At 42.6% G+C, this 72,089-nt stretch overlaps 1 protein-coding gene and 1 long non-coding RNA gene across 2 annotated transcripts; both read right to left on the bottom strand.

Annotated features, from left to right (window-relative positions):
- Nucleotides 1–39,422: 39,422 nt before the first annotated feature.
- On the bottom strand, nt 39,423–48,313 carry LOC121825595 (uncharacterized). Its single transcript, XR_006067902.2, has 3 exons — nt 47,878–48,313; nt 44,134–44,232; nt 39,423–43,398 (listed from the first exon to the last, which is right to left on the bottom strand). It is a non-coding gene; the product is annotated as an uncharacterized LOC121825595 (long non-coding RNA).
- Nucleotides 48,314–67,811: 19,498 nt separating this feature from the next.
- On the bottom strand, nt 67,812–70,743 carry LOC102913600 (protein S-Myc-like). The gene has a single exon (XM_006998125.4). The coding sequence runs from the start codon at nt 70,024–70,026 to the stop codon at nt 68,722–68,724; it is 1,305 nt and encodes a 434-aa protein (XP_006998187.1). The 5' UTR covers nt 70,027–70,743; the 3' UTR covers nt 67,812–68,721.
- Between the last annotated feature and the right edge of the window lie 1,346 nt (nt 70,744–72,089).

Genomic DNA, 72,089 nt, shown 5'->3' with positions numbered 1-72,089 from the left:
GCACACTCACATATCCACTGTCACCCTCTACATTCACATGTCCACTGTCACACTGGACACTTTCATGTCTGCTCTCACCCTGTAACCTCACATGTCCACTGTCACCCTGTACACTCTCGTGTCCACTGTCACCCTGGACAGTCACATGTCCACTGTCACTCTGGACACTCACTGGTCCACTGTTACCTTGGACACTCTCATGTCCACTGTCAACCTCAACAGTCACATGTCCACTGTCACCCTGGATGCTCACATGCCCACTGTCACCCTGTATACTCACATGTCCACTGTCACCCTGGACACTCTCAAGCCCACTGTCACCCTGCACACTCATATGTTCACTGACACCCTGTACACTCACATGTCCACTGTCACCCTGGACTATCACATGTCTACTGTCACCCTGTACACTCTCATGTCCACTGTCAACCTCGACACTCACATGTCCACTGTCAATCTGTACACTCACATGTCCACTGTCACCCTGTACACTCACATGTCCACTGCAACCAGGACGCTCTCATGTCCACTATCACCCTGGACACTCACATGTCCACTGTCACTCTGTACACTCTCATGTCCACAGTCACCCTTTCATGCCCTCAATCACCCTGTACACTCTCTAGTGCACTGTCTCCTGCACACTCACATGTCCACTATCACCCTGGACCCTCACATATCCACTGTCCCCTTGTACACTCACATGTCCACTGTCAACCTGTACATTCACATATCACTGTCACCCTGTACACTGATATGTCCACTGTTACCCTGTATACACACATGCCCACTGTCACCCTGTACACTCACATGTCCAATGTCACCATGTACACTCACATGTCCACTGTAACCCTGTACACTCACATGTCCACTGTCACCCTGGACCCTCACATATCCACTGTCCACTTGTACACTCACATGTCCACTGTAACCCTGGAGAGACACATGTCCACTGTCACCCTGGATGCTCACATGTACACTGTCACCCTGTACACTTACATGCCCACTGTCATCCTGGACACTCACATGTCTACTGTACCCTGTACAATCACATGCCCACTGTCACTCTGGACACTCACATGTCCACTGTCTCCTGTACACTCACATGTCCACTGTCTCCTGTACACTCACATGGCCACTGTCACTCTGGACACTCACATACCCACTGTGACCCTTTACACTCACATTTCAACTGTCACCCTGTACACTCACATGTCCAAGGTCACCCTGGACACTCACATGTCCACTGTTATCCAGGACACTCAAATGTCCACTGTCACGCTGAACACTGCCATGTCAACTGTTACCCTGTACACTCTCATGTCCACAGTCACCCTGTACACTCATGTCCACTGTACCCTGTCCACTCACATGTACAAAGTCACCCTGTATACTCATAGGCCCACTATCACCCTGTACACTCACATGTCCTCTGTCACCCTGTACACTTCCATGTCCACTGTCACCCTGGACACTCACTTGTCCACTGTCTCACTGTAAACTCTCATGTCCACTGACCCTGTACACTCACATATCCACTGTCATCCTGTACACTCTCATGTCCTCTGTCACCCTGTACACTCACATGTCCACTGTCACTCTGGACACTGACATGTCCACTGTGACCTTTACACTCACATGTTCACTATCACCCTGTACAATCACATGTCCACTGTCACCCTGTACACTCACATGTCCCATGTCACCCTGTACACTCTCATGTCCACTCTCACCCTGTAAACTCACATGTCCACTGTCACCCTGGACACTCACATGTCCACTGTCAAACTGCACACTCACATATCCACTGTCACACTGAACACTCACAAGTCCACTATCACCCTGTACACTCACATGGCCACTGTCACTCTGGACACTCACATACCCACTGTGATCCTTTACACTCACATTTCAATTGTCACCCTGTACACTCACATGCCCACTATCACCCTCTACACTCACTAGTCACTCCCTCCTGGACAATCACATGTCCACTGTCACCCGGGACACTCACATGCACACTGTCACCCTATATACTCCTATGTACACTGTCACCCTGGACACTCACATGTCCACTGTCACCTTTTAACTCTCATATCCACTGTCACCCTGTACACTCACTAGTCCACTGTCACAATGTATACTCTCATGTCCACTGACCCTGTACTCTCACATATCCACTGTCATCCTGTACACTCTCATGTCCTTTGTCACCCTGTACACTCACATGTCCACTGTCACTCTGGACACTCACATGTCCACTGTAACCTTTACACTCACATGTCCACTATCACCCTGTGCACTCTCATGTCCACTCTCACCCTGTAAACTCACATGTCCACTGTCACCCTGGACACTCACATGTCCACTGTCAAACTGCATACTCACATATCCACTGTACACTGTACACTCACGAGTCCACTATCACCCTATACACTCTCATGCCCACTATCACTGTCTACACTCACTAATCCACTGTCTTCTGGACACTCACATGTCCACTGTCACCCTGAATGCTCATATGCCCACTGTCACCCTGTATACTCACATGTCCACTGTCACCCTCTACACTCACATGCCCACTGTCACCCTGCACACTCACATGTCCACTGCCACCCTGGACACTCTCATGTCCACTGTCTCCCTGGACACTCACATGTCCACTGTCAACCAGGACGCTCACATGTCTACTATCACCCTGGACACTCACTTGTCCACTGTCTCCTGTACACTCACATGTCCACTGTCACCCTGTGCACTCACATGTCCACTGTCACCATGGACACTCACATGTCCACTGTCACTCTGTACACTCACATGTCCACTGTCACTCTGTACACTCACATGTCCACTGTCACCCTGTACACTCACATGTCCACTGCAACCAGGACGCTCTCATCTCCACTATCACCCTGGACACTCACATGTCAACTGTCACTATGTACACTCTCATGTCCACAGTCACCCTTTCATGCCCTCAATCACCCTGTACACTCACTAGTGCACTGTCTCCTGCACACTCACATGTCCACTATCACTCTGGACCCTCACATATCCACTGTCCACTTGTACACTCACATGTCCACTGTAACCCTGGACAGACACATGTCCACTGTCACCCTGTACACTTACATGCCCACTGTCATCCTGGACACTCACATGTCCACTGTCACCCTGGACACTCACATGTCCACTGTGACTTTTGCACTCACATGTCCACTATCACCCTCTACAATCACATGTCCACTGTCACCCTGTACACTCACAAGTCCCATGTCACCCTGTACACTCTCATGTCCACTCTCACCCTGTAAACTCACATGTCCACTGTCACCCTGAACACTCACATGTCCACTGTCAAACTGCACACTCACATATCCACTGTCACCCTGTAACCGCACATGTCCACTGTCACCCTGTACACTCTCGTGTCCACTGTCACCCTGGACACTCTCACGTCCACTGTCACCCTGTACACTCACATGTCCACTGTCTCCTTGTACTCTCACATGTCCACTGTCACCCTGTACATTCACATATCACTGTCATCCTGTACACTGACATGTCCACTGTTACCCTGTATACACACATGCCCACTGTCACCCTGTACACGCACATGTCCAATGTCACCATGTACACTCACATGTCCACTGTAACCCTGTGCACTCTCTACCCACTGTCACCCTGTAAACTCACATGCCCACTGTCTCCTGTACACTCACATGTCCACTTTCACCCTGGACACTCACATACCCACTATCACCCTGTACACTCACATGTCCTCTGTCACCATGTACACTCCCATGTCCACTGTCACCCTGGACACTCACATGTCCACTGTCACCTTTTATACTCTCATATCCACTGTCACCCTGTACACTCACTTGTCCACTGTCATACTGTAAACTCTCATGTCCACTGTGACCTTTACACTCACATGTCCACTATCACCCTGTAATCACATGTCCACTGTCACCCTGTACATTCACATGTCCCATGTCACCCTGTACACTCTCATGTCCACGCTCACCCTGTAAACTCACATATCCACTGTCACCCTGGACTCTCACATGTCCACTGTCAAACTGCACACTCACATATCCACTGTCACACTGTACACTCACAAGTCCACTATCACCCTGTGCACTCTCATGCCCACTATCACTGTCTACACTCACTAATCCACTGTCTTCTGGACACTCACATGTCCACTGTAACCCTGGACACTCACATGCACACTGTCACCCTGTACACTAACATGTCCACTGTCACCCTGCACACTCTCATGTCCACCCTCACCTTGTAAACTCACATGTCTACTGTCACCGTGGACACTCACTTGTCTACTGTCACACTGCACACTCACATATCCACTGTCACCCTCTACATTCACATGTCCACTGTCACACTGGACACTTTCATGTCTGCTCTCACCCTGTAACCTCACATGTCCACTGTCACCTTGTACACTCTCGTGTCCACTGTCACCCTGGACAGTCACATGTCCACTGTCACTCTGGACACTCACTGGTCCACTGTTACCTTGGACACTCTCATGTCCACTGTCAACCTCAACAGTCACATGTCCACTGTCACCCTGGATGCTCACATGCCCACTGTCACCCTGTATACTCACATGTCCACTGTCACCCTGGACACTCTCAAGCCCACTGTCACCCTGCACACTCATATGTTCACTGACACCCTGTACACTCACATGTCCACTGTCACCCTGGACTATCACATGTCTACTGTCACCCTGTACACTCTCATGTCCACTGTCAACCTCGACACTCACATGTCCACTGTCAATCTGTACACTCACATGTCCACTGTCACCCTGTACACTCACATGTCCACTGCAACCAGGACGCTCTCATGTCCACTATCACCCTGGACACTCACATGTCCACTGTCACTCTGTACACTCTCATGTCCACAGTCACCCTTTCATGCCCTCAATCACCCTGTACACTCTCTAGTGCACTGTCTCCTGCACACTCACATGTCCACTATCACCCTGGACCCTCACATATCCACTGTCCCCTTGTACACTCACATGTCCACTGTCAACCTGTACATTCACATATCACTGTCACCCTGTACACTGATATGTCCACTGTTACCCTGTATACACACATGCCCACTGTCACCCTGTACACTCACATGTCCAATGTCACCATGTACACTCACATGTCCACTGTAACCCTGTACACTCACATGTCCACTGTCACCCTGGACCCTCACATATCCACTGTCCACTTGTACACTCACATGTCCACTGTAACCCTGGAGAGACACATGTCCACTGTCACCCTGGATGCTCACATGTACACTGTCACCCTGTACACTTACATGCCCACTGTCATCCTGGACACTCACATGTCTACTGTACCCTGTACAATCACATGCCCACTGTCACTCTGGACACTCACATGTCCACTGTCTCCTGTACACTCACATGTCCACTGTCTCCTGTACACTCACATGGCCACTGTCACTCTGGACACTCACATACCCACTGTGACCCTTTACACTCACATTTCAACTGTCACCCTGTACACTCACATGTCCAAGGTCACCCTGGACACTCACATGTCCACTGTTATCCAGGACACTCAAATGTCCACTGTCACGCTGAACACTGCCATGTCAACTGTTACCCTGTACACTCTCATGTCCACAGTCACCCTGTACACTCATGTCCACTGTACCCTGTCCACTCACATGTACAAAGTCACCCTGTATACTCATAGGCCCACTATCACCCTGTACACTCACATGTCCTCTGTCACCCTGTACACTTCCATGTCCACTGTCACCCTGGACACTCACTTGTCCACTGTCTCACTGTAAACTCTCATGTCCACTGACCCTGTACACTCACATATCCACTGTCATCCTGTACACTCTCATGTCCTCTGTCACCCTGTACACTCACATGTCCACTGTCACTCTGGACACTGACATGTCCACTGTGACCTTTACACTCACATGTTCACTATCACCCTGTACAATCACATGTCCACTGTCACCCTGTACACTCACATGTCCCATGTCACCCTGTACACTCTCATGTCCACTCTCACCCTGTAAACTCACATGTCCACTGTCACCCTGGACACTCACATGTCCACTGTCAAACTGCATACTCACATATCCACTGTACACTGTACACTCACGAGTCCACTATCACCCTATACACTCTCATGCCCACTATCACTGTCTACACTCACTAATCCACTGTCTTCTGGACACTCACATGTCCACTGTCACCCTGAATGCTCATATGCCCACTGTCACCCTGTATACTCACATGTCCACTGTCACCCTCTACACTCACATGCCCACTGTCACCCTGCACACTCACATGTCCACTGCCACCCTGGACACTCTCATGTCCACTGTCTCCCTGGACACTCACATGTCCACTGTCAACCAGGACGCTCACATGTCTACTATCACCCTGGACACTCACTTGTCCACTGTCTCCTGTACACTCACATGTCCACTGTCACCCTGTGCACTCACATGTCCACTGTCACCATGGACACTCACATGTCCACTGTCACTCTGTACACTCACATGTCCACTGTCACTCTGTACACTCACATGTCCACTGTCACCCTGTACACTCACATGTCCACTGCAACCAGGACGCTCTCATCTCCACTATCACCCTGGACACTCACATGTCAACTGTCACTATGTACACTCTCATGTCCACAGTCACCCTTTCATGCCCTCAATCACCCTGTACACTCACTAGTGCACTGTCTCCTGCACACTCACATGTCCACTATCACTCTGGACCCTCACATATCCACTGTCCACTTGTACACTCACATGTCCACTGTAACCCTGGACAGACACATGTCCACTGTCACCCTGTACACTTACATGCCCACTGTCATCCTGGACACTCACATGTCCACTGTCACCCTGGACACTCACATGTCCACTGTGACTTTTGCACTCACATGTCCACTATCACCCTCTACAATCACATGTCCACTGTCACCCTGTACACTCACAAGTCCCATGTCACCCTGTACACTCTCATGTCCACTCTCACCCTGTAAACTCACATGTCCACTGTCACCCTGAACACTCACATGTCCACTGTCAAACTGCACACTCACATATCCACTGTCACCCTGTAACCGCACATGTCCACTGTCACCCTGTACACTCTCGTGTCCACTGTCACCCTGGACACTCTCACGTCCACTGTCACCCTGTACACTCACATGTCCACTGTCTCCTTGTACTCTCACATGTCCACTGTCACCCTGTACATTCACATATCACTGTCATCCTGTACACTGACATGTCCACTGTTACCCTGTATACACACATGCCCACTGTCACCCTGTACACGCACATGTCCAATGTCACCATGTACACTCACATGTCCACTGTAACCCTGTGCACTCTCTACCCACTGTCACCCTGTAAACTCACATGCCCACTGTCTCCTGTACACTCACATGTCCACTTTCACCCTGGACACTCACATACCCACTATCACCCTGTACACTCACATGTCCTCTGTCACCATGTACACTCCCATGTCCACTGTCACCCTGTACACTCACATGTCCACTGTCACCTTTTATACTCTCATATCCACTGTCACCCTGTACACTCACTTGTCCACTGTCATACTGTAAACTCTCATGTCCACTGTGACCTTTACACTCACATGTCCACTATCACCCTGTAATCACATGTCCACTGTCACCCTGTACATTCACATGTCCCATGTCACCCTGTACACTCTCATGTCCACGCTCACCCTGTAAACTCACATATCCACTGTCACCCTGGACTCTCACATGTCCACTGTCAAACTGCACACTCACATATCCACTGTCACACTGTACACTCACAAGTCCACTATCACCCTGTGCACTCTCATGCCCACTATCACTGTCTACACTCACTAATCCACTGTCTTCTGGACACTCACATGTCCACTGTAACCCTGGACACTCACATGCACACTGTCACCCTGTACACTAACATGTCCACTGTCACCCTGCACACTCTCATGTCCACCCTCACCTTGTAAACTCACATGTCTACTGTCACCGTGGACACTCACTTGTCTACTGTCACACTGCACACTCACATATCCACTGTCACCCTCTACATTCACATGTCCACTGTCACACTGGACACTTTCATGTCTGCTCTCACCCTGTAACCTCACATGTCCACTGTCACCTTGTACACTCTCGTGTCCACTGTCACCCTGGACAGTCACATGTCCACTGTCACTCTGGACACTCACTGGTCCACTGTTACCTTGGACACTCTCATGTCCACTGTCAACCTCAACAGTCACATGTCCACTGTCACCCTGGATGCTCACATGCCCACTGTCACCCTGTATACTCACATGTCCACTGTCACCCTGGACACTCTCAAGCCCACTGTCACCCTGCACACTCATATGTTCACTGACACCCTGTACACTCACATGTCCACTGTCACCCTGGACTATCACATGTCTACTGTCACCCTGTACACTCTCATGTCCACTGTCAACCTCGACACTCACATGTCCACTGTCAATCTGTACACTCACATGTCCACTGTCACCCTGTACACTCACATGTCCACTGCAACCAGGACGCTCTCATGTCCACTATCACCCTGGACACTCACATGTCCACTGTCACTCTGTACACTCTCATGTCCACAGTCACCCTTTCATGCCCTCAATCACCCTGTACACTCTCTAGTGCACTGTCTCCTGCACACTCACATGTCCACTATCACCCTGGACCCTCACATATCCACTGTCCCCTTGTACACTCACATGTCCACTGTCAACCTGTACATTCACATATCACTGTCACCCTGTACACTGATATGTCCACTGTTACCCTGTATACACACATGCCCACTGTCACCCTGTACACTCACATGTCCAATGTCACCATGTACACTCACATGTCCACTGTAACCCTGTACACTCACATGTCCACTGTCACCCTGGACCCTCACATATCCACTGTCCACTTGTACACTCACATGTCCACTGTAACCCTGGAGAGACACATGTCCACTGTCACCCTGGATGCTCACATGTACACTGTCACCCTGTACACTTACATGCCCACTGTCATCCTGGACACTCACATGTCTACTGTACCCTGTACAATCACATGCCCACTGTCACTCTGGACACTCACATGTCCACTGTCTCCTGTACACTCACATGTCCACTGTCTCCTGTACACTCACATGGCCACTGTCACTCTGGACACTCACATACCCACTGTGACCCTTTACACTCACATTTCAACTGTCACCCTGTACACTCACATGTCCAAGGTCACCCTGGACACTCACATGTCCACTGTTATCCAGGACACTCAAATGTCCACTGTCACGCTGAACACTGCCATGTCAACTGTTACCCTGTACACTCTCATGTCCACAGTCACCCTGTACACTCATGTCCACTGTACCCTGTCCACTCACATGTACAAAGTCACCCTGTATACTCATAGGCCCACTATCACCCTGTACACTCACATGTCCTCTGTCACCCTGTACACTTCCATGTCCACTGTCACCCTGGACACTCACTTGTCCACTGTCTCACTGTAAACTCTCATGTCCACTGACCCTGTACACTCACATATCCACTGTCATCCTGTACACTCTCATGTCCTCTGTCACCCTGTACACTCACATGTCCACTGTCACTCTGGACACTGACATGTCCACTGTGACCTTTACACTCACATGTTCACTATCACCCTGTACAATCACATGTCCACTGTCACCCTGTACACTCACATGTCCCATGTCACCCTGTACACTCTCATGTCCACTCTCACCCTGTAAACTCACATGTCCACTGTCACCCTGGACACTCACATGTCCACTGTCAAACTGCACACTCACATATCCACTGTCACACTGAACACTCACAAGTCCACTATCACCCTGTACACTCACATGGCCACTGTCACTCTGGACACTCACATACCCACTGTGATCCTTTACACTCACATTTCAATTGTCACCCTGTACACTCACATGCCCACTATCACCCTGTACACTCACTAGTCACTCCCTCCTGGACAATCACATGTCCACTGTCACCCGGGACACTCACATGCACACTGTCACCCTATATACTCCTATGTACACTGTCACCCTGGACACTCACATGTCCACTGTCACCTTTTAACTCTCATATCCACTGTCACCCTGTACACTCACTTGTCCACTGTCACAATGTATACTCTCATGTCCACTGACCCTGTACTCTCACATATCCACTGTCATCCTGTACACTCTCATGTCCTTTGTCACCCTGTACACTCACATGTCCACTGTCACTCTGGACACTCACATGTCCACTGTAACCTTTACACTCACATGTCCACTATCACCCTGTGCACTCTCATGTCCACTCTCACCCTGTAAACTCACATGTCCACTGTCACCCTGGACACTCACATGTCCACTGTCAAACTGCACACTCACATATCCACTGTACACTGTACACTCACGAGTCCACTATCACCCTGTACACTCTCATGCCCACTATCACTGTCTACACTCACTAATCCACTGTCTTCTGGACACTCACATGTCCACTGTCACCCTGGACACTCACATACACACTGTCACCCTGTACAATAACATGTCCACTGTCACCCTGCACACTCTCATGTCCACTCTCACCTTGTAAACTCACATGTCCACTGTCACCCTGGACACTCACTTGTCTACTGTCACACTGCACACTCACATATCCACTGTCACCCTGTACATTCACATGTCCACTGTCACACTAGACACTCTCATGTCCGCTCTCTCCCTGTAACTTCACATGTCCACTGGCACCCTGTACACTCTCGTGTCCACTGTCACCCTGTACACTCTCATGTCTACTGTCACCCTGTACACTCACATGTCCACTGTCACCCTAGACACTCACATATCCACTGTCACTCTGTACACTCACATGTCCACTGACACCCTGTACCCTTTCATGTCCACTATCACCCTGTACACTCACATATCCACTGTCACCTTGGACACTCTCATGTCCACTGTCAACCTCGACAGTCACATGTCCACTGTCACCCTGGATGCTCACATGTCTACTGTCACCTTGGACACTCTCATGTCCACTGTCAACCTTGACATTCACATGTCTACTGTACCCTGTACAATCACATGTCCACTGTCACTCTGGACACTCACATGCCCACTGTCATTCTGAACACTCACATGTCCACTGTTACCCTGGACACTTATGTGTACACTCTCACCCTGTACATTCTCATGTCAACTGTCATCCTTTACTCTCTCATGTCCACTATCACCCTGGACACTCACATACCAACTGTGACCCTTTACACTCACATGTCAACTGTCACCCTGTACACTCACATGCCCACTATCACCCTGTACACTCACTAGTCACTCTCTCCTGGACACTCACATGTACACTGTCACCCTGGACACTCACATGCACACTGTCACCCTATACACTCACATGTCCACTGTCACACTGGACACTCTCATGTCCACTGTCATACTGGACACTCACATGTCCACTCTCACCCTGTACACTCTCATGTCCACTGTCTCCTGTACACTCTCATGTCCACTGTCACCCTGGACATTCTCACGTCCACTGTCACCCTGTACACTCACATGTCCACTGTCTCCCTGTACACTCACATGTCCACTGTCTCCTGGACACTCTCATGTCCACTGTCACCCTCACACTCACATGTCCACTGTCACCCTGTACACTCACATGTCCACTGTCTCCTGGACACTCTCATGTCCACTGTCACCCTCACACTCACATGTCCACTGTCACCCTGTATACTCACATGTCCACTGTCACCCTGGACACTCTCAAGCCCACTGTCACCCTGCACACTCATATGTTCACTGACACCCTGTACACTCACATGTCCACTGTCACCCTGGACTATCACATGTCTACTGTCACCCTGTACACTCTCATGTCCACTGTCAACCTCGACACTCACATGTCCACTGTCAATCTGTACACTCACATGTCCACTGTCACCCTGTACACTCACATGTCCACTGCAACCAGGACGCTCTCATGTCCACTATCACCCTGGACACTCACATGTCCACTGTCACTCTGTACACTCTCATGTCCACAGTCACCCTTTCATGCCCTCAATCACCCTGTACACTCTCTAGTGCACTGTCTCCTGCACACTCACATGTCCACTATCACCCTGGACCCTCACATATCCACTGTCCCCTTGTACACTCACATGTCCACTGTCAACCTGTACATTCACATATCACTGTCACCCTGTACACTGATATGTCCACTGTTACCCTGTATACACACATGCCCACTGTCACCCTGTACACTCACATGTCCAATGTCACCATGTACACTCACATGTCCACTGTAACCCTGTACACTCACATGTCCACTGTCACCCTGGACCCTCACATATCCACTGTCCACTTGTACACTCACATGTCCACTGTAACCCTGGAGAGACACATGTCCACTGTCACCCTGGATGCTCACATGTACACTGTCACCCTGTACACTTACATGCCCACTGTCATCCTGGACACTCACATGTCTACTGTACCCTGTACAATCACATGCCCACTGTCACTCTGGACACTCACATGTCCACTGTCTCCTGTACACTCACATGTCCACTGTCTCCTGTACACTCACATGGCCACTGTCACTCTGGACACTCACATACCCACTGTGACCCTTTACACTCATATTTCAACTGTCACCCTGTACACTCACATGTCCAAGGTCACCCTGGACACTCACATGTCCACTGTTATCCAGGACACTCAAATGTCCACTGTCACGCTGAACACTGCCATGTCAACTGTTACCCTGTACACTCTCATGTCCACAGTCACCCTGTACACTCATGTCCACTGTACCCTGTCCACTCACATGTACAAAGTCACCCTGTATACTCATAGGCCCACTATCACCCTGTACACTCACATGTCCTCTGTCACCCTGTACACTTCCATGTCCACTGTCACCCTGGACACTCACTTGTCCACTGTCTCACTGTAAACTCTCATGTCCACTGACCCTGTACACTCACATATCCACTGTCATCCTGTACACTCTCATGTCCTCTGTCACCCTGTACACTCACATGTCCACTGTCACTCTGGACACTGACATGTCCACTGTGACCTTTACACTCACATGTTCACTATCACCCTGTACAATCACATGTCCACTGTCACCCTGTACACTCACATGTCCCATGTCACCCTGTACACTCTCATGTCCACTCTCACCCTGTAAACTCACATGTCCACTGTCACCCTGGACACTCACATGTCCACTGTCAAACTGCACACTCACATATCCACTGTCACACTGAACACTCACAAGTCCACTATCACCCTGTACACTCACATGGCCACTGTCACTCTGGACACTCACATACCCACTGTGATCCTTTACACTCACATTTCAATTGTCACCCTGTACACTCACATGCCCACTATCACCCTGTACACTCACTAGTCACTCCCTCCTGGACAATCACATGTCCACTGTCACCCGGGACACTCACATGCACACTGTCACCCTATATACTCCTATGTACACTGTCACCCTGGACACTCACATGTCCACTGTCACCTTTTAACTCTCATATCCACTGTCACCCTGTACACTCACTTGTCCACTGTCACAATGTATACTCTCATGTCCACTGACCCTGTACTCTCACATATCCACTGTCATCCTGTACACTCTCATGTCCTTTGTCACCCTGTACACTCACATGTCCACTGTCACTCTGGACACTCACATGTCCACTGTAACCTTTACACTCACATGTCCACTATCACCCTGTGCACTCTCATGTCCACTCTCACCCTGTAAACTCACATGTCCACTGTCACCCTGGACACTCACATGTCCACTGTCAAACTGCACACTCACATATCCACTGTACACTGTACACTCACGAGTCCACTATCACCCTGTACACTCTCATGCCCACTATCACTGTCTACACTCACTAATCCACTGTCTTCTGGACACTCACATGTCCACTGTCACCCTGGACACTCACATACACACTGTCACCCTGTACAATAACATGTCCACTGTCACCCTGCACACTCTCATGTCCACTCTCACCTTGTAAACTCACATGTCCACTGTCACCCTGGACACTCACTTGTCTACTGTCACACTGCACACTCACATATCCACTGTCACCCTGTACATTCACATGTCCACTGTCACACTAGACACTCTCATGTCCGCTCTCTCCCTGTAACTTCACATGTCCACTGGCACCCTGTACACTCTCGTGTCCACTGTCACCCTGTACACTCTCATGTCTACTGTCACCCTGTACACTCACATGTCCACTGTCACCCTAGACACTCACATATCCACTGTCACTCTGTACACTCACATGTCCACTGACACCCTGTACCCTTTCATGTCCACTATCACCCTGTACACTCACATATCCACTGTCAACTTGGACACTCTCATGTCCACTGTCAACCTCGACAGTCACATGTCCACTGTCACCCTGGATGCTCACATGTCTACTGTCACCTTGGACACTCTCATGTCCACTGTCAACCTTGACATTCACATGTCTACTGTACCCTGTACAATCACATGTCCACTGTCACTCTGGACACTCACATGCCCACTGTCATTCTGAACACTCACATGTCCACTGTTACCCTGGACACTTATGTGTACACTCTCACCCTGTACATTCTCATGTCAACTGTCATCCTTTACTCTCTCATGTCCACTATCACCCTGGACACTCACATACCAACTGTGACCCTTTACACTCACATGTCAACTGTCACCCTGTACACTCACATGCCCACTATCACCCTGTACACTCACTAGTCACTCTCTCCTGGACACTCACATGTACACTGTCACCCTGGACACTCACATGCACACTGTCACCCTATACACTCACATGTCCACTGTCACACTGGACACTCTCATGTCCACTGTCATACTGGACACTCACATGTCCACTCTCACCCTGTACACTCTCATGTCCACTGTCTCCTGTACACTCTCATGTCCACTGTCACCCTGGACATTCTCACGTCCACTGTCACCCTGTACACTCACATGTCCACTGTCTCCCTGTACACTCACATGTCCACTGTCTCCTGGACACTCTCATGTCCACTGTCACCCTCACACTCACATGTCCACTGTCACCCTGTACACTCACATGTCCACTGTCACTCTGGACAATCACTTGTCCACTCTCACCCTGGACACTCTCATTTCCACTGTCACCCTGGACACTTACATGTCCACTGTCACCCTGGACACTCACATGTCCACTGTCTCCCTGGACACTTACATGTACACTGTCACCCTGTACACTCTCATGTCCACTCTCACCCTGTATACTCACATGTCCACTGTCACCCTGGACACTCACATGTCCACTGTCACACTGTACACTCACAAGTCCACTATCACCCTGTACACTCTCATGCCCACTATCACTGTCTACACTCACTAATCCACTGTCTTCTGGACATTCCCATGTCCACTGTCACCCTGGACACTCACATGCACACTGTCACCCTGTACACTAACATATCCACTGTCACCCTGCACACTCTCATGTCCACTATCACCTTGTAAACTCACATGTCCACTGTCACACTGGACACTCTCATGTCCGCTCTCACCCTGTAACCTCACATGTCCACTGTCACCCTGTACATTCTCGTGTCCACTGTTACCCTGTACACTCTCATGTCCACTGTCACCCTGTACACTCACATGTCCACTGTCACCCTGGACACTCACATATCCACTGTCACTCTTTACACTCACATGTCCACTGACACCCTGGACACTCTCTTGCTGACTGTCACCCTGGACACTCACATGTCCACTGTCAACCAGGACGCTCACATGTCCACTATCACCCTGGACACTCACATGTCCACTGTCACCCTGTACACTTACATGTCCACTGTCACCATGGACACTCACATGTCCAGTGTCACTCTGTACACTCACATGTCCACTGTCACCCTGTACACTCACATGTCCACTGACAACCAGGACGCTCACATGTCCACTATCACCCTGGACACTCACATGTCCACTGTCACCCTGTACACTCACATGTCCACTGTCACCCTGGACACTCACATGTCAACTGTCACCATGTACTCTCTCATGTCCACAGTCACCCTTTCTTGCCCTCAATCACCCTGTACACTCCCTAGTGCACTGTCTCCTGGACACTCACATGTCCACTATCACCCTGGACCCTCACATATCCACTGTCCCCTTGTACACTCACATGTCCACTGTCACCCTGGACAGTCACATGTCCACTGTCACTCTGAACACTCACTGGTACACTGTCACCTTGGACACTCTCATGTCCTCTGTCAACCTCGACAGTCACATGTCCACTGTCACCCTGGATGCTCACATGTCCACTGTCACCCTGTACACTTACATGCCCACTGTCACCCTGGACACTCACATGTCTACTGTACCCTGTACAATCACATGTCCACTGTCACTCTGGACACTCACATGCCCACTCTCACCCTGAACACTCACATGGCCACTGTTAATCTGGACATTTATATGTACACTCTCACCCTGTACAGTCTCATGTCAACTGTCATCCTTTACTCTCTCATGTCCACTATCACCCTGGACACTCACATACCCACTGTGACCCTTTACACTCACATGTCAACTGTCACCCTGTACACTCACATGCCCACTATCACCCTGTACACTCACTAGTCACTCTCTCCTGGACACTCACATGTCCACCGTCACCCTGGACACTCACATGAACACTGTCACCCTATACACTCACATGTCCACTGTCACACTGGACACTCTCATGTCCACCCTCACCCTGTAAACTCACATGTCCACTGTCACCCTGTACACTCTCATGTCCACTGTCATACTGTACACTCTCATGTCCACTGCCCCCCTGTACACTCACATGTCCAAGGTCACCCTGGACACTCACATGTCCAGTGTCATCCAGGACACTCAAATGTCCACTGTCACGCTGAACACTGCCATGTCAACTGTTACCCTGTACACTCTCATGTCCACAGTCATCCTGTACACTCATGTCCACTGTACCCTGTCCACTCACATGTACAAAGTCACCCTGTATACTCATAGGCCCACTATCACCCTGTACACTCACATGTCCTCTGTCACCCTGTACACTCCCATGTCCACTGTCACCCTGGACACTCACATGTCCACTGTCACCTTTTACACTCTCATATCCACTGTCACCCTGTACACTCACTTGTCCACTGTCTCACTGTAAACTCTCATGTCCACTGACCCTGTACACTCACATATCCACTGTCATCCTGTACACTCTCATGTCCTCTGTCACCCTGTACACTCACATGTCCACTGTCACTCTGGACACTGACATGTCCACTGTGACCTTTACACTCACATGTTCACTATCACCCTGTACAATCACATGTCCACTGTCACCCTGTACACTCACATGTCCCATGTCACCCTGTACACTCTCATGTCCACTCTCACCCTGTAAACTCACATGTCCACTGTCACCCTGGACACTCACATGTCCACTGTCAAACTGCACACTCACATATCCACTGTCACACTGAACACTCACAAGTCCACTATCACCCTGTACACTCTCATGCCCACTATCACTGTCTACACTCACTAATCCACTGTCTTCTGGACACTCACATGTCCACTGTCACCCTCGACACTCACATACACACTGTCACCCTGTACACTAACATGCCCACTGTCAACCTGCACACTCTCATGTCCACTCTCACCTTGTAAACTAACATGTCCACTGTCACCCTGGACACTCACTTGTCTACTGTCACACTGCACACTCACATATCCACTGTCACCCTGTACATTCACATGTCCACTGTCACACTGGACACTCTCATGTCTGCTCTCACCCTGTAACTTCACATGTCCACTGTCACCCTGTACACTCTCGTGTCCACTGTCACCCTGTACACTCTCATGTCCACTGTCTCCCTGTACACTCACATGTCCACTGTCACCCTGGACACTCACATATCCACTGTCACTCTGTACACTCACATGTCCACTGACACCCTGTAACCTTTCATGCCCACTATCACCCTGTACACTCACTATTGCACCGTCTCCTGGACACTCACATGTCCACTATCACCCTGTACCCTCACATATCCACTGTCCCCTTGTTCACTCACATGTCCACTGTCACCCTGGACACTCACGTGTCCACTGTCACTCTGGACACTCACTTGTCCACTGTCACCTTGGACTCTCTCATGTCCACTGTCAACCTCGACACTCACATGTCCACTGTCACCCTGGATGCTCACATGTCCACTGTCACCCTGGACACTCACATGCACACTGTCACCCTGGACACTCACATGTCCACTGTATCCTGTACAATCAAATGACCACAGTCACTCTGGACACTCACATTCCCACTGTCACCCTGTATACTCACATGTCCACTGTCACGCTGGACACTCACATGTCCATTTTTACCCTGTACACTCACAAGTCCACTGTCTCCTGTACACTCACATGTATACTGTCACCCTGTATATTCTCATGTCCATTGTCAACCAGGACGCTCACATGTCCACTATATCCCTGGACACTCACATGTCCACTGTCTCCTGGGCACTCTCATGCCCACTGTCACCCTGGACACTCACATGCCCACTCTGACCCTGTACACTATCATGTCCACTGTCACCCTGTACACTCACAGGTCCACTGTCACCCTGTACACTCACATGTCCACTGTCACCCTGGACACTCACATGTCCACTGTCACCCTGGACACTCACATGTCCACTGTCACCCTGTACACTCTCATTCCACTGTCTCCTGTACACTCTCATGTCCACTGTCACCCTGGACACTTCTCATGTCCACTGTTACCCTGTACACTCACATGTGCACTGTCTCCCTGTACACTCACATGTCCACTGTCTCCTGGACACTCACATGTCCACTGTCATCCTGTAATTTCACATGTCCACTGTCACCCTGTATACACACATGGCCACTGTCACCCTGTATACTCACATGGCCACTGTCACCCTGGACACTCACATGTCCACTGTCACCGTGGACACTCACATGTCCACTGTCTCTTGGACACTCTCATGCCCACTGTCACTCTTGACACTCACATGTCCACTGTCACCCTGTACACTCTCATGTCCACTGTCACCCTTATACTCACATGTCCACTGTCACCCTGTATACTCACATGGCCACTGTCACCCTGGACACTCACATGTCCACTGTCACCGTGGACACTCACATGTCCACTGTCTCTTGGACACTCTCATGCTCACTGTCACTCTTGACACTTACATGTCCACTGTCACCCTGGACACTCACATGTCCACTGTCTCCCTGGACACTTACATGTATACTGTCACCCTGTACATTCACATGTTCTTGTCACCCTGGACACTCACCTGTCCATTGTCACCCTGGACACTCTCATGTCCACTGTCACCCTGGACACTAACATGTCCACTGTCACCATGCATACTCACATGTCCACTGTCACCCTGGACACGCTCATGCCCACTGTCTCCCTGCACACTCTCATGTCCACTGTCACCCTGTACACTCACATGTCCACTGTCACCCTGGACACTAACATGTCCACTGTCACCCTGGACACTCACATGTCCAATGTCACCATGGACACTAACATGTACACTGTCACCTGGTCATTCACATGTCCACTGTCACCCTGGACACTAACATGTCCACTGTCACCATGCATACTCACATGTCCACTGTCACCCTGGACACGCTCATGCCCACTGTCACCCTGCACACTCTCATGTCCACTGTCACCCTGTACACTCACATGTCTACTGTCACCCTAGACAGTCACATGTTCACTGTCAACCTGCACAATCACATGGCCACTATCACCATGGATACTCTAATGCCCATGTCACCCTGGACACTCACATGTCCACAATCACCGTGTACACTCACATGTCCACTGTCACCCTGGACACTCACATGTCCACTGTCACCCTGGACACTCACATGTCCACTGTCACCCTGAACACTCTCATGTCCAATGTCACCCTGTACACTCACATGTCCACTGTCACCCAGGACGCTCACATGCCCACTGTCACCCTGTACACTCACATGTCCACTGTCACCCTGGACACTCACATGTCCACTCTCACTCTGGACACTCACATGTCCACTGTCACCCTGTACACTCACATGTCCACTGACCCCCTGTCCTCTGCTGCTAAATACACTCACATACCAACTGACCTCTGGCCTCTACAGGAACTAATACTCAGATGCCCACTGCCCCTATCTGGCCTCTGCAGTCAAGAACACACACGTGCCCACTATCAACGCAGTACTTCAGGAAGCTGCATGCACATGCAATCTGTCAATTTCTTGTCTTTGTCTGCATCTGCACTCACATGCCCACTGACCACCTGGGCTCTGCAGGAAACTGCACATGCATACCCTCTGCCCCCATAGTCTTTACATTCTATTTTTTTATTGGAGATATGGCTTCTCTGTGTAGCACTGGCTGTCCTGGAACATGCTCTGTAGAACAAGCTGGCCTTCAGCTCAGAGATCCACCTGCCTCTGCCTCCCAAGTGTTGGTACTAAAGACATGCACTACCACTATCTGTCCCTCTGTCTTTTTTAAGCAAGCACACAAATATGACCTCTGACCCTCTCCCCTCTGCATGCAGCTGCACTCACATGAGCACTGTCCCAATGTCCCTTGCTGTCACCTGCACTCACATGCCCACTGTCCCATCTGCCTTTTGCCAGCACCTGCAGTGATATGACCATTGTTTGCCTAGCTTCTGCAGTACCTGCACTCACATACCCACTGCCCAGCAGACTGTCAGCCCACTGACTGACAACTCACTGTGATAGGCACAGTGCAAATTAACATTAGAGAACTTATAAGGGGCTGAAACTTGTCTAATATCACAAATCTCTAACCTAGGCACTTACCCTTAATCTGATGTCTGCTATTCTGACGTACAGGTTAATTCATCTGGATAACAGCAATATCACCTTGCCCCTGAGACTACATGGTGGGCACGTATCAATAGTTTGACTAAATGTGCCTCTTCTCATGTTTTCTAGACTAAGTAGACAGTTGATCAGGACCTCAAGGTATCAAAACAACAGTTAGATTCCCTTACAGAAGCAATCCTACAACATTGGAGAGGCTTAGACTTCAAATGAGTTAAAGAAAACTGTCTGGCTTTGGGTGAATCATGTGGTTTGTATGCTAACTGATCATGAGTAATTAAAAAAAAAATCTTTCAAGGCTAAAAAAAAAAACAACAAAAAAAAGTACAAAAACATAAATCGGATAATTGATACAAATCTCTGTTCTTTTGGTCCTCCTGACTATCATCCCAGACTAGGCCTTTAATTCTCATTCTGGTTAGATTAACAGACAGTCCCTGCATCTTAAACTAGTTGGCCAATTATGTATCAGTTCAGTAAAATTAATGGTCCTTAGGACTAACTCCACCTCTTTAGAGCAAGATGAGTTGACAATTTGACTCATTCACTAAGACCAGTGTAGAATGTAACAGGGCCCCAGACCTTAGTAGGCCTCCAGACCTCAGCACAACTGACTCCATGATGGAAGTGCCATTCAGGACATAAAACTCAGCACATAGATAGCACCACCAGCCAAAAAAAAAAAAAAAGACCTAATCCATCAAAATCCATAGTTCTGGGAAAGTCTCTTACTAACTTTGCTTTTTGGGTTCCGCAGTTCTGCTTCTGGCTAGATGTTCTTGTTAACTGAAGTGTGTCAACCCAGGACATGGCCTTTGTGCTTAGAAGCTCCCCCTGAGAAAAGCTTGGGCTACACTGGGATCCCAAACACCCAGTGTAATTGCTGTTGTGTTATTAAAGACTTTCTGTTGGTTTAAATCCATGTCTGAGCAGTCTTCTCTGGTGAATACCCCACAACAGACTGAGACAACCATCCTCATAGTCTGAACAATCACCAGATTTTTGGTCTTTCCACAGAGAGACAGCCATTGTTGGACTAGCCTCAACTACAGCCTGTAAACAATCTAATAAATCCCCTTTTAATATATACATATAGATTCATTCTATCACTTCTGTTCCTTGACTGCAGTGCACGCGCGCGCACACACACACACGCACACATACAAATTACTTTGGATAATCTTACTCCCTATGTCATATCCATTATAAGCATTACAGTAAGCAGGAATTTGTATCTTTTTTCTCTTTTCCCTGCTTTTAGTTGTTTTCTTTTATTACATTATCCCTATTTTTTCATATTATAAAATAGTGGTGACTCCAGCCAGGGAAGCAGGCAGGCTAACTGCAGATCTGGAATTCCCCCACTGCTTCTCCAAATCCAATTCCCCAGTCTCATCCCCAGCTCTTCAGCAGATTGCCTCCTGTGGCCTTCCATCACCACCAGCCTCATGTCCCCATCTCCAGTAAATCAAAGAGATCTTCCAATCCTCACCTCCCTCCCCCAATTCGTTGTTTTATCCCAGCTCTCTACTCCAGTAGGAACTCTCTGGGAACTCTTTTACTCTCAAAGATTTGAGGAGAAAGACCGCTGACCCAAATCTCATGGCTAAATTAATTCAAGCAAGCTTTTTTATTCACATACACAGGCTGCTTTCACCTAAGTCAGAGTTCAAGAGGTCAGCCTTGGACATGGAAGATGAGGGTTTTTATAGCTCAGGGGTAGAGGTTTTCCCAATGGGGGATTTTACAGGTGAACAGGTGGGCTTTTGGAAGCAGAACATAAGCATGAGAAGTTAATCGTAATGACTTCCTGATACAAAGACATGCTTGCAAGGCTATAGGTGGTCATAATAACCTTTTGAAACAAAGACGTGGTTGTCATTTCCTAGAACAGGCAGTACAGAGCATTTGTAGTTAAGGTGACAGGTGGAGCATAGCCCCATCCTTGAGAAACAGATTTAATGGTAAACAGGAATGGGCCTAGATTGTCCTTACTATAAGATGGCTTTCAAGCCCAGGATGGAGGCAGCCAATTCTGACCAGGAAAGCAGGTAGGCTAATGGCAGATCGCCATCTCTCCCTCTGCTCCTTCAAACCCAATTTCCCAGTCTCATCCCCAGATCTGCATCATAAGGGAAGCCTCCCTTCTCCCTTTACCCCCCATCCCCAGTGCATTCCACACCACAGATCTTCCCCTCCTAAACTCCCCTCCCCCCACTCATCGCTTAATCCCAGTCCCCAACTCCAGCAGGCACTCCCTGGGACCCCACAGGCCACTCTGACCTGGGAAGCAGGTAGGCTGACTGAGAGATCTTCACCTCTCCATTTCTTCAAGTCCAATCTCCCATTATCATCCTCAGAGCTGTAGCAGACCTTCTGCTGTGGCCTCTCCACACTATCTACAACAATTTCCAGGGGAATAAGTAGATACTGGTGTAACACCCTACTTTTCTTCTTTCTTTGAACCCTTCAGCCCCCACCTCATAGCTCATCCCTATTCCCAAGTCTTAGGTCCCAATACCCAGAAGCACATTTTACCTGGAACCCTCAGTGGCCACACCTATCAGGACCCCAGAAGAATTTCCTACCCAACACAAATAGCCACCACACTCTCCTGAGAACCAGAGAGGAAAGAAAAACCAAGAAACGAAACACCCACCTAGCAAAGACATGACCAGACATCAGCACCTAGAATTACAATCTTCCCAAACACAGATGCCAAGGCATCAGCATAAAAACACAATCAGTAACAGCCAGGACAATATGTCTCCAATAGAGCCAATCACAGTAGGTCCTGAGTACTGCAACGTAGCTAAAACACAAGAAAAAAAAAGACCTTAAAATAGCCTTTATGAATATGATACAAGATTGTACTGGCTGGTTTTGTGTGTCAACTTGACCCTGAGAGAGCAAGACAAACTCCATTTTAAAGAAAACTTCATTTCTAGCAATACTAAGATAAAAGCTGAACCAAGTTCCAGAGACATAAACACCCAGCCAAGACTCCGGTCAAGGCGACCCCCCCACCCCGCCAGGGTGGGTAGGCTGCTGGCCAAGAAATAGCTAAAACAAAGGCTTAATCCATCAAAGTCTCCAATAGTACTGGGAGACTCTCCAATAGTACTGGGAGAGTCTCCAAATGTATTTTGTCTTCTGTAGTTCTTCTCTTGGCTAAATGTTCCTGTTAGTTGAAATATGACCCTGAAATGCTAAGGCTTGTACCCCCTAGCTTGCAGTTTTCCCCTTTAAAAACCCTTCACTTTGAGAGCTCAGGGTCATCCTCCTTCACCTGGCTAGCCAGTGTGTTGTAGCCCGGGCTTGCTTGCTTTAATAAATAAACCCCTTTGTACTTGCATCAGATCTGTAGTGGTCTTGCTTGGGGGTCTCGAGACAAGGGCACAACAACACAGGCTAGAGTCTTCGGAGAGGAAGGAGACTCAGTTGAGGAGAGGCGTCCATGAGATCCAGCTGTAAGGCATTTTCTCAATTAGTGATCAACAGGGGAGGGTCCAGCCCATGATGGGTGGTGCCATACCTGGGTTGGTGGTCCTGGAGTCTATAAAAAAGCAGACTGAGCAAGCCAGGGGAAGCAAGCCAGTAAGCAGCACCCTCGCATGGCCTCTACATCAGTACCTGCCTCCAGGTTCCACCCCCGCTTTTGGTGATGAACTGTTATATGGGCATTGTGAGTAAAATAAACGCTTTATCCTCCAAGTTTCTTTGGTCAATTTTTTGTTTGTTCGTTTGTTTGTTTGTTTTTATCACAGCAATAGAATACTAAGAGAAGTTGGTACCAGGATAGTGGGATGTTGCTATGACAGACTGGACCATGTTGTTTTGGGAAGAACTATGGAAGGACTTTGGAACTCTGGGCTAGAAAAATCACTGGGTGTTGAGAATGTAGTAATCTTTTCTGTAGGAGCTTGGAAGATAAGAATGTTGAGAGCAGTACAGATGATGGAAGCCTGGCTTGTGAAGTTTGAAGACTCTGTAGTTCTGGTTATCTGGGGCTGAAGAATCAGTTGTGATTAGTAAGATACTGGAACTACTAAAGTGAAACCTTGGCTTTGCTGGGATACTTCATGCTGGTTAGCTGTAGCTAAGGAATTAGTGGTGATTATTAAGAGATCAGCATCACTAAGGTAAAACCTGGAAAGTGTTTAAGAGTCAATACACAAATGCTGTATTCCAGACATAGCCAAGGTTGAACCTTTTGCTAGCAGTTGAACTTGGTAGTGTAAGAGTCACCAAGGTGGTGCTGATTTTGAAGGTATGAAGGGGTCATGGAGAGCAGCTGAGGCTTGGCACTGTATGGCAAGTGTGTGGAGTCCCTGAAGAGAGCCCAGAAGAGGCTTTTGGTAAAAGTGCAGTCCAGTTGCAGCAAGGGACCCCAGCAGTTTGGGAGATGCCAGTACCATGGGATGACCACCAAGAACAGCAGCAGCAGTGGAGTAGAACCCTGCCAGGGCTTTGAAACAAACTGTGCTGCAGAGGGCAGAGCTGGAGAAGTGACCCACACACTTTGGAGGAGCCCAGAAGACTTCGTATGGATTCCAGACAATTGGACATTGGGTTATTTAAAATGTTGGAGTTTGGTTTCACTTTTCTCAGATTGTGGCTATACCCTGGTTCTTTCCTCTTGAAGAAAGCATTTAACTTAATTTTGATTTCTACAGAGCCCACAACTGAAAGACTTTGAATTTTTAAAAGAGATTTCTTTTTATTTTTAAAGATATTGAATATTTTAAAGAGAATGAACTTTTAATGTGTTTGATTTTATAAGGACTGTGTAACCTTTAAAGTTATTTACATTAAATATTGTGATACTAATGTTCCATCTTGGAGATAAATAAGAAAGGAAAGTTCTAATTGAAAAGTGATGTTTGTGTGTCAAGTTGACAAGGGGTCAGTTGTGCTGGCTAGTTTTGTGTCAACTTGAAACAAGCTAGAGTCATTTGAGAGGAGGGAACCTCAATTGAGAAAATGCCTTCATAAGATCAGGCTGCAAGGAATCTTCTTAATTAGTGATCAATAGGGGAAAGCACAGAAAACTGTGGGTGGTGCCATCCCTGGGACAGTGGTACTGGGTTCTATTAAAAAAAAGCAGGCTGAATAAGCTGTGGGAGCAAATCAGTAAACAGCACTCTTCCATGGCCTCTGCATCAGCTCCTGCCTCCAGGTTCCTGCCCTGTGTGAGTTCTTGCCCTCACTGCTTTTGATGATGAACTGTTATATGGAACTGTGAGTGAAACAAACCCTTTTCTCCTCAAGTTTATTTTGGTTGTGGTGTTTCATCACACCAATGGAGTACAAACTAAGCAAGATCCTTAAAGTGGAAATCAATGGAAACACAAAAAGTAGAAGGAAATGAATAAAACTGTTCAAGACTGAGAGTGGAAATAGGATCAATAAAGAAAACCCAGACTGAGGGAAATCTGACATTGAAAACTTTAGGAACTCAAACAGGAACCACAGAGGCAAGCCTCACCAACAGAATACTAGAGATGGAAGAGAGAATCTCAGGCATTGAAGATGTGCTAGAAGAAATGGATACATTGGTCAAAGAAAATGTTAAATCTCAAAAAATTCCTGCTCCAAAACATCCAGGAAATCTGGAACAATATGAAAGGACAAAATCTAAGAATAACAGGAATAGAAGAAGGAGAAGAACTCCAGCTCAAAGGCCCATAAAATATTTTCAACAAAATCATAGAAAAAAAATTCCCTAACCTAAAGAAAGAGATGTCTACCAAGGTACAAGAAGCACACAGAAGACCAAATAGACTGGACCAGTAAAGAAAAGTTCCCTCAGTACATAATAATCAAAACACCAAGCAAACAGAACAAAGAAAGAATATTAAAAACTGCAAAGGAAAAAAAAAACAAGCAACACATGAAGAAAGACCTATTAGAATAACACCTGACTTCTCATTGGAAACTTTAAAAGCCAGAAGGTGTGCTACAGACTCTAGGAGACCACAGATGTGCTACAGACTCTAGGAGACCACAGATGCCAGGCCAGACTACTATACCCAGCAAAAGTTTCAATCACAATAGATGGAGAAAATAAGATATTCCATGATAAAACCAAATTTAAGCAATATCTACAACTACAGCTTAAATCACATATTGACCCTCACACAATGCTAATGGGAGACCTCAATACCCTACTGTTACTTATAGACAGGTCATCCAGACAAAAACTAAACAGACAATATAAAAAAAATGGAATTAACAAATATTTACAGAACATTTCACCAAACATAAACGATTATACCTTCTCTGCACCTCATGAAACTTTCTCCAAAACTGACTACATATTTGGTCACAAAGCACCTCTCAACAGACACAAGAAAATTGAAGCAACTTCCTGGTCACCAGGATGTAAAACTGGATATCAACAATGACAGAGACAATAACAAGTTTACAAACTAATGGAAACTGAACAACTCACTACTGAATAAAAAATGAGTCAAGATAGAAATCAAGAAAAAAATTGAAGACTTTCTAGAATTGAATGAAAATTAATACATAACACATTTATGGGACACAATGAAATTGGATCTAAGAGGTAAGTTCATATCACTAAGTACCTACATTAAAAAACTGGAGAGATCTCACACTAGCAACTTAACAGCACACCTGAAAGCTCTAGAGAAAAAGAAATAACACTCAGAAGGAGTAGATGGCAAGAATAATCAAACTCAGGGCTGAAATCAATAGAACAGAAACAACAACAAAACAATACAAAAAAATCAATAAAACAAAGAGTTGGTTCTTTGAGAAAAATCAATAATATTGAAAAACCCTTATCCAAATTAACTAAAAAGCAAAGAAAGACTATCCAAATTTACAAAATCTGAGTCAAAAAGGGGGACATAACAACAGACACTGAGAAAACTCAGAGGATCATAGGGACATAGTTAAAAAACTCTTCCAAACTCAGAAATATAAAAGAAATGGATAATTTTCTCAATAGTTACCACTTACCAAAGTTAAATCAATTATCAGATAAAGAATTCAAATAGACCTATAACCCTCAACTAGAAACAATCATTAATATCTCCCAATTACAAAAAGCCCAATATTCCTCAAAATATTCCACAAAATAAAAACAGAAGGAACATTGCCTAATTCATTCTATTAGGCCAAAGTTATCCTGATACCCAAACCACATAAAGATCCAACCGAGAGAGAGAGAGAGAGAGAGAGAGAGAGAGAGAGAGAGAGAGAGAGAGAGAGAATTACAGACTATTTCCCTTATGAACATAGATGCAAATACACTAAAAAAAATACTTGCAAACTGAATTCAAGAGTACATAAAAAAGATGTACTACGATCTAGTAGGCTTCATACCAGAGATGCAGGGATGGTTTAACATATGTAAATCAATAACTGTAATCCACTATATAAACAAACTGAAAGACCAAAATCACAGGATTATCTTATTAGATGAAGAAAAGGCCTTTGACAAAATCCAACACCCTTCATAAGAAAAATCCCAGAGAAACTAGAAACACACAGGACATACCCCAACATAGTAAAGGCAGGTTACAGCAAGCACATAACCAACATCAAATTAAATGGAGAGAAATTCAAAGCAATTCCACTTAAATAAGGGACAAGACAAGGCTGACCGCTCTGTCCAAACCCCTTCAATACAGTACTTGACGTCTTAGATAGAGCAATAAGACAACTGCGGGAATCAAGGGGGTACTAATTGGAAAGGAAGAATTCGAAGTATCTCTATTTGCACATGCTATGACAGGACACATAAGTGACCCAAAAATTCTACCAAGGAACTTCTAGAGCTGGTAAACACTTTCAGCAAAGTGGCTGGATATAAAATTAACTCATTATAAATCAGTAGCCCTCCCATATACAAATGACAAATAGACTGAGAAAGAAATCAAGGAAACAACACATTTCACAATATCCCCAAATAATATAAAATATCTTGATATGTCTCTAACAAAGCAAAGCAAGTGAAAGACTTGTATGAAAAAATACTTCAAATCTTTGAAGAAAGAAAATGAAGAATTTATCGGAAATGGAAAGATCTCCCATGCTCATTGATCAACAGGATTAACATAGTAAAAATGGTCATACTACCAAAAGCAATTTACAGATCAAATGCAATCCCCATCAAAATTCCAATGCAATTCTTCACAGATCTTGAAAGGATAAATTTCAGTTTCACATGGAAACAGAAAAAAACCCAGGATAGCTAAAATAATCCTGAACATTAAAAAACTTGCTGGAAGTCTCACCATTCTAGAGTTCAAGTTGTACTACAAAGCTACAGTAATGAAGACATCATAGTATTGACATAAAAACAGAGATGTTGATCAATGGATTTGAATTGAAGACCCAGGCATATGTTCATATATATATATATATATATATATATATATATATATATATATATATATATACCTAATTTTTGGTAAAGACATAAGGAATACACACTGAAAAAAAGAAAGCATCTTCAACAAATGGTGCTGGTCAAACTGGATGGCTGCGTGTAGAAGAATCCAAATAGATCCATACTTAACCACCCTGCACAAAACTCAACTCAAAATACATCAAAGACCTCAACATAAAACAAGATACCCTGAACTTGATAGAAGAGAAAGTGTGTGTGTGTGTGTGTGTGTGTGTGTGTGTGTGTGTGTGTGTGTGTGTGTGTGTGGTGGGGGGTACCCTTGAACACATTGACATAGGAGGCAACTTTCTAAACAAAACACTGATAGCACAGGCACTAAGATCAACAATTAATAAATGGGACCTCATGAAACTGAAAAGCTTCTGTAAGGCAAAGGACACTGTCAATTGGACAAAGAGGCAGCCTATAGAATGGGAAAAGAGTTTTACCAACTCCACATCTGATAGAGGGGTAATAACCATAGTATATAAAGAACTCTGTAGCAGGAATCTTAAAGAGTCTTATTAATAAAATCAAACCTGAGGCCAGTTATTGGGGTGAATGCTGGTAGATCAGATGCAGAACAAGACACAGCTATCTCACCTTGCCAATTCCTCAGCTGGTCCTGTTTCCTCAGGCTGGAAGAGCCTCTGAGTCCTCATCCCAATGGCTCTCAGCTGAACTGCTGCTCGAAGCCTGAAAGCTTAACCAGCCAAATGCTTAACCAGCCAAATGCTTCTAGTTTCTGGTCCTCGTGCCTTATATACCTTTCTGCTTTCTACCATCACTCCCTGGGATTAAAGGCTCACTTTCTGGGATTAAAGGCGTGATGAGTCACCATGCCTGGCTGTATCCTTGAACACAAGGATTTCTGCCTCTGGAATGCTGGGATTAAAGGCATGTGCTACCACTGCCTATCCTTTAAGTTTAATATTGTGGCTGTTCTGTCTCTGACCCCAGATAAGTTTATTAGCATGCACAATATTTGGGAGAATACAATACCACAGAACTCAAGAAACTAGGTATCAAAAAACCCAAATAATTTTAAAAATCAAGTACAGATCTAAATAGAGAATTCTCAATAGAGGAAACCCAAATGTCTGAGAAACATTTAAAGAAATATTCAACATCCTTAGCCATCAGGGAAATTAAATCAAAACTACTTCGAGATTTCATTTTACACCCAACAGAATGTCCAAAGTCAACAGAACAACTGACAGTTCATGCTGGCAAGGATGTGGAGTAATGGAAATACTCATCCATTGCTGGTGGGAGCGTAACAAAGTCTTCTATCTACTTATGGGAATCAGTGTGATATTTTCTCAGGAAGATGGGAATTGATCTACTTCAAGATCCAGCTATAGCACTCTTGGGCATGTACCCAAAAGACATTTCACCCTACTACAAGGACACTTGCTCAACCATGATTGCTGTTCTGTTCATAATAGCAAGAAGCTGTAAACAACCTAGATGTTCCTTAGCAGAAGAATGGATTCAGAAAATGTGTTACATTTACACAATGGAATATTACTCGACTGTTTAAAGAAAAATGACATCATTAAATTTACAGGCAAATGGAAATGATATCATGAAATTTGCAGGCAAATGAATGGAATCAGAAAAAAATCATCCTGAGTGAGGTAACCCAGATCCAGAAAGACAAACATGGTAGGTACTCACTCATAAGTGGGTATTAGCTGATAAGTAAAGGATAATCATGCTGAATTATAGAATCTACAGACTCAGAGAGGTTAAGTAACAAGGAGGGCTCAAGGGATGGGGTGAATGCATGGTTCTCCCTGGGAAGGGGGAAATAGAGTAGATTTTATGGATTGACTGTGGGTGGGGGTGAAATGAGAATGAGAAGATCAGGTGGGGAGGGGAGAGGGAAAATGGGGTTGAGGGAGAGAATGCCAGAAAGACAGCTAGAATTCAGGGGCATGTGTGGGGTGGTATGGAAAACTAGTAGAAACTTCCTAAAATATATGATAGTGATCCTAATGAAGTCTCCAAATAATGAAGGAGGCAGAGTCCCAACTATCCATCTCTTGTTACTAAATCAAGTTTCCAGTACCAGGGCATTCAGTTGAGCTGTTGGTCAAAAGGGTCCCATGGGAATCCCCCAACAATCCAGGATGTTGCCAAGACTATAGGTTGCTCTCCCCTAAGTGACAGCAGATTAAAAAAGTCAGCAACATGGAAGAAATAGTCAACAAAGAAATTGAGATTTGGGGGAAAAATAGAAATTTTTGAAATGAAAAACTATGAATCAAACTGAAACTAAAAGTAAGCTTGCAGAGCTATTCTTTTGAATATATCTTTCTCATTTTTATTAGTTGTGAATTCCCACAGTGCACACAGGCTGGCATGGTGCTGGAGAAGTAGCTGAGAGTTCTACATCCAGATCAGCATGCTGGAAGAAGAGAGAGCACCACAGCACCTGGCTTGGGCTTTCTGAAACCCCAAAGCCCACCCTCAGTGACACACTTCCTCCAACAAGGCCACACCTACTCCAACAACTGTTGGGGTTCTAAGTTAAGCAGTTTGATCAAAGAAAGATAGACACTGCAGGATGGAGCAGTCTCTGATGAACTGAATGCCTAGCAGCTTCACAGAAGCCTCTTTATCGTTACACAAAAGGCACTTACTTCTAGCGAGTCGATTTCCACATGCAAAACCTCTGATCTAGGAGTCCTCTGAAGGAACCATTACCTAAGCAATTCTGAGACATATAAGACTTCCTGGTTTTTCAGGTATGTCTCCAGACTAAGTTATGCAAAGGCTTTGTGAATCCTCCAGGAAAAGCAACTCCATGAACATCAGCTAATAATCACTATTTGCAAAAGGTTACTTCAAAGCCTAGATGTCATCACTGCAGAATTCATGCCAGATACAATGACTCTGTTGAATCTCTCACTACAATCAAGGTGACACCTACTCCAACCAGGCCACACCTCCTAGTGCCACTCCCTATGCATTCAAATATTTAAGCCTATGGGGCTCATCTCATTCAAACCATCACAACGATTTACTGAGGAACCTACTCTAGAAAGCTCAATCGTTAGTACCTACCAGTCAGAGAGGAGGAAACAACTATATTCAAAAGAGGCTTCTATTCACCACCTACTAGACACCACAGGCTAGCAAATGCAAACCCAGTTCTAGGAACAGATTGCCTACTTGGGTGTTATTGGCCATTGAGGTCCCACAGACCTCTAAGTGTTATGGACTACTACCAAAGCTTTTAGTTACTTTCAAGAACTTGATGGTATGACCCTAATGATGAAGACACAACACACTTTAGTCATATAATAGTGGAAATCTAGCTGATGTATACAGAGAACCTTCTTTCTAAACATTTATCACAAAATATCTAAACAAAATCACAGAAATTAATCAGTTACTTATATTTCAATGTAAGACCTGAAAATTTGAAACTGCTAGGGGAAAACAAAGGTAAATACTTTAATATATAGAAATAGCAATTATTTTCTGAACAAGATTCCAGTAGCACAGGAAATGATCCCAAGAATTGACAAGTGAGTTACACAAAGTTGAGAACCTTTTTTTTAGAGCAAAGAAAGCAATCACAAGTATGAAAAAACAGTATGATAGAGACTATATTTCTAACTATACATCAGACAGGTGATTAATATTTAGTTTACATAAAGAACTGAAAACATTAAACACCAAAAACCTAAATTATCCCATCAATAAGTTGGTCAGCTAGCAAACTGATAAAATAATTCTCAATAGAAGGTATACAAATTGCCAATAAGTGGGAAAGTATCCAATATACTATCTGTCAGAAATGCAAATGAAAATTACTTTGAGATTATATCTTGCTCAATTGGAATAGCTAATATCAAGAAAATAAAAGACAACAAATGCCAGTGAACATGTGGGGAGAGTGGAACCCTTATTATTGGTATAGCTACTAAGTGAATAAAGATGGATGTTGCTCAAAAAACTGAAGTAGAGCTACCAAATGACACAGTTCTTCTATTCTTGGTTATATACCCAAATGATTCTAAGTCCTGCCTCAAAGACACTTGCACACACACACACACACACACACACACACACACACACACACACACATCACTGCACCATTCACAGCAACATGGAAAGGGAATCAGCCTAGATGTCCATCAATAGTAATCATTAACTGCCTATAGAGCATCAGGGATAGGCTTTGTGAGCCTCTTCCATGATGTAATGTTCACAGGCCGAATTTTATGTAATTCTTATACACGTAGTCATAGCTACGGTGAGCTCCTGAGTACAATTACCATGCAAGACAGCATTTCACAACACTTACCATGGGCTCTTATGTTCTTTCTTCACACTCTTCTGCAGTATGCTATGAGCCTTGGAGAGGGTGATACATATGTCCTATTTGAGCCTGAACATTCCAATAGTCACTTATTATCAGCACTCTGACCAGTTGTGAGCCTCTGTAATAACCAGCACTCACTGCCAAGAAGTTTCTGTGTCCAGAGCTGACAGCAACATTAACATAAGGGCATAAGCATAGTCATTTAGAAGGCAATTTGATGGGTATAATATGTCCATTTAACAAAATAACAGTAACAGTTTCATCACTAGGGCTTATGACTCAACGTGGACTTTTAGCATGTTTACAATACTAGTCATGAGTTCCTGCCTGTGGAATGGGCCTCAAATCCAGTTATTGACTACTCTCAGATCGGTTATGTGTCACCATTAAACTCTTGCCTGGCAGATTGGTACTGTCGTACATGAGTACGATTGTTGAGTAAGATTATTGATGACTCCCAGGACCATAGATAGCACCTTCTGGCACTGTGAAAGCCAGCCAACAGCAAAAAATCTTTTACCTCAATTTTAGCTTGATTTTGGTCTATCCTGCATGTTGTATTTTAACGCAAGATTGCATGTATCTATACTATCCTCAAACTCACTATGTAGGCAAGGCTGGCCTTGACTTTCCTGATCTCTTTGCTTCTCTCCACCCAGTGGTGTGATTACAGGTGTGCACCACCACACTCAGCATCATGTATGAAAATGTCATAATGAACCTTATCACTTTGAATATAGCCTAGTAAAAATGTTATGCATAAAAAGCACATGATTACTAAATCTATTGGGATGGCTAATGATAATTGTCAACTTGATGGAATTTAGAACCACTGTGACTATTTAGAGTTACTTCTGGGTTTGACTATAAAGATGTTCCAGAGAAGTTTTGGTTGAAGAAGGAACATCACCCTGAATATGTGTAGCACAATCCTGTGGACTGTAGTCCTGAACTGAATAGAAGGAAGAAAGTGAGCTGGCTGAACACCAGCATTTATTGCTCAGTACTTCCTGTCTGTGGATGCAATAGGACAGTCTGCCTACTCCTGGTACTATGGCTTTCAGATGGACTGTCCCTTCAAACTGCAGCTCTAAATACTCTCTGCCTTCCTTAGGTTGCTTTGGTCTGCTATTTTGTCATAACAACAAGCATTGTCACAGACAGCAGATATAATGTAAGTTGGAATGATTCCATGGCACAACTTGACAATGCCTACAAGTAGTAGTAGTGGCAGAGGAAAGTGGAGATATGAATGCAGCAGTAGAGGCCCAAAAGGAGTTTCAAATTATAATTTTCTTTATAGTAATTTTGTATAAACTTAATTCTCAGAATTATCACAATGTCAAAAAACTCCAAAGCAAAACTTTGAAGCCAATCAGAATGTTAGAACAGAGATTGATTTACAAACATTTAACAAAGCTAAGCATACTTAAAATGAGCAGCACATAATCACAACTGTGTGAAGAACTGAAAGAGAAAAACAAGTTAAACAGAATCTTTTGATGAGGCTAAAGAGAAGAACTGTAATTAGCTTGGTAAATGTGTTTCTCACAGCATATTGGGTTAAAACTCCTGAAATCACTTCATATTTTATACTAGAACTGAGTAAGTACATTGTACATAATCAGAATGAGTTTTCCTGTGGCTGAAGAATGAAAGACATATGGCGGGGATAGAGGTACTGCTAGAATGAACTTTGTGACACTAGGTTAGAATCATTTCTCATAACTGAATTGTATTGTAAAAAAGGAATCATTTCTCGTGCATGTATATGATTTTTAGTATAGAAACCAAAGTACAGCTGTGTATATATGCATATATTGACATAGAAACACGCTTTTCCAGGCTGTATGTCTCAAGTAGGCCTGGATATTGCGAAGCCTCAGAAAAATGAGAACACTTACATTTTGTGTAGTTCCTTTTAAAAACTATTTTTCAGTGTGTGTGTATGTGTGTGTGTGTTGTGTGTGTGTGTGTGTTTGCATGTGCACACACGCGTATGCATGTGCAAGTGCTTTTGTGTACGCCATGTGCCTTGGGAGGCCAGAAGCAGATGAAGGATTCCCTGGAGCTAGAGTCACAGGCGCTTGTGAGTCGCCTAATGTGGGTGCTAGGAACCAAATTTGAATCCTCTGGAAGAACAGGAAGTGCTCTTAACCACTGAGACATTGCTCTAGTTCCAAGTTTCTTGTTTTATACAAGATGCAACCCAGGTCTTATATATACTAAGGAAGACTTATCATCTCTGTGTTATCTTCATTTTAAAATATCATTCTTCAATAGAGAAAAACAGGGCTCCTTATAAAAGGTAGTGGGTTTTACCGGGCGGTGGTGGCGCACGCCTTTAATCCCAGCACTCGGGAGGCAGAGCCAGGTGGATCTCTGTGAGTTCGAGGCCAGCCTGGGCTACCAAGTGAGTTCCAGGAAAGGCGCAAAGCTACACAGAGAAACCCTGTCTCGAAAAACCAAAAAAAAAAAAAAAAAAAAAAAAGGTAGTGGGTTTTTAGTTCAGGTTCAAGGAAACAAAAGTTAACTGCAAAATTAAGATACTGCTGGGGGAAATAAAGGTCAACCCAAAGGAAATTTCAATGGCCCAAACTGGAAAAACGAAGTATTTGTACTCATTTCCTAGGAAGGCAGCAACAAATAACCAGAAACTACAGAGCTTAAAATCCTGGTGATTTCCTTATGCCTGTCAGAATGGCTAAGATCAAAAACACTGAAGACACCTTATGCTGGAGAGGATGTGGACCTAGGGGAACTCTCCTCCACTGCTGGTGGGAATGCAAGCTTGTACAACCACTTTGGAAATCAACATGGAGCTTTCTTAGAAAACTGGGAATCAATCTCCCCCAAGATCCAGCTATACCACTCTTGGGCATATACCCAAGAAATGCTCAATCATACCACAAGAGCACTTGCTCAGCTATGTTCATATCAGCATTGTTTGTAATAGCCAAAACCTGGAAACAACCTAGATGCCCTTCAACTGAAGAATGGATAAATAAATTGTGGCACATATACACAATGGAATACTACTCAGCAGAGAAAAACAATGACATCATGAGGTTTGCAGGCAAATGGATGGATCTAGAAAAAAATCATCCTGAGTGAGGTAACCCAGACTCAGAAAGACAAATATGGTATGTACTCACTCATAGGAGGATACTAGATGTGGAACAAGGATGACTGGACTGCTACTCACGTCACCAGTGAGGCTACCTGGAAAACAGGACACCAAGAAAGACACGGGGATTGCCCAATGATGGAGAAATGGCTGAGATCTACATGAACAACCTGGACATGAGTGAGTGTAATGAAGGGCGAGGGGTGAGGGAAAGAGAGCTTGGGGGAGTGGGAGGTCCCAGCTGGATCAAGAACAGAGAGGGAGAACAAGGAATAGGAGACCATGGTAAATGAAGACCACATGAGAAAAGGAAGAAACAAAGTGCTAGAGAGGCCCACAGAAATCCACAAAGATACCCCCCACAATAGACTGCTGGCAATGGTCGAGAGACAGCCGGAACTGACCTACTCTGGTGATGGGATGGCCAAACACCCTAATAGTTGTGCCAGAAACCCCATCCAAGGACTGAGGGATCTGGATGCAGAGATCCACAGCTAGGCCCCGGGTGGAGCTCCGGGAGTCTAATTAGCGAGAAAGAGGAGGGTTTATATGAGTGAGAATTGTTGAAACCAAGGTTGGATAAAGCACAGGGACAAATAGCCAAATGAACGGAAACATATGAACTATGAACCAAAGGCTGAGGGGCCCCCAACTGGATCAGGCCCTCTGAATAGGTGAGACAGTGATTGGCTTGATCTGTTTGGGAGTCATCTAGGCAGTGGTACCGGGTCCTGTGCTCATTGCATGAGTTGGCTGTTTGAAACCTGGGGCTTATGCAAGGACACTTGGCTCAATCTGGGAGGAGGGGACTGGACCTGCCTGGACTGAGTCTACCAGGATGATCTCAGTCCTCGAGGGAGGCTTTGCCCTGGAGGAGGTGGGAATGGGGAGTGGGCTGGAGGGGAGGGGAGGGAGCAGGAGGGGGGAGAACAAGGGAATCCGTGGCTGATATGTAGAACTGAATGGTATTGTAAAATAAAAAATAAATAAATAAATAAATAAATAAATAAATAAAATGTATTTTCCCCATTAAAAAAATAATAATAATAATTAAATCCTGTCTCCACTAAAAAAAAAAAAAATCCTGGTGATTTGGTAGCTCACAGCTCTACAAGACAGGGGTCCAAAAGCAGGATGTCAGCACAGTTACTTTCTTCTGCAGGCTCTTAGGGACGATCTATTTTATAAATCCACCTTAGATTCTAGTAATTACAAGAAAGCACTGGTGATTCTGAGTGGGAGAAGCTTAATCCCAATCTTTGCCATCATTTTCACATAGTATACTTCTCTCTGTCTTCTGTGTGTCATATTCCAAATTTCCACCTATTGTATAATAACACTGCACAAATTCAGTTGGGTAGCTGTTGCCTTGCTTGCTGACCTTGACCAGATGTCCTCCCTATGCTGATTCCCTGCCGGTTTCCTTCCTCCTGTAGGCTCACCGGAGGTTCCTTGTTTGTGTATCCTGCATATTGGGCGATAACAGCTTAGATGCAAGAATGTAGAACATTGGTAGCAAACTTCTGCCTTCCTGGGTTCTCCCATTGTGCTGTAAGCCTGTATTTAAGGTTTCCTCCCTCCTTCAACAAACTGCTGAGACAAATGACCCTCTGTCTCTTGTTTATGTTTTTTGATCCACAGCCCCTCACTCGGATATGGTGAATGGGTGGTGGTAGCGCGGGCGTTACCGCTTCAATTTAGCATACTCGTATTTGAACTGAATTGCATGTGAAAAGACATCATTTAAAAATGAACTCATGGTCTCCACCACCGACTCCCACAGGCACTCCCTGCTGGAAACCTGCTGGCTATGATGGCTAGAGAATCAGATCAGTGCCTTATTCAGCCATCATCAGAGAAGCATCCTCCTGCAGTAGTTGGGAACAAATACAGAGACCCACAGCTAGACAATGTGCAGAGAGTGGGAGACCTTGAAACATTCAGCTCTTACTGGGATGTCTCCATCAAATCCCTCCCCTCAGAGCTCAGGGAAACCTGTGGAAGAGGAGGCAGAAAGAATGTAAGAGCCAGAGGGGATGGAGGACACCAGGAGAACAAGGCTCTCTAAATCAACTGAGTTGATGCACAAGTAAACTCACAGAATCAGATGCAGCATGCACAGGGTCTGCATGGGTATGCACCAGATGGGGTCCCGTCACTGAGAGAAGTGCGCACCAGCCCCTATCCCTAAGCCAGAAGCTATTGATAGTCACTCATAAGTGAAAAAGACGTTTTCTCCAATGGAGTCTCACTGGAGATACAAACAACTCTTAAGGAGTGGCCCCATTCCCAGCAGTAAAAGGAAAACACAAAAAGAACTCAATGGCATCCTTTTTGTTTTATCTTATTTTTATTTATTTTATTATTATTCTTTAGATTCCTGTTTATTTTCTTTTTTATTAAAATTTTCAATTTATTTTACATACCAACCACAATTTCCCCTCCCTTCTCTCCTCCCATTCCCTCCTCCCACCTCCTTTCTACCACCTCCACCCACTCCTCAGAAAGGGTAAAACCTCCCATGGCATATAAAGTGTGGCATATCAAATTGAGGCAGGACCAAACTCCTCCCCCCTGCATCAAGGCTGAGCAAGGCATCCCACCATAGGGAGTAAGTTCCAAAAAACCAGCTCATGAGCCAGGGACACATCCTGGCCCCACTGCTAGGGGCCCCACAAACAAGCTACACAACTGTCACCCACATGCAGAGGGCCTAGGTTGATCCCATGCAGGATCCCTAGCTGTCAGTCTGGAGTCTGACACATGAGCTCCCAGGAACCTGGGTCAGCTGTCTCTGTGGGTTTCCCTGTCATGATCTTGACCCCCCCATCACCTTGCTATATATTCCCCTCTTCCTCTTTTCAACTGGACTCCCAGAGCTCTGCCCAGTGCTTAGCTTTGTATCTCTGCATCTTCTTCCATCAGTTACTGGATGAAGGTACTATGATGACAATCAGTGTATTCACCAATCTGATTACCTGAGAAGACCAGTTCAGGTACCCCCTCTACTATTGCTAGTAGTCTAATTTAAGGTCATCCTTGTGGATTCCTGGGAGTTTCCCTGGCACCAGGTTTCTCCCTAACCCCATAATGGCCCACTCTATCAAGATATCTCTTTCATTTCTCTCCCTTTCTGTTCTTCCCCCAACTCAAACATCTGGATCCCTCAAGTTCCTGTCCCCTATCCCTGCCCCTCTATCCCCCTCGCCCTGGTTTACCCAGGAGATCTCATCTCTCCAGGGTGATCCATGCATCCCTCTCAGAGTACTCCTAGTTACCTAGTTTCTCTAGGGCTGTGGCAATCCTTTGCTTTACATCTAATCTCCACTAACGAGTGATTACATACCATGTTTGTCTTTCTGAGTCTGGGTTACCTCACTCAGGATGATTTTTTTTCTAGTTCCAACCATTTGCCTGCAAATTTCATGACATCATTGTTTTTTTTAACTACCCAGTAATATTCCATTGTGTCCACATTTTCTTTATCCATTCTTCAGTTGAGGGACATCTAGGTTGCTTCCAGGTTCTCGCTATTTGAAAAATGCTGCTATGAACATAGTTGAGCAAGTGTCCTTGTGGTATGTTTGAGCATCCTTTGGGTATATGCCCCCAAGAGTGGTATTGTTGTGTCTTGAGGTAGATTGATTTCCATTTTTTTGAGAAACCGCCATACTGATTTCCAAAGTGACTGTACAAGTTTGCATTCCCACCAACAGTGTAGGAGTGTTCTCCTCACTCCACATCCTCTCCAACTTAAGCTGTTATCAGTGTTTTTGATCTTAGCCATTCTGACAGATGTAAGATGGTATCTCAGACTCGTTTTGATTTGCATTTCACCAATGACTAAGAAAGTTGAGCAATTCCTTAAATATCTTTCGGACATTTGAGATTCTTCTGTTGAGAATTCTCTGCTTAGATCTGTCCTCATTTTTAAATTGGATTATTTGGTATTTTGATGTCTAATTTCTTGAAATCTTTATATATTTTGGAGATCAGCCCTCTGTGAAATGTGGGGTTGGTGAAGATCTTTTCCCATTCTGTAGGCTGTCGTTTTGTCTTATTTACTGTGTCCTTTGCCTTACAGAAGAGTCTCAGTTTCAGGATGTTAATGTTTAATTGTTAATCTCAGTGTCTATGCTATTGGTGTTATATTTAGGAAGTGGTCTCCTATGCCAGTGCATTCAAGGCTGCTTCCCACTCTCTCTTCTATCAGGTTCAGTGTAACTGGATTGATGTTGAGAGCTTTGATCCACTTGGACTTGAGTTTTGTGCATGGAAACAGATATGGATCTATTTGCAATCATCTATATGTTGACATAGTTATTCCAGCACCATTCGTTGAAGATGCTTTCTTTTTTTCCATTGTACAATTTTGATTTCTTTGTCAAAAACAAGATGTTCATGGGTGTGTGGATTTATGTCAGAGTCTTCAATTCGATTCCATTGATTTATGTGTCTATTTTATGCCAATACCAAGCTGTTTTTATTACTATAGCTCTATAGTAGAGCCTGAAGTCAGGGCTGGTGATGTCTCTGGAAGTTCTTTCATTGTACAGGATTGTTTTAGCTATCCTGGATATTTTGTTTTTCCATATGAAGTTGAGTATTGTTCTTTCAAGGTCTGTGAAGAATTGTGTTGGCATGTTGATAGTGATTGCTTAGAATCTGTACATTGCTTCTGGTAAGATTGCCATTTTTACTATGTTAATCCCACTTATCTAAGAGCTTGGGAGATCTTTCCATTTTCTGATAACTTCCTCAATTTCTTTCTTCAAAGACTTAAAGTTCTTGTCATACAAGTCTTTCACTTGTGTTGTTAGAGTTACCCCAAGATATATTATCTGTGGCTATTGTAAAGGGCATTGTTTCTCTGATTTCTTTCTCAGCCCGTTTATCAACTGTGCATAGGAGGGCTACTGATTGTTTTTTAGTTAATTTTGTATCTTGCCACATTACTGAAGGTGTTTATCAGCTGTAGGAGTTCCCTGGTACTTGGTATTTGGGGGTCACTTATGTATACTATCGTATCATCTGCAATAGCGAAAGTTTGACTTCTTCCTTTCCAATTTGTATCCCCTTGATCTCCATTTGTTGTCTTATTGCTCAAGCTAGAATGTCTGTTCAGGACCTTCTGGCTTTCAGGGTCTCCATTGAGAAGTCGGGTATAATTCTGATAGGTCTGTCTTTATATGTAACTTGGCTTTTTTTTTGCAGCTCTTAATATTCTTTATTTATTCTGTATGTTTGGTGTTTTGATTATTATGTGTCAAGGGGACTTTTTTTGTCCAGTCTATTTGGTGTTCAGTAAGCTTCTTGTGCCTTAATAGGAATGTCCTTCTTTAGGTTTGGAAAGTGTTCTTCAATAACTTTGTTGAATATATTTTCTGTGCCTTTGAGCTAGAATTGTCCTTTTTCTATCCCTATTATTCTTAGGTTTGGTCTTTTCATGGTGTCCCAGATTTCCTGGATGTTTGTGTTAAGAATTTGTTGAATTTAACATTTTCTTTGACCAATGAATCTATTTCCTCTATTGTATCTTCAATGTTTGAGATTCTCTCTTCCATCTTTTGTATCCTGTTGGTTATGCTTGCATCAGTAGTTTCTGTTCATTTACCCAGGTTTTCCAATCCCAGAATTCCCTCGGTTTGTGTTTTCTTTTTTGTCTCCATTTCAATTTTTAAGTCTTGAACTGCTTCCTTCACTTGTTTGATTTTTTCTTGGTTTTCTTTATGGGATTTATTGATTTCTTACAATTTTTTTGTCTTTTTCTCAATTTCTTTAAGGGAATTTTTCATTCCCTCTTTAAGAGCCTCTGTCATCTTCATAAAGTTATTTTTTAAGGTTGTTTTCTTCTGTTTCATCTGTGTTGGGATGTTCAGGTCTTGCTGTTGTAGGATCACTAGGGTCTGGTGGTGCCATATTGTTCTTTATGTTGTTGAATGTATTCTTACACTGCTGTTTACCCATCTGGGTTTGTGATCATTATAGGTACAGGTATTGATTCTTGTAACTTTTGTTGTTGTTGTTGTTGGATGGGTCTTTTGTTCCTTTATTGTCTTTTGGCCTGAATGGCCAAGGGTTCTGCTGATTGGCTGGTTGTCAGGTCCAGTTGTTAGATCAGCTGAGATTTATATGGGTTTGTATGCCTAGATCCAGGGTATCGTCCAGATCTTCTGGCTGGTGTGGGCTTTACTTGTGCCTATGGAGTCTGTTTTTCCATCTAGTGTGGGTTTTGCCTGTGCCTGTTTTCCCAGCTGTTGGGGGAGACATTTGTTCCTATAAGGTCTGTTGATGTTGCTAGCGAGGGCTGTTCACATGGAGGCTGCTCTTCTTCCAATTGGTGCAGGTGCTGCTTATTGCCTGTTTGTTTTCTAACAAGAGTCAGAAAGGGGTTGGTTGATTTGTTGGGTGGAGAGGTTGGGAGGATCTTGGAGGAATTGGGGTAGGGGAAACACAATCAAAATATATTGTATAAAAAAATCTATTTTCAATAAAAAAAATCAAAAATCAAATAAAACTTTAAGAACTCATATTCATAGTTGCTGGGAGCTAAGACTTAAATATACCATTTGGAGGAAAACAATTCTACTTGTAGTAATAAAATAATTGATAACATTAAAGTTTAATTCATAAGCTAACCTTAATATCCATTTGTCCATAAATAATAAATAAATAAGTAGATAAATAGAGCATAATGAATAAATATTTCTCTTGTAACAAGTACATTAGTAAATGTATATGAGGGTTGAGAGAAATGGAAGATCACTGTTAGGTAATCACCACAATAATAATTATAATTAGAAAAATCCTACAATTTTATGTGCTATAATAATTTGTGGATAAAGCTGTAGGAGAAACAAGAAATTTGCACAATCTGAAGTGTTTACTCAGAAGTATTTAATAATTACAAAGTGAATATTATATTTACTGTAAGAAAACTTTAACCTAGTGATCAAGATTAACTAGTAATGAATCACATTAAGTAACTCCAATAAGATATACTCACATGTACATAGCATATTGTAAGTGTTGTTACTGCCCAAATGGCAAAACTGCTAATATAGTTAATGTATGCTATCAGAAAATAAAAACAAATTCAGGCTTACCTTACTTCAAAAGGCTCGATGTCATGAAATACAAGAAAGCATTGGGAAACTTCAAGACACTAAGGTAACATGGCAACTAAATGCATCTTGGGTTGGATCCTGGAACAAATAAAAAATGTAAATGAAAAATAGTGGATGAAATGCCAACAAAGAATGGATTCAATTGTTTACCACAAAGGATCATTTCCTTTTTTTTTTGTAACTATGCTATGACCATGTAAACTGCTATCAGTGTAGGAAGATGGACAGAGAATCTATAAGAATGTACCGGACTTGGTTTTCAATTTCCTGGAAGTTATAAAATATTTCAGAAAAAATAATTTAAAAGATAAGAAACATATACATTCTTAGCGGAAGGCACAAACATTCATTTTGGATTTGTTAAAACTTCAAAGAGGGAATGACTGCAGCTCTAGGAAGGAGTAAAACTTTGCCAGACAGAAACAGGTGTGGAATGGTAGAACACCAGGCATGGACACAGTGGGCCGCTAATACTAAATGCTTTAAATGGCAGTGGGTACAATTCTGATTCTTCTTGACTCCATTTCTGTTGGTAATATTTGGCTTTTGTTTTATTCCATTTTTCCTGGTTTTGTGAATACATTTGCACAAGTCTTCACAAATCTCTCTCTCTTACACAGACACACACAGACACAGACACAGACACAGACACACACACACACACACACACACGTCTGAGAAAGAGACAGGAGATATGCCTTTTGCTTGAATCCATACAAGAAGAGTTATTATTCTGCAACGCAAACTAGGTTGTGAAAGAATTACTTGCTAAAATGTAAAGTTAACATTTAAAGGAGTAACAATTTTGCTTTCCCATATAACTGAAATATTCAGAACTGTCTCTGTTTATTGTATTTTCTATTTCTTAGAATTTGTCCTTCAAAGTAAATTTGGATAAGGAATTGTTCAGAAAAATGCTTCAGTTGGGGAATTGTTTCCAAGTCCTGTAAAATTATCTTGCAAGGAAATTTCATGTTTCTGATTGGTCCTCAAACTTGATAATGTCTTGTCTTAGAAATAATGTTTTAATTCATATCTTTGTTTCCAGGAAGTATAAATATTTGTAAAACTGTTCTGACAAATTAAAAAAAGGCTACTGATAATATTCTTTGCTCACACATAGAAAAGTCTAAGACTCTATTGGAGTTATTATTTTAACAATTAACAGCATTGTCTCCAAGAAAGTCTTAGAAATATCTTTATAATTAGGAGCTCATACTCTGTTTGCTCATCATTAACTGGTATAATAAGGTTAAGGCAATATCATCAGCTGAAAAGAGAGTCACTGAAGATAAACTTGTAAAAGTAGACAGTATTTGTTGTGAACGGTTTTAAATGCTATTCTAAGGAGAGAGGAAAAAGCTTTGCACATGAACTTCTTTCCTTTTTACTCTATTTGGTAAAAATACTTAAAATTTTGCCCATTTCTATTTTCTTTTACCTGTAAAGATGGAAAACTTCTGACTCACAAGAAATTCTGTTCTACTGGTTCTTAAAAGATACAAGCTTGTAGAAGTCTCTAAATTCTTTGTGTTAGTTTCATGTGCTGTTATTAAATTAAATCATTTTTTCTATATTGAAATGAATCCTACCTACCGTGTCATACCTAGTGTGCTATTCATATGAGTCTCTGTTCCCCTAGTTTGCCTTTGTGGGTTCTGATTCATATGAGATTATCATATCAATCTTATCTTCTTCATCATTGTAGATGGTTAACATGTCCCAGGTTTAACCCCCCCCCTCTCTCTGTGTGTGTGTGTGTGTGTGTGTGTGTGTGTGTGTGTGTGTGTGTGTATTGCTGGAATTAGAACCTAGGGCTGGATGAATACTAGGCAAATGCTCTACCACTGAGCTATATTCCCAACCCTCTTGTATTTTACATAAGGTAGGGCCTCATACTGTAGCCCAGGCTAGCCCAGAACTCACTTATGTAGCTCAAGCTGACTTCAAACTCCAGGCATTCCTCCTGTCTCAGTCTCATGAGCATTGGAATTACAGGTGTGTGTCCCCATACCCAGTTCCTGTTTAATTTCAATGGCTGCCTGCAAAGGTTCTACACAAGACAATTAATCATAGATTGGAGAGGATTAATGGGTAACTACTCCCTATGAATTATTGGCTATTGTATCCACTGAGGAGCACACCAGGCTTCTTTCAATCCTCTGGTCACACAGATGATCTTGGTTACACTCAGTGGGTCTCAGAAATAAAAATAAAAAAATCCACCAACACCAACACCAAAGTTATGAATGTAGGAAATGGACTTTAAGGAAGGATGGGGGATTAATAGAGCTAAGAGGGAGATGAGGGGGCTAATAACCAGAATGCACATTATACATACATGAAATTGTCAAAAAAACAAACTCAATAGAAGTTAACAAAAACATAAGGCAATTTATTCTTCCACTATTTCATACATATAATGTTCTTTGATCAATATTCCTGCCACATATCCTCTTATATCTCCTTTCCCTCATACCAAATCCTTTCTCCCATCTTCATCCCCATCGCACCAAATTCTTTCTTTTTCCCCAAAAGTCTCCTCCTACTCCTACATTCATGATTTCTTTTATTTGCAGCTCAATGCACTTAACTGAGGTTGCTTGCATGAACATGGATTGGAGGTTATTTTCTCAAAGAAAGGCAACTTCCTAGTGGTTACCCCACATATGAATAACACACACACACACACACACACACACACACACACACACACACACACACAGTCTACCATTAACTGCCTATGACTGCTCCATCCATGACAGAATGCTGACAGATCCAGTTTTGTGCAGGTCTTCTGAAAGTAACCACCACTTCTGTGAGTGCACAGATACAACAGCTATGTCATGGTCAGCAGACAGCTTTTCACAGCAGTCTTTCCAAACTTCTGCCTATTATATTCTTCCTAATCCCTCTTTCTTGATGTTCCCTGAGCCTTAGAGAGGGTGACATAGATGTCTTACTTAGGGATGAGCTCTCAATAGAAACTTGCTTTCAGTACTTTGACAACCGGGCATATAGATGTCCTATTTAGGACTGAGAACTCAGCAGCAACTTATCTTCAGTACTTCGAGAGTTATAAATCTCTGCTATTAACTGTCAACCACTGCAAACAGAAGCTTCTCCAACAAAGGAAAAGAGAAGCACTGATCTATGGGTACAGCCACAAATATTTAGAAGGCAGTGAGACACCATGTCCATATAGCAAAGCTACAGTAATAATTTTCCCCCTAGGGCCGATGACTTTCCAAGCCATGGGGTTTTAACCAGGTTTGAAGTACCTGGCATGAATTCTTTAGGGCAGTGGTTCTCAGCCTCCCTAGTGCTGCAACCCTTTAATATAGTTCCTCATGTTGTGGTGACCCCAACCATGAAATTATTTTTGTTGGTACTTCATAATTGTAATTGTGCTACTGTTATGAATCCTAATGTAAATATCTGTTTTCTTATCGTCTTAGGCAACCCCTGTGAAAGAGCTGTTTGGCCTCCCAAAGAACCATTGCATGCCTAAAAAATATCCCACCAAAAAGCAGTTGTCTACCTCTGTAACCGCCATGCCACTATTACCAGTGGGAACATCTTGCCTGGCTGTGTTCACAGCTGACTAAGACTTCGATAATTTCTCTCCACTAGCACTATGAAAGCTAGCCAAGAGGAAGGAAGATTCTAGCTCAGTTCCAGTCTGATTTATTTATGTCTTGCAAACAAGATATGTTCAATTACCTTTTGTTGAGATAGGGTCTCTCACTAGCTTGAACTTGCATAGTAGGCTGGGCAGCTAGACAGTGAGGCTCCAGGGATCTGCTTATTTCTGCCTCCTCAGTGTTGTGGTTATAAATATGTGCCAATACTCCTGAATTAAAAAACAAAACAAAACATGGGTTTTATAATCATTCCTTATATAAAGGCCATTTTTATTGTTTATATATATTACATATTGCTTTTGGAAATCTTTATATTTCCCCAATCCATGTATATGTGTCTTGTACTTCATGTTATTCAGAATAGAGTAAATCCTTTCTTGAAAATACCTTAGAGTCCTATGTTGCCATTAGAGACTCTCATGCTGAGGACCTATCATAGGCTTTAGGTTTTCATTCTAAGTATTATCATGGTCCACAGAATTCTGGCCCAAGACATAGCCTAATTACTCCCAGATGATCTCTCTTACAAACCAAAGTCCCTAGACCTAGCAGGAAAATAATTTTCTGAAAAGAGAAAGAATACAGATGTTTTGCCTAAGGAACTAGGATCTCAAGGAATGTCAAAGTCGTGACTATCATTTTTCTCTTTAGTGTTTCCTAAATATGCCGGGGGTCAGAAAGAGACAGACAGAGAGAGAGAGAGAGAGAGAGAGAGAGAGAGAGAGAGAGAGAGAGAGAGAGAGAGAGAGATTGATGAGATTTCCAATTGTCAACACTCAAGAACATATACTTCCCAGGTGAACTGGCCCCAAGAACTTGAGCATAGATCTGGTCCTCATCTGCCATATGGTAACATGGATGAGGGAGAGATACCTTCCCCCCATTCCTGCCCCTCACAGCCTCTGGCAGGTGGGAGAGCTAACCCTAACTTGGGCAGCACAATAGAGCTGACCCTGTTGACTGGGGTGCAGGTGAGCCATCCCTGAAGGTGTGAGAGGAGAGCTGGCCCCACCACCTTAGTCTGCTCTGCAGTGGAAAGGATGGGGAAAGATGCCCTTACCCTCCCCAAACCCCTCACCACCTGCTGCAGGCAGGAGAACTGACCCTGCCCCCCACCAGTTGTAACACTCAGAAGAGTGGGCCCTGCACCTTGCCTCAGCAACACAGGAGAACTGACCCCATTGATGGGGTGTGTGTGTGAGCTGGCCCTGAGAACATGTGTATGAAAGGTCTGGTCCCACCCACTTTTTCTACCGTACAGTGATGTGAGCAAGGGAGAGAAGCCACCCACTCCTCGTGCCTATGGCAGGTGGGAGAGCTGGCCCTGCATCTCACCAGCTGCAGGACTCGGCTGAGTGGCCCCTGTACTTTACCTGGCCAGCACAGAGGAGCTGATCTTGGTGCTGTAGGTGTGGGTGAGTCAGTCCTGAGGGTGTGAGAGCAGAACTGCCCCTGCCCCTTGCTGCTTACTGCATAGGGTGAGCTAGCCTGGGTGGTGCTGGAGAGCTGACTCTGGTGGTGAGGATAAGGGAGAGCTGGTGCACTGACCAACCCAGCAACCACCCAGGCCCAGAACCAAGGCTTTGAGTTGGTCCATCCCAACACCCACCCCACCTATGATCTTCGGGAGCAGATGAAGGGGCCAGTCCTGCAGACCCAAAGCTGCAGGATCTTCATGACACAGGATAACAACCAGATATCCAGGAGGAGTCCCAGTGAGGGCCCAGTATTGCTAGTGTGGCAGAAGCCAGAGGCCTTGAACCAGACCAATGACTCATTGCAATGAACATTTGCAAGTAAAGATGTATGGACTAAAGGGTATACTCTATGACTCACTGGGTCACACTGCAGCCTCCACAATGAGATTTTCCTTTTTTTCTTTTCTTTTGAATTTTTTTTTATCTTGTGAGGGAGGTTGCAAGGGCAGAGGGAAGATGGGAAGGAACAGGAAGATGAGTGGGATTGAAATAAATGTATGATGTGAAATCCACAAAGAATCAAAGAAAAGTTAAATTTAAGAACATAAACTTCCAAAAAAGCTAGTTCCCCTTAGCCAAAACACTGATAAAGGGGAAAACTAACAAGGCAAAAAAAATTTAAACCAATGTATAATTGAACAAATTACTGACATAAAAGTCATCACCAAATGAGTTTTAGTGTAATTACACAAGGAAATTATCTTTCTTCCCAGGCCCTATTTGTGTTTCCCCAGCAGGACTGTCTCAGTGAGTACAAGTAAGAAAATGATTTATTTCCCTTCAGGAGAGGCAGAAAAAATCATTTACCTTTGTAGAGTAAGGTTGGAAGGGTTTAGCAGGTATCTTAGTTTCTTCTGTGTACCTGTGATAAAATACTCTGACAAAAGAAACTTAAAGGTTGAAAAGCATTTATTTTAGCTCACAGTTCAAGGAAAGGTCAGGACAGGAAGAGCTTTAGACATCTGGGCACATTGCATTCACAATTAGAAAACAGAGAGGGATAAATACATGCTCCTGCTCAGCTGCCTTTCTCCATTTATATAGCCCAGAATCGCCTGTCTAGAGAATGGCAATACCCAGAGTGGGCTGGTTTTTCAACCTGAACCTACTCAAGATAGTTCCCACAGGCATGCCTAGAAACCCATCTACCAGGTGATTCTGGAGTTGATGAGCATAGTATTCTCCATCCTTTTCAGAGGATAAACTGATAGGGCTCCAACTCCTCTCCTGGGATACTATTAATGAAGCGGATATGGGAGAATTTTTCTGTCTTATGCCTGAAAGAAGCAGAGAAGTATCATGATTCTCTGCTAGACTGGTGCAGAAGACTGATGGAGAGAGCAGATCTTTCAGCTTACTTGCCACCAATAATCCAGAAGGAATCAAGAAGAAATGAACTTAAGCAGATTTGTTGTCCTCCCTCCCCATAATGTCAGCAGGGTTCAACTGAGGATTGACTTTCTTTCTACTCTAGTGATTCGATACAAGTCAGTATTGTGCTTCATAACTCCATGACACATAAAAACTAGAAGAGTGCAATGTTCAACACAAGGGATATCAGGAGCTACCAAAACAGGATGAGTATCTATAAAATGAGAAGATGAAATAGAATTCAAATTATCATACCACAATACACAAAATATCTAGGATACAAATGAAAATTAATCACAACTTGAACAACTAAAAAAATCCAGATATTGAAAATGAGATTACAGATGTTAGAATTATTTGATATTTTCTACAGTAATCATAAAAATGTTTCAATAAGAAATGGTAAGCATTCTTGAAAAAAGGCTATAAAATTTCAGATAATATATATAAAATAAGGAAAATGACTAAAGAGAACTTATAAAATGGAAAAATATAACAAAAGATGTATCAGACAAAATGAGAGGTAGACGTGAACTCAAAGACATATCAATATAAATCATTCAACATGAAAAACAGAGGTCATAGACACTTAAAACAAATATGAACAAAGATAAGACCCTTGAGAATAATAACAAAAGTTCTGTTTTTTAAAACTCAAATCCCCAAAGTAGAGACATGTGGGAGGCTAAGAAAATGGCCAAACAAAAAACTACTAAAAATAGGATCAATATGTGGTGAGCATAATTACAAATTCAAAGTGATAGTACACTATAAACTGGAACAATCAACTGAGTTTTATACTAGAGTATATTACAAATACAGTTTTCAGCAAATACAAAATGACTGAGATAAGTGCAAGTTATGACATACTGACCAATGAAAGAAGGCAAATTTAAATGACATCATATTTTTCATCCAAAACCATGAAGTTCAGTGGGAACAAACACATTTTTACAAGTACAAAAAGTAATTCTCAGTCATGAAACTTGTATCTGAATGAAGAAGACAGAAGGCATTTCTCAAAGGAAAAAATAACGCACAAAAAAGAAGGAGAATTTAATGCTAAGATACCTCCCTAAAACCTGGCAGAAGAAACTTACCCCAGGCTGGAGAGATGGGTCAGCAGTTAAGAGCACTGGCTGCTCTTCCAGAGGTCCTGAGTTCAATTCCCAGCACCCACATCATGGCTCACAACCATCTATAATAGAATCTGATGCCCTCTTCTGTCATGCAGGCGTACATGCAGCGCACTCATACATAAAATATAAATAAGTAAATTAATTAATAAAAAGAAAATTATCAAAAAAGAAAAGACATATAATGGAATGAATTTTAAAACTGCAAGGAAGAAAGTATATTAGAATGAGTGAAAATGTAAGCTTTTCATCATGAGTTGTTTAAGTCTTACTTTGTGGGTGAAGCACAGATTATAACATCTCATGTAGAACTCTGCTTACAGACCAAATAATTAAGATAATATTTTGAAATTGTGATGGAAAGGGAAAATTAAACGGAAGTGAATTTTCTACACAGTATTAAAAATACCAAAAGTTAGCTGGGCAGTGGTGGCGCATGCCTTTAATCCCAGCACTCGGGAGGCAGAGGCAGGCAGATCTCTGTGAGTTCAAGGCCAGCCTGGTCAACAGAGCGAGATCCAGGACAGGAACCAAAACTACACAGAGAAACCCTGTCTCAAAAAACAACCAAAAAAAAAAAAAAAACCCAAAAGTTAAATGTCTTTATTATAATAACTAGAATAGCCTATCAAAGAGTTACATAGTGGTATAATTAACAACAATATAAATAAACTTAAAGATAATTTTAATTATTTAAGTAATGCAGAACACTGCAAAAAGAGAGAAAAATGAAATATATGGACCAAACACATAAAGTTTAAAATGTCTATGTAATTTTGAGCATAAAATTTAAAACTTTTAACATATTATTCACATAAGAAAATTTCCTTAACAACAAAATATGCGTATAATTTCCCCTATAATTAACATAATAATTGTGATAAACTGAAAATTTCCCACTCAAGGTTAGGAACAAGGCAAATATGCTCACATTCATCACGTTTTTCCAAGGCATTATTATAAGATTTAGCCAGTGGAATAAGGCAAAATAAAGAAATGAGATAAAGCCTGGTGGTGGTGGCACATGCCTTTAATCCCAGCCCTCGGGAGGCAGAGGCAGGCGGATCTCTGTGAGTTCGAGGCCAGCCTGGTCTACAGAGTGAGTTCCAGGAAAGGCGCCAAAACTACACAGAGAAACCCTGTCTTGAAAAACCAAAAAAAAAAAAAAAAGGATGAATACAAGTTGGGATGAAATCAATACAAACATTTTCAGATGGTATAATTAATAATACAGAGAGCCATCCCAAAATTCAAAGAAAAATATCTTAGAATTATTAAATGTGTATGAGTACAAGAAGAGCACAAAATACAAGATCTCATGGAACACAAAATTATTTGTAAATTTCTCAAAATAAAATAAAATTCATAAAGAATAAAACTAACAAAACATATATAGAATCTTTAGGCTGAAATGACAAAACCTTTTTGGTAAAAGAAACTGAATTGAGCCAAATAAGATGATTTATGGGTAAGATGATAACTCAAACTTATGTGTGACTCTGGAAGACAAGAATCGGGGTAGCAAAAGACAAACTTTGCTCTACACTAAAAAATCGAAGAGAAACATCTGAAAACATGGAACAGATGACAAAATAGGTTAAAAAGCATGAGGCAATACAGAATGGGAAAAGATCTTCACCAACCCTACATCTGACAGAGGGCTGATATCCAGAATATATAAAGAGACTAGACAGCAGAATACCAAACAATTCAATTAAAAATGGACTACAGAGCTAAACAGAGAATCCCAAATTACTGAAAGACATTTAAGGAATTGCTCAACATCCTTAGTCATCAGGGAAATGCAAATCAAAACAACTCTGAGATACCATCTTACACCTGTCAGAATGACTAAGATTAAAAACACTGATGACAGCTTGTGTTGGAGAGGATGTGGATCAAGGGAAACACTCCTCCATTGCTGGTGGGAAATCAGTATGGCGGTTTCTCAGAAATTTAGAATCATTCTATCTCAAGACCCAGCAATACCACTGTTGGGCATACACCCAAAGGATGCTCAAACATACCACAAGGATACTTGCTCAACTATGTTCATAGCAGCATTCTTCATAATAGCCAGAACCTGGAAGCAACCTAGATGCCCCTTAACTGAAGAATGGATAAAGAAAATGTGGTACATTTACACAATGGAGTACTACTCAGCAAAGAAAAACAATGACATCATGAAATTTGCAGGCAAATGGATGAAACTAGAAAATATCATCCTGAGTGAGGTAACCCAGACTTAGAAAGACAAACATGGTATGTACTCACTCGTAAGTGGATACTAGATGTAAAGCAAAGGGTATCAGATTACAACCTACAGCTCCAGAGAAGCTAGGAAACAAGGAGGACCCTAAGAGGGATGTACAGATCACCTTGGGAAGGGGAAACAGAGGAGTTCCCGATGAGTAAACAGAGGATGGGGGCGCAAAAGAGGGTAGGGGATGGAGGATGAGAACATGAAGGAACGCGATGGTCAATCTGGGGGAGGGGTGGAGTGGGAGAGCAATGAAAGAGATATCTTGATAGAGGGAGACATTATGGGGTAAGGGAGAAACCTGGTGCCAGAAAAATTCCCAGGAATCCACAATGATGACCCCAAATTAGACCACTAGCAATAGTGGAGAGGGTGTCTGAACTGGCCTACCCTAGGATCAGATTGATGACTACCCTAACTGTCATCATAGAGCCTTCATCCAGCAACTGATGGAAGCAGATGCAGAGATCCACAGCCAAGCACCAGGCCGAGCTCTGGGAGTCCAGTCAAAGAGAGGGAAGAGGGATTATATGAAAAAGGGGGGGTCAAGATAATGATGGGGGAGTCTACAGAGACAATTGACCAAGCTCAAAGGAACTCACTAACTTTAGACTGACAGCTGTGGAACCTGCATGGGACTGGACTAGACCCTCTGCATACGGGAGACAGTTGTGTAGCTGGGTCTGTTTGAGGGGCCCCTGGCAGTGTGATCAGGATCTATCGCTGGTGCATGAGCTGGCTTTCTGAATCCCATTCCCTACGGTTGGACACCTTGCGCACCCTTGACGCAGTGGGGAGGGGCTTGGTCTTGCCTCAACTTAGCTGTCCCCTCATTGGAGAACTTACCCTGTTGGAGGAGGGGAAAAGGGGTACGTCTGGGAGGGGGAAGCCGGGGTGGGGGGGATGAGAGGGGAATCTGTGGTTTCAGTTTTTTTAATAAATATTTTTATTTTATTATTAATTTAATTTTACATATCAGCCACAGATTCCCCTGTCCTCCCTCCTCCCCCCCAGCCTTCCCCCCCCAATCCAGCCCCCCATTCCCACCTCCTCCAAGGCAAGGTCTCCCCTGGGGAGTCAGCCCAGCCTGGTAGACTCAGTTGAGGCAGGTCCAGTCCCCTCTTCCCTGCACCAAGGCTGAGCAAAGTGTCTCAGAATAGGCCCTAGGTTCCAAAAAGCCAGCTCATGCACCAAGGACAGCTCCCTGTCCCACTGCCTGGGGGCCTCCCAAACAGTTCAAGCTCATCAACTGTCTCACTTTTTAAAAAGCAAGGCAAAAGAAACAAACACAGAGAGAAAAATAACAAACGCCTGGCATCTTCATTTCTGGCTCCTTGGTGAGAGAGATGCCAAAGCTACAATTAAAAGTTAATCCAAGCCCCTCCGGGGAAAATAGACTGACATTCCTAGCAACATTCCACCATAGGTGAGAACCTATGATTCTTGCAATCCTTAAGTGCAGTAGGAAGATTTTGTAGAACAATGACTCCCCCTGAGTAGCAGATCAACATTGGAGAGGACGTTTATTTTGTTGTTTCTCATATCTTCGAGTGTTGTGGCCAGGTGCCACCTTAAGAGGAGGCTCAATTATTTTAGAAGGAGGTGATGTAGGGACTTGATAAAAAGAAACAGTCACAACAACTCAGGGAACTTGTGGACATCTTGCCACAGTGTCTGAGTGGAAGTCAACACACACACACACACACACACACACACACACACACACACACACGGCACAGTCATGAAAAATGGTAGTAGCTACATTGAGAATTTCAGGTAGCAAGCAACCCAGGCTGTGAAAGGTGTGGTGGTTTCTGGTTCACTTTGTGTGGCAATGAAAAAGTCCCATCATTTGAGAATGAACGTGGAAACTGATAGTTGTAAATACATGGCCAGCAAATCGCTTGGGTGCTGAAGATGCCTTCCTGCTATGTGTGCTTTGTTGCCAGGCAGAAGTTTGAACTCTGAGCCTAAGTCCAATGAATCACTGGATTTTTTCATCCTTGGGTTCCTTCAACTGTTTACTTCATCCATTCTTCGATGCACTTTACAGTTTTGATATGAACCACCCCTTAATGTAAAACTGGGGACTTTTAGAATGAATACAAACCAACTAGGTCTACAGATTACAAAGCTTATGGCAGCCAGAAGACTCTCCAGCACAGAGAAGGGGATTTTTTTTAAGTAAATGTAAACCTGCACTACAAAACTGGTCATTTAGCAGCCTATGACTCAGCTAGCACACAGAACCAAGTTGAACAGCAAGAATGACAAGAGATTCCAACAGAATCCACTACCCCTCCACCTGGAACGCTCAAACATGAGAAGACCTAGGAGTAGAATTCTTGAATTCTTTGTCATTAAAAAACAAAGAAGCCTGAAAGATAGCCCAGCAGGTAAAGGCACTTGCCATAGAGCCTAAAGACGTGAGCTAAATCTCCAGGACACATGATGAAAGGAAAGAACTGACTCCCCAAACTTGTCCTCTGATCTCCATACATGTGCTATCACATGTACACACCATGTACACATCCATGTATGTATACACACACACACACACACAAAGTAAAATGTAAAAAGTTAACAAAAATAAAATGAAACAATCTTTTTCTTTTTAACGTTTGTAATTGTATTTTAATTTCCCTCTTATTTTATTTTTTGTACTGTGCTTATCTTGATAAAGATAAATAGCATTTGTTTTATATGTTTCTTTGATTAATAGGACCTTTTTTATTTATTGCTGTTTTTCCTCTCACTTGTCCTCACATTCTCCTCCTCCTCTTAATTTTACTTTTTCTTCTCTTAAGATTCATTTTTATTTTTAATTATGTATATGTGTCTGTGTTAGGATATATGCAAATGAATGCATTTGCACCTGGAAATCAGAAGAGGGTATGAAATCTGCTGCAGCTGAAGTTACAGACAGTTTTGGGCCTCTGAAAGGGTGCTGAGAACCAAACTCTTTTACAAGAACAGTATTCCTTCTTAGGCCCTCAGCCATCTCTTTAGTCCCTTTTAATTTTCTTATATTTAAATTTTTTTCTTTACTTTTCCCTTTCCCAGCCCTCTTTTTTTATTTTGTTTGTTCATTTATTATGCATACCATTCCCTTAGTTAATTTTAACCTCATAAATTAATATTTATTAGTCTTACTATTTTTGTCCTATGGCTTCTGGTAGCAGTAGTTGGCTTTGGTTTTCATTTTTAAATTATTATATTGTTTTATGTGTATGAGTGTTTCACCTGCATGTATATATGTATACTGTGAGTGTGTCTGGTGCCCACAGAGGTAGGAAGAGGGTGCCAGATTCCCTGGAATTGAAGTTACAGAAAGTTGTAAACAGTCATGTGGGTACTGGGAACTGAATTCAGGTCCTCTGCAAGAGCAACCAGTGCTCTTAATCACTGAGCTGTATCTCCAAGCCAATTGGCTTTGATTTTAATTGCATTTTCATATGTGGTTTGGTATTCTCATGACAATTTGTTTTCTCTATTCTGAGGGATACTAAGGCTTGAGTAATGAAGGCTGCTTACTGGGAATACCTTCAAATAAAAAGAAGATATACTTATCTCAAGAGATGTACAAATGAGAACAAAGAAACTTATTAATTATGAAAAATCAAGGTAGCACATTCCCTCCTAGAGGTCACAAATCCTCAGTAACTGAGGACTAAAATGGTTGACATATCAAAGAATCAATCTAATTTCAAAAATTAGATAATAATTACTTCAAAGGGAATTTAAAAATTCAGATGAATTATGTAAGAAAATCAATTCAGGGTGTATAAAAATGTAGCAATATGGATGAGAACTTTAGGAATGAAACTGAGATTCTGAAAAAAAAAAAAAACCAAAAATTCTGGAAATGAATTGCTCAATAAGTCAAATAAAAAAAAACGCAGTGAAAGTCAATACACTAGATGAAACAGAAGAAAAATGATAATAGAAGACACCAATAAAACATAACATTCAAACAGTAATAAAAAAAAAACCCAAAAGCAATCATGGAAACTACTTTCAATGATTGAGAGACAAAACCTAAATGTCCGTAGGAGCCAAGATACAAATTAAAGGCATAAAAGAATCTGTTTACTGAAGTTATCGCACAAAACTTCCCAAATTAAGGCAAAGGTACAGACATGTACTTCCAGAAGGCATTTAAGACACAAAATAGACAGGATAAGTAAAGAACCCCTTTACATCACATTATAGTTGAAATGTTAGGGCTATAGAGTAAAGACATTACGGTAAATTTGTAAGCATAATGTCCTTACTCTGTAGCCATAACATTCACTTAAAAAGACAAACTCAGAATAACATTAGATGTCGCAATGGTGATCCTCAACGTTTTTGCAATTTGTTTCTAACCCAGAGAACTGCCAACAAAGGTTACTATATTCAGCGAAATTATCTTTAAATATGGTCGAGCAATCACAATAAGATAAGCCTTGAGATCATCACAAACCAAAACAATTCATGAACATTAAAGCAGTACTGGGACGATAAGTAAAGATATCTTACCAGATACTTCCTGCTTTCCTAGCAAAGAATTAAAACAAAGCATAAAAATAGCAAAGCAGAGAAGAGGATTTACGGAAAGAGGCGATGCACTGGCAATAAGAGTGGGCAGCCCCAAGTTGTAGCAAGCAGGTATCTTCAGTCCATTTTTAGAGGATTGCCATCTAATTCCCTTCAGTTTCTCCCCCTCAGGAGTGATGCCTGTCAGCTCTCCTGACTCATATGTATGGATGTATCATATGCTTTTAGCTGAAGAAAACTCCACAGAACCTGGGGGGGGGGGCGGGGGACTGAGATTACAATGACAGTAATGTTAATGAGTCAAAATTCATCTTCAATCAACCCAGTGGGCTAGAACCAATTGAAGCTATTTCTCTTTGTCAGAGTAATTTTCTAAAGTGCCATTAGATGAGCAATATGAGAACTGTGTCTTCTTTTTGCTTACACTGATATTAGCAAGTTTTGAGGTATAAGACTGTACAACATCACCTGTCCCCTTATTTATCAGACACTCAGTACTCATGTCTCCATTGCATTTATCTACCTGCTACCTAATATATCACTATACAAAGAGAATGAGGAAAGGTAGTTGTAAACAAATGGGACATGCTGTGGGATGTTCTGTATGGCAAATGTGTTGCTCTGATTGGTTAGTAAATAAAACACTGATTGGCCCGTGGCTATGCAGGAAGTATAGGCAGGACTAACAGAGAGGAGAAAAGAAAGAACAGGAAGGAAGAAGGAGTCACTGCCAGCCGCCACCCTGACAAGCAGCATGAAAAGATGCCGGTAAGCCACGAGCTGCGTGGCAGGGTATAGATTTGTGGAAATGGATTAATTTAAGCTATAAGAACAGTTAGCAAGAAGCCTGCCACGGCCATACAGTTTGTAAGTAATATAAGTCTCTGTGTTTACTTGGTTGGGTCTGAGCGGCTGTGGGACTGGCGGGTGACAGATTTGTCCTGACTGTGGGCAAGGCAAGAAAACTCTAGCTACAGGGACAAACAAATAGGAACTAGGAAAGAGTCATTTACCTACTTTCCTCAGTAAATTAGTAATTATATCCCTAAGATGAACAGGGGAAAAATGAAAAGAGTGAATAATGTTTGAACCAATCAGAAAAATGAAGAACAAAATTACAGAAATCAGAAATATAGCTCAAAAGTAATGATAAATATAAGATGGCTTCACTCTCTAATTAAACATGCAGGTTAGCTGATTGGATTTGGAAACAAAATTCAACTGTTCATTGTTTACAAAATTGATAACAATTTATTTACTTTCAATTGATAAAACTAGTATGACTGTTTCTGCAGGGCTTCCCCAGTCCATTTCTGCAGGATGATTGTAAGTATCTGATTTGTTGGTATTGTCTATCTGCTGCTATGTGTTATTTTATTGGAAGCCTCAGCTAAGACAGAAGGGACCCTGTGCTCAACTCAGGACATTGCATCAATGGGATTTCCTCAGTTGACTTTTGTTAGGTATTTGTAAGCCCCTTATTTGATAATATCACCTATATTTGCTCTGCTCTGCCAGTTAGGATGCTCCAGTTGCCTCTAATTGTCCTAGTTTGCTTTTTATGGTTGGGATAAGTGAATAAAAGCAACTTGGGGAGTGTGGTAGTTTGAATGTAATTGGCCCCCAGAATCTCACAGGTAGTGGCACTATTAGGAGGTGTGGCTTTGTTGGATTGGATATGGCCTTGTTGGAGGAAATGTGTTGCTGTGGGGGAAGACTTTGAAGTTTCCTATGCTCAGGATACAGCCAAGTGTCTCAGTCACTTCCTGTTTACTGCAAGATGTAGGACTCTCAGCTACTACTCCAGCATCATACCTGTCAGTACTCCACCATGATCCCTGTCTTGATGATAATGGACTGAACCTCTGAAACTGTAAGTAAGACACCCTAATTAAATGTTTTCCTTATAACAGTTGTGGTTATGGTATCTCTTCACAGCAATATAAACCTTAACTGAAACAGGGAGGAAAGGGTTTATTTAGCTTATACCTCCCAGAAGACAGTCCATCACTGAGGGAAATCAAGGCAGGAACTCAAGCAGGACAAGAATCTGGAGGCAGGAACTGAAGCAGAGAGCATGGAGAAACACTGCTTACTCTTCATGGATTGCTCAGCTTCCTTTTTTATACAACTCAAGAACACCTCTTCAGGGATGGCACTACCCATAGTGGGCTGGGATCTCCCACATCAATCATTAATTAAAAGAAATCCCAAATAAACCTGCATACAGGCAATGTGATAGAGGCATTTTCTTAATTGAGTTTACCTCTTGCAAGATGACTAGTTTGTGTCAAGTTGACAAAAACCTAAGTAGCCTACTATTTGATGGTTTGAGTACCTGATTTGATGACATTTTGCTATCTGCTGTGTCTATCTATTAACTACTTGTTAACTTGTTCTTCTTTTTCTTGTTATGTACTTAATAAACCCACTGTGGTGGTTTGAATGAGAAATGTCCCTCACAAGCTCAGGTTTTGAATACTCAGTGCCCAATTGGTTGTGTTGTTTGGAGAGGTTATGCAACTTTCAGGAGGTACAGCTTTACTAGAGGAATTACATCACTGGGAGCTGACTGCTGGCTGCCATGCCTTCCTTGACATTATCAACTCCCCTTGGAACTGTAAGTCAAAATAAACACTTCCTTCCATAAGTTGCCTTTGTCATGGTATTTTATCACAGCAACAACAACAAAAAAATTAACTGATACACTCAATTATGCCAAACTTAAAGGATGGCTATTGTAAATAAATCTTTGGAGTGTACAGAACAAAAGGTCATAGACAGACATTTACAGAATCCATCTAACATCTGTAGAATATACATTCCTTTCAGAATCCCACTACTGTTTTCCAAAAATATATCACAATTTAGGATATGAAAACAATAGAAATTATACTAACATAGATATTGAACCATAAATTCTCGATTAGTGAGACACTGAAGAAATCAGAGCAGAAATGGCAAAACTCAAATCACGTGGAGATTAAAATATAACAGAGCTTTCTCAATACAGCAAAGTCAATTTTATGGGGTAAGTATATAGTTATGAGTAATTACATAAAATCAGTTATCCCAAATAAATAATCTAATATATTTCAAATTCTTATAAAACCAAACAAATCAAACCTCATAGTACACATAAAGATATAATATGGTATAAATTAATGAAACAAAATCTAAAGGAAAAATGCTAAGAAATAGTGTAACAAAAATGGATTCATTAAAAATACAAAAATATTGATAAACTCTTAGTCAAACTAACCAAAATGGTTAGTTTGAATATTTTTGAAAGGTTATGTTATAATAAACTAGAAAATCAAAAAGATATAGGTAATATTTTAGGAACAAAGAACCTACTAAATCTGAACCAAGTGAATCTGAACTATATAAACAAATAGGTAGGTAGATATTATGTTTTAAGTACATTATCCTTCCTTACCATCAGTGACTAGTGCAACAAGTAGGACATTTTTTTTTACTCTTTTATTAAGAATAGATTTTCTCACATAATATATCCTGATTATAGTTTCTCCTGTCTCCACACCTCCCAGTTCTTCCCCACCTCCTTTCCCATCTGGATCCACACCTTTCTGTCTCTCATTAGAAAACAAACAGGCTTCTGAGGGATTAATATAATATAATATAATATAATATAAAACTATAATAAGACAAAACAAAAACTAACACATCAGGGTTGGACAAGACAGAGAGAGAGAGAGAGAGAGAGAGAGAGAGAAGAGAGAGAGAAAGGAAAGAGCCAAAGAGAAGGCACAAGAAACAGAGCCACTTGCTTGAAAACTCAGGAATCTCATAAAAAACATTAAACTGGAAGCCATAATACATAGGCAGAGGACCTAGTGCAGGCCTGTGCAATCCCTATACATGCTGCTTCAGTCTTTATGAGTTTATATTAGCTTTGCTCATGTGATTTAGAGGGCCTTGTTCTCTTGGTGTCCTCCATGCCCTCTGACTCCAGGCTCGTTCTGCCTCCTCTTCCATAGGGTTTCCTGAGTCCTAAGGGGAGGGAATTGATAAAGACATTCCATTTAGGGCTGAGTGTTCCAAGGTCTCTCTGCATGACGTCTAGCTGTGGGTCTCTGTATTCCCCCCTCCGCCCTGCCTGCTGCAGAAGGGAGCATCTCTGAAGAAACTCAACAAGTCACTGATCTATGAGTATAGGAGTCATTTTATCACTACCTTTTTTTTTTTAGAGCAGTAGTATTTGGTTTGACCCTGGGTCCCTGGGCTATGTAGTTTCTGGTTCTTGGTCACCCAAGCAATGTCGGGTATGGGTTCCATCTCATGCAGGGGCCTTAATCAAAGTCAAATCAGACATTGGTTGGTTACTCTCACAAACTTTGTGCCATCGTCCCCTAGGAAGCTTCTACTATATTATGTTGTGTATCGAGTGTGGGTTCACCCGGGTCTGTGGAAAAAAGGCACAGAGCACTTTCAGGACGACTTTAGTCTTCCCAACTGCACGGGGATCAGCCTCTCAGGACTCACTCACTTATAGCTTAGCAAAGGGCTTTTTTATTTTTTTATTGTTTTCCAATTTACACCTTTAGCCAGTTAATTTCTGTATCCCAAAACCTCTAATCTAAGCTCCCCAAAGGAACAATGCCAAATGCAAATTCACCATTAAGGAATATCACGGTTTTCCGGATTGTCCCCCAGGCAAGTTTTGCATAGGCTTTGCACCTTTCTCTCAGGCAAGATTCACATAGAAGGCTCCAGAGACAAAAGGCAGCAATCACAAAAGGCAGATTAAAGCTGGATGCTAACAGTCTGGAATGAAACCAGCTGCAGCCCTGCAGGAATTCCCCCAACAATATTATGTTTCCATACTACCCCTCAAATGGATGGCTCAGGGTGTAATGGGAGGATCAAGTCAAGAAAGAGGAGGGGGATGAAGGAGGGAATACAGAGAGAGAGACAACTAAAATTAAGGGCCATTTGAGGGGTAGTATGGAAACAATATTGTCATTCTCCCCGCCACCGCTGTCCCTTACTCTATACCTACCTTCTGTGGTTCTACAGGTTGTAGCTTGATTATCATTGACTTATCAGCTAATATCCACATATAGGTGAATATATACCATATTGGACAACATGGTTTTTATTATTGATTAAAAGGTTAGTTCCTGAGTCACATTTCTGGATCTAGAAGGATGTATTATACTTGGGACTGCTTGAAAGCCATTAATCAGTAGCTATCTAAACCTAGCATCAAAAATCCTAAACTTCATATGATTATTATATATAGCAGGAAGCTTTCTGGCCAATAATAAATCCATACCCTTCTGTTATACACACCACTGACCTGTTAGAGTCAGTACAAAGAGACCTATCAATCACCTAGTCAAAGACCCCAAGATAAAAATGTTTATTTTACAGATTATACAAAATAGCCTGAACTTTGCCATGTATGAAGGTCAGTGTAATGGTCTCAGTGTTCATTGCCAGCTCTCACCCCCTGAGAGTATCCTCTGCCTTGCTTTTCACAATAAGCCCTGTCTACTTGCTACACTATATTCTGTGATGCTGCTGATCTTTTGATGTTCATCACAAGAACAGGACAGATATGAAGAGTCTGGACCAAAATCATTTTGATACTATGATGAGTAATAAAGTTGAAATAGCAATAAAAAGAAGAACAAAATTTCAGTACCAGACAGAATCATCTTTGAATTTCATAACACCTTTAAAGAATGAATGCCAATGCTCCTCAAACCTTTCCATAAATAAAAAGCAGGTGTTAGCCTGATATTAAAACTGAATTACCATAAACAAGAAATGAAGACTACAGACCATATTTCTTAATGAATATATAGCCAATAAAATACTTAAAAGCAAACTGAAAAATATATTTTTAGAAAATCGCATATTATGATAAAGTTAGCTTCAATTCAGCAAGCAAGCAAGTTTCAATATACACAAATAAAAATGTACAATATATAAATAGTATGAGGGGAAAAACACTATCATTTCAATGAATAGAGAGAAAAGACTTTCACCAAAATACAACTGCTTTTCATGATAAAAATAATATTTTAGGAATTAAAGGATCATAACTCAAATTAATGAATGCTAGCTACATGTGATATATTTATAAAATCATAATACTAAGTGGAAGACAACTGAAACTATTACCCAGGGACGAAGATGGATATGGATTGACTCTATGCTTATTCAATAGTGTTTAAATTTCTACTCAATGTTTAGGGGACCCCCAGGCAGTGAGACCGGGACCTGTCCTTAGTGCATGAGCCAGATTTAATGGAACCTAGTGCCTATGCTGAGACACTTTGCTCAGCCTTGGTGCAGGGAGGAGGGGACTGGACCTGCCTCAACTGAATGTACCAGGCTCTGCTGACTTCCCAGGGGAGACCTTGCCTTGGAGGAGGTGGGAATGGGGGGTGAGTTGGAGAGGGGAACACTGGAAGGTAGGAGGAGGGAAGGCAGGGGAATCCATGGTTGATATGTAAAATGAATAGAAAATCTCTTAATAAAAAGAAAAAAATTGCTAACACAATGCAAGGCATTCAGACGCAGCTTAATAAAGCTGGGGACAAAGCCTTTTAAAAAAGCCACAATGAACATGGTTGAACAAGAAAAAAAAATTTCTACTCAAAACAGTAAGAGAAGAAATGAAAATAATTCTTATATCAAAGTAGGCAGTCAAATTACTTCTGTTTACAAAATGACAAGATTTTATACTTTAAAGACTCAAATGTATGACTTTTAGATTCAATAAACTTATTCAGTAAGGTAACTGTATATAAAATCAAAATGTTTTTCTATATATGAAGTGTGAACTTTGAATGAGAATACCCCTATATGCTCAAACTTAAATGCTTGGTCCCCAGTTGGTGGAACTGTTTGGGGAGGGTTAGGTATAACCTTGTTGGAATAGATAGATGGCTTTGAGGTTTCAAATGCCAGTGCCATTTCCAGTCAGACCTCTCTCTGTCTCATGCTTATAGATAAGGATGTAATATTTCAACTAGTGCCCCAGATCTATGCTCGCCTGTCTGCTGCTGTGCCTCCTGCCATGATGATCATGGACTTACCCTCTAAAACTGTAAAGCCCCAAATAAATTCTTCCTTCTACAGGTAGCCATGATCATGATGTCTTATCACACCAATAGAAAAGTAGTGAAGACACTAAGTACTAATGTTCTGAGAAACACATCAGAAAAAAACACATTCATAGTTCCAAATCTATATAGGAATGTAACTAACCAAGGGCATAGAAAACTCAGTAATGAAAATTATAAAGCACAGAAGTAGGAAACTGAAGTAGATATTATAAAATAAAAAGATATTGTATGCTCATGAATTAGCAAATTAATATTAAATGGCAATATTAACAAATATGATCTATAGATTGAATGCAATCACCGTCAAAATTCCAATGATATTCTTCACAGAAATAGAAACAAAAAACAAACTCCTAAAATTCATGTGAAAGTACAAAAGACTGTGAGGTTAATGTTATCCTGAAGGGAATAAAAGCAATGTTGACTATATCACAAAACCTGATTTGAAATTATATTACAGAGGCAAAGTAGGAAAATCTTCACAGTTCCTGCACAAAAACAGGCACATAGACTAACTGAGTAGATGAGATAATCAATAAATAAATCCATGCAGCTACAAATAGCTGCTTTTGACAAAAGTTTCTTAAACCTAGCCTCTACAACAATTAAATGCTGTGAAAACTGGATATTTGTATGTGGAAGACTCAACCTTGAGACCTCTCTCTTATTCCACACAATATTCAAAATGATGAATGTCTTTAATATGTGTGTAGGAACTTTGAAAGTAGTATAGGAAAATACATTAAGATATAACACACAGGCAACTACTCTCTGAATAAGTCTCCAATAGCTCAAGAATGAACTAGAATGGGCAAATAGGATTCCATCCAATTCAAAAGCACAGCAACCAATTTACCAGAGTCTATGGATAACCTATAAAGTGAGAGAAATCTCTGCCAACTGTTCTTCTAACAGAATATTTAACTATCAATAATATGTAAAGAGGTCAAATAGCTAAACACTGAAAAATAAGCAATCCTATCAATAAATGGGCCAATGAATTGAACAGATGGTTCTCTGTAAGTAGAGAAGACCATAAATCCATAGCCATTGCAGAAATTCAAATCAAAACTACATTGAGATTCTACCTCACTTCAGTTAACATATTACCAACAAAATAACATGTAGCAAACATTACTGAAAATATGGTAAAAATGGAACACTGATTACACTTCCAACAGTAATGCAAATTAGTTCATATACTGTGTGTGTGTGTTCAAAAGAACCAAACTTGCCATGAAGAACATATATCTGAATCCTCATGTTCATTGTTGTACTGTTCAAAAAAGCCAAATCCTGGAATTGTCCTAGCTTAACACCAATAAGTAAATGGATAAAGAAAGTGTGATAGTATATTCATGTATGAAATTCTCAAACAATAAATATAAAAATCAAAAATAAATCCAACCATGAAAAATAACACCTAGAGAAAGCATATAAAAGAGATAAAATTATCTATATGAAATAAAAAAGACAGACACACATACACAATAAAGTACATTCAGCCATATAATGAATGAAGTTATATCATTGGTATGAAAATGGAAATTGTAATTCTAAACAAATAAGCTACTTCAGATAAGCATCAGGTTTTCTGTCATATGTAGAACACATATTTGAAAAGATAAAAATACAGAATGGCAACTACTGTATGGGGAAAGGACCAAGAAAGGGTGAAGGATGTTAAATATTAACATTGTACTTGGTATCCATATATGAAAATGATATAATGAATCCATTATTTGGTATGGTTAATATACATTAAAAATATTGAAAGCCTGCATAAGTTCAATTAAGTAGAGAAAAGAATATCTGAACTTGAACATGATTATGTGGTCATATTTTCACACACGAATAGTGAAAAAAGAAGAATCAAGGAAGAACATTTCTGAGACATAAGATCTTTTTGAGACCATTATAAGACCAAACATCTGGCTCAGTGACATACCTGAGGAAAGCGAAGAGTATATTAAACCTATTCAGTGGACTACAGCGGCAAATTCCCCACATTTTAGGAAATCCATGAATCTGCAAGTACAAGAGGAGTTTATTTCAAATGGATCTGACCAAGAGAGAACCTTTTTACAGCATATTATGATTAAGTAACCAAAAGTGCAGATCAGAGAAAGAATATTAAAATCTGTGAAACAGAAACACCAAATCACATTTAAGGGCAAACTAATTAGTGGAAAAGCATTTCTGTTACCAGAAATTTTCTTTTTAAAAAATCATTTAATTTATATTTATTTCATAATAACATGAGGTATTTCAAAGTGTACATATTTTGTAGAAATTAAACACACAACTTTGCATTTATCCATGTCTACACATCACACATGAACCAATACACTAACAGAAAGACAGAGAATATACATATATAATTTCTTTAAAAAGTTTCTTAGTTCAAAAAAGTGATAAAGTCATATCTACTAAAAACCTTCACTCTTCATCTTCATATGTAAACATCATTATCAAATTTAGTTACGGATCAGCTTCATACTAAAGTACACAGTGTAAGAATTAGTACAGTACACAACAGAGATTGACAATATATTTGTATACAAAACATGCTCCTCAAACATTGAGGTGTCATCACGACACTAAGTGTGAACTTCCAGTGTAAGACTGACCTCTTGGTGGGCAAGTTTATGGAATTTACAGAAATGTTCCCTCCAGGGACATCAAATGCGGACTCCCTTTCTGTGGCATCTACTGGAATGTAATCACTCCTGGAAAAAGGAGAAGTAACTCTGGAAACTTGGAGTAAACATGGCTTCAATAGCCTTCCAAGGTTCCCAACTATCCTGAACTTTCATGGCCATCACCGAGGTTAGAGGAAAGAAAGAAGTCACCTAGCATCCTATTCCTAGACTTTCCAAGGCCCCACTAGAACTCCATGATTTGCTCCCTATCCAGCTCCAAACTTGACAAGGGACCAATATGAAGGTAAACCAACATTTTTAATGTCAACACAATAGGTTTTTTTTTTCAAGTCAACATGTGCAAAACATCAGTGACTGTCCATTTAAGAAATATTTAGTACGTTTCAGAGTGTTCAATTTTCTTCAGCAACTGCTGTTTTCTTGCGTGCAGTTTCTCCCTTTCCACCAGCAGCTTGTACTCATCAGCCTGCAGAGTGTGGATGTACTCAGTGGCCTTTTTCAGGATGACCACCTTGGCCGCCTTCTCATTGTGCACCAGCTCAGGCACAAGGTCCCTGAGGTTCAGGAAGCTGGAGCGCAAATTGTCACGGCGTTGGCGCTCCATCATGTTGTGGTTGCGGCGCCGCTCATTGTCCCCCAAGTCTGGGTTGCGGGGACCCAATTTCGCAGGTTTCAGCGGGAGGACGCACTTGAGGGGCCTTAGTGAAGCCTTGCTCTTGACTTTCTTGCGCGGCGGCGCGTCCTCGCTGTCCACATAGGGCAACGGTGGCGCGGCATAGTTGTGCTGCTCATGAATGAGGACACAGCGCTTCAGGATCAGCTCGCTGGACTGCACGCACCGGGAGCCCAGCGCTGCGTTCCCAGGACACGCCGCGGTGGGGAGCCTGGTGACAGTATTGGAGGACTGTGTCTCCTCCACCGTGACCACATCGATTTCCTCTTCATCTTCCTCCTCAGTACCTGAGTTGCTCAGGATGTCCCTTCTGGAGGTGCTGAAGGCCTGGTGGTCACTACGGATGATTCTAGTGCGGGCAGTGCCGGCACTAGCGGGGATAGCCCGTACCGGCACCTTCTTGCGCTTATTCGCCGGGAAGAAGACCACAGCAGGGTTCACACACTCCGAGTCCAGGTGGGCGAGCTCCGTGAGCCAGGCGGCTTTCCCACGCCCCACACTTGCTGTTCCGCTGCGCGCGTGGCCCGCGGAGCTGGCGGCGGCTGCCGCTCCGGGGGCGGAGGTGCTGGGGCTGGCGGCCAGGGACCCACAGCCATCCGGCAGCTTCTCGCTTACCGCACTCTCCAGCTTCTCCCGGGAGGAGAAGCCACTCCACATGCAGTCCTGAAGAATAATCGGGTTGCTGGTGAGGCCGCGGAGTCCTCCCAGGCCAAAAACATCCTCCTCTGCCGGGTTACCCCATAGGTCGGCCTCAGGCAGCAGCATCTCGGTGGCCCAGTTCCCTGGCTCCAGGCTGTGCTCCGCCAAGGCACTGCTGGGTGACAACCGAGGCGTAGGCAACAGGTCAAACTTCTTCCAGATGTCCTCCCCCGGAGGCGTCGAGTTGGGACCGCCAAAGTAAACGTCATCTTCTTCCGGATAGAAGCAGGGCTTCAGCGAGTCAAACTCCAGGTCTGAGTTCTTGCAGATCATCCCGGGCATGGTGGATGTAGTGCAGCTGAGCATCCGTTAGTCTCCGGCTGGTGACTAAACACTTCTTACTTCTCAGCTCTTTTTAAATGTAGGGGTGCTTCCGTCCCCTGGGGGTCACACAGGGTGTAGGACTCAACCAACCTGCAACACTCTCCAGGACTACCGGGGGATCCAATCCGAGGCTTTTCTGTGCTGGATCTCCGGTGGGCTTTAGGGACAGACGGGTCCTCCTGGTGGCTGCAGTTTGATTGCCCTTGTGCCTAACTAGGGCTGTCCTGGCTCCAACCCAGTTCTAAGGAGCATCTTCCCGGGAGCATCGTGTCCTGGTCCTGTGCCTTCCTCCTCCACCCTCCTTTGAATCCACCCACCAGGTCCAGACAGATGATTATCACTTCATGTGAAACTTTCAAGGACAGAGGGCACTGATGATGCCTTTCCAATCCCCAAAGAAAACAACTTTCCACCGAGGTTAGTATACACAGCAAGATTACCCTCCATAATAAAAGGAGAGATATGATCTCAGAAAAGCATAAATTGTGGGAATGCAGGACCACTAGATGAGCATTAAGGAGGTGCTTATGGAAACCTCCACTCAAAAGAGGAAGAAACATAGGTACAAACATGACTGCTCCTGAAGGAAAATATCCCATATAAGAGTAGACATGCAAATGAGAAAAGGAAAGGAATAAACATTACCAGTAGAACAGAACATAAAACGTGTAAAATGAGAGGAAGAGATGAACTCAGAATATTTGAAACAAGAAGAATTAAATTACAGTTATTACCCACTTATTACAATGAGTATAATAATCCTAATTCTCCAATTAAAAGACACAGAGAATCTACTTGGGATAAGACACATTCCAGAAGTATGTTGTTTACAAGAAAATAATCTCTCTGCAAAGAAACAGACTGAGTGAAAATATGGAAAATGATAGTCTAAGCAAATATAATCAAGCAGGAGTAGCCATAATCATAACCAGCAAAATATACACTTTAAGACACAAAAAGTCACTATATGCTGAACAAAAGAAGAATTCATAAAGAAGATATAACTAAGGCTTAGAAAGTAATAGAAAGCTTGCCTGACATGTGCAGGGATCTGAATTTGATCTCAGCACCATAAAAAGAAGCTAGACTATAAATGTACGTGCTCCCAATGCTGACATCCCTGATTTTATAAAACCACAGCTAGTCATAAGGCCTCATTAAAATAATAGTAACTTACTTCAATATCCTGATTCAATATGCATTGAAAACAATAGATCTTCAAAAACCAAACATTAGCTAAGAAATGTCATAATAATACTATATGTAGTAAGATGACCTAAGGTGACATCTACATAATATTCAATTCAACAGCTGCAGAATACACTTTGGGTTATCAGCATGTTATTCTAACAAGCACCATGTATTAAGCCTCAGAGAAATTATTATTGAATTAAAATATAATAATTCATTACGTCATATATAACATCAATGGAATTAAAATAAATCAATAGCAAGAGAGATTGAATACTCTCTTCACAACTGTGGTTAGACAACATAGTAGTTCATGATTGGTGAGTTATTGAAGAACTCAAAGACGAAATGATAAAATTCTTCTAATCAAATGAAAAGTCTATATTAGTAATATAGAGATATTTTAAATAAATACGTGAAATGTATCCCAAAGACTTACAAAGACATGGCCCAAACCAAATTCCAAATCAGTATAAGAGAAATAATAAATAGTACAGCCAAAATAAATGAAATAGAAACAAAAAGAACAGTAAAAAGATTAATTTTAAAAAGATGGTTATTAGAAAAAGATAAAGAGAATCATTTTATTAAATTTATTAGAAGGGAGAGAAAGAACAAATAAGTGAAACTAGTTTTAAAAACTAATAACAGATATCATTGAAATTCCAAAGATCATTAGAGACTATTTTGTTGAATTACGTGTAAAAACATTGGGGAAAATACAAGTGGATGCACATGCTATAAAAATTGAACCAAAAGCATAACTAATCAATCATTACCAAGTAGTGATACTGAAGCTGTAGTAAGAAGTTTTTCCACACAGAAAAAAGCAAGACTAGATGGATTCCCTGCTG

Source organism: Peromyscus maniculatus, chromosome X (assembly GCF_049852395.1).
Source record: "Peromyscus maniculatus bairdii isolate BWxNUB_F1_BW_parent chromosome X, HU_Pman_BW_mat_3.1, whole genome shotgun sequence".
NCBI classification, from domain to species: Eukaryota; Metazoa; Chordata; class Mammalia; order Rodentia; family Cricetidae; genus Peromyscus; species Peromyscus maniculatus.
Note: the sequence above shows the minus strand (reverse complement) of the source record. Positions and strands in the feature narration are given on the sequence as shown.

Coding starts and splice junctions, on each gene's coding strand:
- LOC102913600 (XM_006998125.4), bottom strand. CDS start 70,026: ATGCTCAGCTGCACTACATCCACCATGCCCGGGATGATCTGCAAGAAC.